This window comes from Glycine soja, chromosome 19 (assembly GCF_004193775.1).
Source record: "Glycine soja cultivar W05 chromosome 19, ASM419377v2, whole genome shotgun sequence".
Taxonomy (NCBI): Eukaryota; Viridiplantae; Streptophyta; class Magnoliopsida; order Fabales; family Fabaceae; genus Glycine; species Glycine soja.
Window position 1 is genome coordinate 3567836 of NC_041020.1, and position 60948 is coordinate 3628783.

At 32.0% G+C, this 60948-nt stretch overlaps 6 protein-coding genes across 7 annotated transcripts in view; 3 read left to right on the forward strand and 3 right to left on the reverse strand.

Annotated features, from left to right (window-relative positions):
- The window catches only part of LOC114400673 (alpha-1,4 glucan phosphorylase L isozyme, chloroplastic/amyloplastic-like), an 11138-nt gene extending 10518 nt beyond the window's left edge, over positions 1-620 (forward strand). For both annotated transcript variants that reach the window (XM_028363243.1, XM_028363244.1), the window contains one exon: positions 275-620. In XM_028363243.1, the coding sequence (XP_028219044.1) occupies positions 275-391 (117 nt within the window). In that variant the 3' untranslated portion in view covers positions 392-620. The remainder of the gene's footprint in view (positions 1-274) is intronic.
- A 1057-nt stretch (positions 621-1677) lies between these two features.
- Positions 1678-4674, reverse strand: LOC114400269 (UDP-glucose 6-dehydrogenase 1-like). The gene is made up of 2 exons (XM_028362631.1): positions 4560-4674; positions 1678-3442 (listed from the first exon to the last, which is right to left on the reverse strand). The coding sequence occupies exon 2, from the start codon at positions 3420-3422 to the stop codon at positions 1980-1982; it is 1443 nt and encodes a 480-aa protein (XP_028218432.1). The 5' UTR covers positions 3423-3442; positions 4560-4674; the 3' UTR covers positions 1678-1979.
- Positions 4675-13321: 8647 nt separating this feature from the next.
- LOC114399457 lies at positions 13322-16380 on the forward strand. The gene is made up of 8 exons (XM_028361654.1): positions 13322-14346; positions 14757-14799; positions 14903-14998; positions 15110-15229; positions 15407-15505; positions 15739-15798; positions 15893-15987; positions 16116-16380. The coding sequence occupies exons 1-8, from the start codon at positions 13481-13483 to the stop codon at positions 16198-16200; spliced, it is 1464 nt and encodes a 487-aa protein (XP_028217455.1). The 5' UTR covers positions 13322-13480; the 3' UTR covers positions 16201-16380.
- Positions 16381-18300: 1920 nt separating this feature from the next.
- Positions 18301-20535, reverse strand: LOC114398157 (40S ribosomal protein S19-1). Its single transcript, XM_028360316.1, has 4 exons — positions 20367-20535; positions 19123-19213; positions 18831-19014; positions 18301-18614 (listed from the first exon to the last, which is right to left on the reverse strand). The coding sequence occupies exons 1-4, from the start codon at positions 20448-20450 to the stop codon at positions 18542-18544; spliced, it is 432 nt and encodes a 143-aa protein (XP_028216117.1). The 5' UTR covers positions 20451-20535; the 3' UTR covers positions 18301-18541.
- A 3127-nt stretch (positions 20536-23662) lies between these two features.
- On the forward strand, positions 23663-27845 carry LOC114400768 (biotin carboxyl carrier protein of acetyl-CoA carboxylase 2, chloroplastic-like). Its single transcript, XM_028363397.1, has 7 exons — positions 23663-24381; positions 25715-25747; positions 25887-26050; positions 26188-26503; positions 26655-26726; positions 27282-27347; positions 27452-27845. Exons 1-7 carry the CDS (start codon positions 24214-24216, stop codon positions 27473-27475), a joined length of 843 nt encoding a protein of 280 aa, XP_028219198.1. The 5' UTR covers positions 23663-24213; the 3' UTR covers positions 27476-27845.
- An 11664-nt stretch (positions 27846-39509) lies between these two features.
- On the reverse strand, positions 39510-54403 carry LOC114398135 (sister chromatid cohesion protein SCC2-like). The gene is made up of 28 exons (XM_028360291.1): positions 53944-54403; positions 52541-52650; positions 52016-52155; positions 51833-51923; positions 51432-51688; positions 50616-50723; positions 50257-50368; positions 49859-49955; positions 49552-49738; positions 48996-49427; positions 48388-48896; positions 48100-48310; positions 47974-48024; positions 47709-47867; positions 47407-47574; positions 46769-47068; positions 46533-46685; positions 44004-44173; positions 43461-43569; positions 42722-42883; positions 42539-42643; positions 42218-42451; positions 41558-41691; positions 41189-41479; positions 40693-41113; positions 40387-40479; positions 40136-40261; positions 39510-40023 (listed from the first exon to the last, which is right to left on the reverse strand). The coding sequence occupies exons 1-28, from the start codon at positions 54189-54191 to the stop codon at positions 39781-39783; spliced, it is 5421 nt and encodes a 1806-aa protein (XP_028216092.1). The 5' UTR covers positions 54192-54403; the 3' UTR covers positions 39510-39780.
- Between the last annotated feature and the right edge of the window lie 6545 nt (positions 54404-60948).

Here is a 60948-nt window from a genome sequence, read left to right on the forward strand (position 1 = left end):
ATTCTGTGAGGATCGAATCCAATTCAACGTGTGTTGCTAATTGAGTTACACCCATTGGATTAGCATGTTTGAAGGACTGTATTAGTGTTACTAGCACTTCTTTTCATCTGATATTCACTCAACTTTTCTTTTGGTCAAAGTATTTTCCTCATTTATCTATTATGAACTGTATTCAGTTGGTATAGCTCTATTGTCCATGGTTGTTCTGTTCCTTCATGATAGTTGCTTTCATGTTTATCTTTGGCACTAACATTTGTAAATCATATGGATGCAGAAATGGACAAGAATGTCAATATTGAACACAGCAGGTTCATACAAGTTTAGCAGTGACCGCACGATTCATGAATATGCCCGAGAGATATGGAACATTGAACCAGTCCAATTGCCATAGAGGAGTATAGAGAATCGGTGCCACGTGGTTGTGATGATCACTGCATAGCTTAATTCCTCGTAGCAGAGAATAAAATATAACTTCGCGTAGAGACGCGCTTTAAGGGTGCGCTCATAGTCAAAATAAGCTTGCAGTTCTGTAATATATATGTTTTATGGGTACTTCGTCGGTGTAAATCAAACCTTTGTCTTATAATAATAAATATCAAATTGTTTTGGCTTCAAATTCAGTCCTATATTGTCTCAAGCTTCATTTCTTAAGCCTGTCTTAGATTCATAATTTTGAGTTTAATTTTTATATACCGACATAATTAAAAAATTATAGCATTAAACAATTAAAAATTATTTTAGAATAATTTTTAATATAGTTATTATAAAAGTTAATAAATTTATTATATATTATAATTTGTGATTAAATGAGAGTATAATATAAATGTATTTAATTAAATTTTAATTATTTATTATACTCATTAATATATATTGTTAGTGTAACGTTTCTACATAAGTTAACAAGAATTATATCTTGTTATAAATTTTTTCTATTTATTATCTCAAAAAGAATATTCTATTTATTAATATTATGTGGTGATAGTGAATTGATATAGAATGCCTGTGTAAAAAGTTATACATTAATACATATAAATTAGATTGATTTTAATTTTAATGCACTATTAGTATATAGAGTTTTATATTGTTAATTAATTAAAAATTATTTTAAATGGTCTTATAATTTTATAACTAAATGACAATAAAAAATTGCATTGTCACAATTATATTCTTTATACTAAATGTTTCAAAGCTTGTGAACTACTGATTTCAAGATACTTTTTAAACTGTTGGTCTGCTGTCTTAAATAAATGTTCACTTACAGTATATAGTTGGGCAGTCATGATCTTCGACTGTGGTTCACACTTCACAATAATTTCTACTTCAGTATCAAGCTTTTTGATATTTTCATAGTCGCGTCGCGCTTACTATTATATTTTTTCGGTGAGGACTTACTTTTATATTTGTATATGAACTTTTTTAATATCAAAGATTCTTCCGTAACTATGATTACAAGTCCAATTTAAATTTAAATATTGTTTTAATAGGATAATCTTATTAAAATGGAAGACAATACTTAACAAAAATATTTATTTTTTACTAGAAAATTAAGAAAAATTACTTTAGAAAGATTTGGAGTTATATGTGAAAATCAGATCCCAAATTGAAATTTACTTAGATGAACATACCCTTTCATATTTTAACATTAATAGAAACTTCTATGGTTGGAGTAGGTCAAAATTTTCCTCATGCTGGAATTTCCAATTCATTCATCAAACTGATAGTAACACCATACTAATCAAATAAAATAAAAAAATCCTTATAAACTCAAAACATCCAAATAGTAGTGATGACTTGCAGTACAAGGAAACCCAAAACATATGACCTCCTACTTTCCCAAAATTTATACTCATTTATGCCAACTATTATGGGAAAGTGAAAAATGGCAACCAAGAAAATTGTTCCAAAAAACAATTGCCAGTAGTAATAAAATTGAACCAAACTGAATAATGCCTCAAAATCCTTGAGATGAAATGTCTCTCTTATGCCACAGCTGGCATGTCCTTGAGCCATGGATCCAATGGCTTGCCAATTGAGTACACAATGAAACCAATCTCACGTAGCTTCTCCACATCCACAATGTTCCTTCCATCAAAAACAAATGCTGGTTTTCTCATGTTGTCATACACCTTCTGATAATCAAGACTCTTGAACTCATCCCACTCAGTTAGAATGCAAACACCATCTGCATCCTTTGTTGCCTCATAAGCATCCCAAACCACACTAACTTTCTTCTCAGTTGTAGGACTAGTTGGCTGCAAGTGAATAGGGTGGTCCCAATCAAACTTGTTCATCCATAAATCCCTCTGAATTTGGTCCTCAGTGACCTGTGGATCATATATGCTTAGGCGCGCCTTGTCGCCGAGTAGTCCCTTGCACACATCAATGGCTGGTGTCTCCCTTGTGTCACCAGTGTCCTTCTTGAATGCAAACCCAAGAATTGCTATCTTTTTGGTTGCAACAGTGTTAAACATTGACGAAACCACGCGGTTCACGAACCGGCTCTTCTGATAATCATTGACCTTGATCACTTGTTTCCAGTACTCAGCCACCTCTGGAAGGCCATTACATTCACAGATGTAGACAAGGTTCAAGATGTCCTTCTGGAAGCAGGATCCACCAAAACCAACACTAGCATTGAGGAATTTCGGTCCAATCCTTGTGTCTGTGCCAACAGCATAGGAAACTTGTGTGACATTTGCCCCAGTGGCCTCACAAAGTGCTGACATAGCATTCACAGATGAAATTCTCTGTGCCAAAAAGGCATTAGCAGCAAGCTTGGATAGCTCAGCAGACCAGAGGTTTGTGGTTAGAATTTTCTTCTCAGGAACCCAATGAGCATACACATTTTTCAATGTTTGAATTGCTTTTTGGCCTTCTGGGGTCTCCCTGCCTCCAATTAGGACTCGATCCGGGTTGAAAAGATCTTGGATTGCAGTTCCCTCAGCAAGGAATTCAGGGTTTGAAAGGATTTGGAACTTGATTCCCTTTCCATTGTGAGTCAAAATCTTCTCTATGGCCTCAGCAGTTTTCACAGGGACAGTGGATTTCTCCACCACAATCTTGTCACTCTTGGAGACATCAGCAATCATGCGTGCTGCACTCTCCCAGTAAGTCAAATCTGCAGCCTTTCCGGCTCCAAGACCACGAGTTTTTGTCGGGGTGTTGACGGAGACGAACACTATGTCGGCCTCATAGACATGTTTCTCAACATCAGTGCTGAAGAAAAGGTTCTTGCCACGACATTGCTTCACCACATCATCAAGGCCTGGCTCATAGATAGGGAGCTGGTCACTGTTCCATGCTGCAATCCTGGATTTAGAGATGTCAACAACAGCCACTTCAATTGAGGGGCATTTCAGTGCAATGACTGCCATTGTTGGACCCCCCACATATCCAGCCCCAATGCAGCAAATCTTCAGCATTTTTTCTTTTCTAAAACAACCTGTCCAATGAGGGGTTCAAATGCATCAGTACTTAACTACAAGTATAAATTTAAAATCAGATATTTCATTTTCTTTATGAGTAAATAGTTCATGCATTGACAATGTAAAAGTTTTCCGCATTGTCATCTAATCACAAATTGTTATGTATGCATGTATAGTAAGTTTGTCGACTTTTACAATAAAAAACTTAAAAGTCATGTTAATCATAATTTTTTATTGGTTGACAGTATAAAACCTTGTATACTAACAATACTTTTTTTATAATACTAACACTGCATAATAAGGGGGAAGAACAATTTGCAATCATTTCTATTTTAGAGGACTATGAGGCAAGGCACATAGCTTGTCTTCAGAAGTTCAGAAAAGAATTCATATTTGTTGGTGGAAAATGTGAACAGCACACATCAAATTTCTGTGATGAATCAACAGACCAACAAGGCACAGCCTCCCTGGTAATACTAGCCAACAGAGACTACATGTTACTTTGTTCCAACAGGATACAAAATGAAACTAATCTATTTCAAAATTAGAACCAACACCTTGTGGAATCTAAAAGTGGCATGGCATCAACGAAATAGTAATCAACTCATTTTCTTCTTATCATACAGCAAGTACTCAGAGAAGAGGTTAAGAGTATCCAGATCTAACAGATGCATCCAAGGGTTGATGATTTAATGATTAACTTATACATGACTACAGGTTGACCACTCAGACCAATCTTAAGAAAGGTAGATTTAGCACTCTGTAGATAAAAATAAATGCTTGATATTTCTATTAATACTTTAACAACCACTGATTATAGTAGATGAATAGATCCAATGCCAAAGAGGTTCAAAACAAAGCCCATGACAGCATTGGATCAAACATAAAATTGAACAACTTACCATACAAGAAAGAGAAAATGGCTAAAGATCTACACACTCATACACAAATCAGAATCAAACCCATCATCAACAAGAACTAACTACACCCCATCACAATTGTTAAGACCAAATTTACAGCCACAATGATTCAGCTCATAACATGATACCATAGTAAAACAAGATTTAAAATTTGACATAATCTTGAACACAAGATACCAAATCAGGAAATGGGGTGTCAAGTAGTAAACTTTACCTGCTGCAGAGATGAATCTCCTTGACTAGGGAAAGAAAATAAGGTAGAAGAACAAAGAGAAAGAGAGAAAAAAAGTTTATTATGTGGGAGAAGTGCCAGCAAAGCTTATTATAAATACTATAAGCAAATCTTGGTTTGGTGGATGCTATTACCAAAAGGGACAGGCTTTCTTTGTGAGAGAGATGTGTTTGGTGAAAAGAAGCTTTCTATTGTATATTGGTGGGGCATTGTTCTAGAGTGAAAGTGAGGGCAATATTGGAAACATAAGTGAATTCACACAAGTGTCCATGAACGAACATGTTCGCACGTTTCCACATTTTTTGTTGTTGTTTGTGTGTCTCAGTTTCTGTATCAACTTCAAGCACGTTGTCAATGTCACTAGTCCATCATCACCTCACCTTCTTCCTAAGACGCTCTCTGACTGAGTCATGCTAAATTATTCTGGAAATTGGATATAATAAAAAGAATCTAACACTGAAAAATAATGTCTAAGAATTCAGATTTTGTTTTTAAGCGTCTCATTGGGATGGAATATTTACCGATTTTGTCCATGACTAATCTCGAGTAGAGAAACTAACTTTTGTTGGTTAAGAATTTAGATTTTAATTGAGTTTAATAACATGGTCCTTTTTAATTGAGTTTAAGAACATGGTCTGATTTATTAGTGGTATAAGACTATGTTATTGTTGTTGTTTGAATATAATAAATGCATTTCGTGTGGGTTTTCTGCTTGCTGTTTTTCCTTTACCTCTTTTGGTTCAAACTTAGATTTGTACTAATTTTTTTCACTTTTATTTGTGGAATAGTTAGTTTTTCTTTTTTTACAGCAGGAATGGTTAGTTATAGCTGTTTTGAGTTGTAAATTCAAAAACATGATGTTAACTACTTTCTGTTGGCCACAGTCCATAACTAATAGTAATAGATTCAATTTATTGTAAGAGTGTAAAAAAAATTATATGGTCAATTACAAGTTTTTATATTTGGTAACATTTTAATTTTTATAATATTTTAAATATTGTATTAATGATAATTTTTTATTAGTTGATAATATAAAAAAATTACAGTAAAAGTATATGTGAAAAATGATTATTTTTTTTACTGTAGGTGCAACTAGAATAAATCTAGTTATGTCATCTTCTTCAAAAAGTAATTTGCTCCAATTAATCATTACTCCATCTTCTTTAAAAAGCAATTTACTCCAACAATCTCGAGGGTCAAATTCAAAATATAATTATTGGTAGGGATTTTATGAGCAGGATTATCATGTGCGCTTAGCTAGATCTAGGTTAAAATATTGTGATTTTACGAGCTTTCATTGAATCACATAGTGCAAACTTCAAAATCAAGGATACACTTTGCTTCAAAAGTTAGAAAATATTGAGTGCATGTGAAGCTAGAAAGAGGAAACAGCCAACAACTCAAATATATATAAGCTGAAAGAAACAAGAATTATGAGAAGATCGGGTCGTGATGCGCCTTAAGCAACTATGTAAGGTACGAAAATAAAAGCTAACAAAATAAATAAAAAAAATAAAAAGCTAAAAGCCAATTTTAACGGATGAATTTCGTTTATAGCGCACACGACACAGAAGAGTATCTAAGCGTGCAAACGCTCCTGGCGGATTGAGGATAACAAGAGTAATTAGGAGATAAATACCCGTAATACATTTCCTCTACTATACTCTTTTAACTATTTTAGCCATAGGGTGTTCGTGGGTTGATTTGGATCGATTTTAGCTAAATTCAGAACCCAACTAAAGTTTGGTTTGAAACAACGGGTTATTCATTTAAATTTGATCTTTTTTATTTTTTAGAACTACTATTTTATATCATGATTCATCCAAATATTCAATACAATTAACATAATATTATCAAATATCTGAAAGTAGTACAATTGATTCATTTAATATCATCAACATAATATTTTAAAATAAACTAATACAACTTAAAACAAAATATTCTTTAACGAGATTTACTATAATAGTCTAAATCACAATTATTTCCTATAAACTAATTTCTTGCAATAAGGTTTGTTGCACTCAAATTTGTTGCAACCTGCTAAACAATGAACAAAATATGATCCATTACTATTATAAACATAACAGGAAAATATATAAAAAAAAACAAAACAAATGATAATGTACTAGAAAGTAATATATTAAAAAGTTTCAACACGAGTCGTCCCAATACTTTGGAATCTCAATATTAGCAATATTTAAACTCAAGGCAAACAACTCTAAAAGATTTGATGGGTTTTGTCCGATTTTGATTCAAATACATAAATGGCTAAACCCAAACTATTTGGATCGATTTTGATCAAATCGGATTCGTGACTGACCCATACCCGTAAACACCCTTATTCACACAAAAAAAATATACTCTTTTAACTACACTATTTATTCCGTAAAAAAAACTAAACTATTTATAAACTAAAATTTATTGTGTAATTTTTGTTGGTTGTATTGAGTTTCTTTCACAATTTTATAATTTTTAATAAATTTTAATTAATAATAAAATGTATCAAAATAAATGTATTAAAGAATTCGCAAAATATAATACTTCTAAAATATTTGTGTCATTTTAAATTTTTTTTCTCACAAACTCACCAATGGTACACCTTTGTCTCAAACTCTCCAACTAGATAATGTATATGAGGTAGGATTGTCCTTGTTATAGTGTGTTTGGTCTAACTTATTTTTAGCTTAATTTTTATTTATAAGTAAAAGTATGGTCAAACACTTATTAATAAAAGTTCTTAAATAAATAAATAAGTAACTTATTTTTTAGAACAAGGTTGACCGATAATATAATGACTAAAAATATATTTTATTCTTTTAATTGTATGATTTTTTCATTATCAGTACTATCAAAAATTAAAAAGATAAAATGGCATGGTAAAATTAATATTAATTTATTCTCTTTTATCTCTTATAACTTTTTACATTCATTTAATGAAAAATTATGTCATGGAGGAAATACCATTTTTCTATGGGAGCAAAAATAAAATTTATGGAGTATATAAAAGTAAAAAAAAAATCTTATGGGAGTAGTTGCCCCATACACATTAATGTGGGTCCACCACTTGTTATGAGTTTAATTTAACTCTACAAGAACTCAACCCCTCTCCTAATTCCTTTCTTTCAAGAACTCAATCCCATTTCTTGAGCCCTTCTTCTTCATCCCCATTTTCAACTCTTACACATTCACTCTTTATCCTCCATTGTTTCAAAATTCATCAAGTTTATTGTATTTTGTGACACTCTCAAGCATGGGAAAGTGTTTAAAGTAAAAGGAAACAACATTCATCTCCTTAAAATTCTCTATTTGATCTCTTTAAGGTAAATTAATAACTTATTGAGTTAGATGAGTATCTTATAGCATATACTAGTTATGGATTATGTGAGAGGGATTAGAAAACTACGTATTAGGAATTATTGTGATTTCCTAAAAATCCTGTGTATGTTAAATTTGGGGATTTTGTCTAATTTCTTGTTCTTTTTATTTAAATACTTAGATCTCATGGAAAATATGGTGGTTGATCCTCCCAACGGCTTTGAAAGGCATTGATTTCGTTCTGTTTGGTTATGAGTAGCTAATCTACTTAGTGACACTTTTAAATTCTTTTAGGAGAAGCAAGTAAACTCCAAAACATACTCTTTTGTGATCTTTGATTTCTAAGAGTACCTGAGAATGAACAAAAATATTTATTTTCACTTGATTGGAAATTATTCTTTGATATTCTTAATAGTTTTGATAAGGTGTTTAAAAGTGGATATTGGATTTTTCATTGTAAGTTTATGATTGACTACCGTTCGCTACAACAAAGAGATAATGTAGTCTATGAGTCGAAAATACTCATAGTATATATATGTTTTTCGTTTGCTATAACGAAGATATAATGTAACCTATGAGTTGAACACTCATAATATATATGTATTTTTCTTTCATTACAACAAAGAGAGAATGTAGCCTATGAGTTGAATATTCATAGTTCCTAAAGATCCGTTCACTATAACGAAGAGATAATGCAGCCTACGAGCTAAATGTCGTAGTTCTATAATTATCGTTTGTCACAATGAAGAGATAATGTGATCTATATGCAAATAGTAATGAAAGTTTTTACAAAGCTGCTATCCTTGAATATAAGTTTATATGTATTTATAAAAGTTTCCAAGGGAGTATACAATAGTTTCTAAAAGTAAGTTGTATTTATTTAGCTTTTATTTAATGTCATTTAAATTCTTTTTGGATGTAAAAACTCGTGTTATGTTTGTGTTCTCTTTCTTGTCCACTTTGTGTTTTATGTTTTCACTAAGTCTTCATGACTTATTCCTTTCTTTCATTTTTCTCCCCCGGATACACAGGTGGTTGAGTAGTTGACACTTCTTGGGATTTGTTGACTTACCCAAGAATTTATTTATCTTCTTGGTAGACCTCTATTGCGTTTAATGGAGAGTATTTTGTTTTTTTGTGACTTTAGTATAATCCAACTATAGGGATAAGGGTAGTAATAGATATAAAAAAAAATCTTTTTATTTTGAGATGTAGATGATCATATCTTATAGATATGCTAATGGTGTAATTATGATGTTTCGAGACTTTGATGATTAGTATATATGATCAATATCACTATTAATTGATATTTTGGATATTATGTCAAGGGCCTATGTTGTGATATGTGATCTTGATATCTAATTGTTGGATGTGAATATATATATATATATATATATATATATATATATATGATATGTTTTCACAAGCAATTCAATATGGGATTTGTCTTGTTTTTAGGAAAAATTTTATCGGATTTTCGGTAATCCTTTTTGGTTGGTCTTTTAATTGTGTTTTTGAGTGAGGTACGCTTAGGTCAGATGACTAAGGAAATTATAGTTTGTGCCCCGATCACAGTTCAAGAGTGGGTCGTGACATATATATATACTTAATTGGTCATATTTTTAGTCAATGTGAGATTTCCTACACATCCCCCTCGCACCAAAGATTAGACATCTCAAGCGTAAAATTTGCATAACTGAAAAAACATAAGTCATATAATGACTAGAGATAAGACAACAATAGAACATTATGTGTGTATGTGTGCACGCACATAGGCGTGTGTGTGTTCTATAATTTCCAGCCTTTGCAAGCTTTGGTCATCAATATTGAGAGCCTATTTAAATTTTGAAATTTTTTAGCTTGAACAAAGTTTGTTTAAGATGCATGCTTAATGGGTGGGTTATGGGGGTGTGAGCTTAAACAAACTAACTTACCTGTGTACTCAGGTCTATTATGAGCTCGCTTTTTTAATTGAGTTAGGCTCAAACTCATATTCTAATATTTTCCTCCACAAAAAAATCCACCAAATTAATCCAATTAAGTTTAATTTAATACTTAAAAGAAATAAACTTGTATACAAAATGATTATTTTTTATTTGATCAAACAGTGAATCAATGATCACTATTATGCGATCAACTTAATTACACTGATGAACAATAAACTTGACCTATTAGTATTAGGTTTAAATATCTTTTTAATCCTTATTATTTAATATTTTTTATTTTTGTTCTTGCAAAATTATTTTTTTTGTCTTTATAAATTATATTTGTTTTATTTTTCGTCCTTAAAATACTTTAAATAACACTTTAAACAGTAAAAAAAGTGTTATCTAAAATGTTATAAGGACGAAAAATAAAAAAAAATATTTTATAATGACTAAAACTAAAAAAATAATTTTACAAGAATAAAAAAATACTAAATTACAAATATTAAAGAAATATTTAAGCCCTTAATATTATTAAAATATTATTAATACAACGGTCCAAACCCTAAATAAAAACAGTTTCAAATCATCATTTATCATTATACAAAAATATTTTTTTAATTAATAATAATAATTTATAATAATAAAAATGATTAGACTAATATTGTCAATTCATGATTGGAGACAAAACAAAGCCTTCTAGACCGTGGTTCAACATTTATAATTAATGATAATAATTTATAATAACAATCATATATAATAATTTATTATTATAATAATAAAAATGGGTTATATTATTTTAGATACAATTGTAGATTAATACAATTTTATAATCATTCGATATTAATACGGTTATATTATCTCACTTACGAGTACTTGATATGTTTCCAGATTTGTTAAAATTAATTTGAATGAAAAGTTATAATAAAATAAAGTTAATTTGAATATGTTGCAGTGTTTGTTGTACGTACATCCATCTTTTTAAAACAAATTTGTTTGAGTCAGTTAATTTAAATAAGTTTATAGTGTTTGCAGTAAGAGAATTTTAATAATTTTAAATAAGTTTATAGTGTTTGCAGTAAGAGAATTTTAATAATTTTAAATAAGTTTATAGTGTTTGCAGTAAGAGAATTTTAATAATTGTAAAAATACAACTAAATTTCCATGTAAAGATGAAGTGTAATCATATATCCAACAAATTCTATTTTTTTTTTCTTTCTAAGTTATATGTATCTTTTATAGAAGAGAAAACTTTCCTTTTAAATATTAAACGTTACATATTTTATTGACGTTTAATTAATAAGCATATTTTATTCGTACTTTTTGTTCATTTTCATTTCAAATTAATAAGTACTTAACAATCAATTTTAAATATTACAGTATCAATTTTAATATATTATTAAAACAACTTCAATTTTGTATTTTTTTTGCCGTAATCATTGTCAATTTATTGGCGTTTAATTAATAAGCATATTTTATTTTTATTTTTGTTAATTTTCATTTCAAATTAATAGATACGTAACAAACAATTTTAAATATTATGTTAGGAAATAGAAATAATCATAACTTTCAAATTAATAACCATATTCTGTTAGGATATGAAAATAATCATAATTTAGTCGATGATTTATTCCTAATTAATAGGTACTTAACAATTAATTTTAAATATTACAGTATCAATTTTAACATATTATTAAAACAACTTCAATTTTGTATTTATTTTTGCCGTAATCATTGTCAACTTATTAACATTTAATTAATAAGCATTCAAACTAATTGGAACGACTTCATTTGAAATACAATTAACAAGTCTACATCTTGGCGCATGTTTCAAATTCATATTTTATTTAATGTATTTTTTCTGTCAATACTTAAACATTATTATTATCCAAATAAACTAAATTTTCAATCATTCCATAATGAATTTTAACACTATTGATAAATATAACAATATTTTCATAATAAAAGTCTAGCACGGGGAGTGAAAAAGATTATCATTATATTCATAATAAATAATAAAAGTCTAGCACGGGAAGTGAAAAAAAAATTATCATTGTGATACAGTAATATGCACTGATAAGCAATAAATATGGATTATGCACAGTAAAAGTCTAGCGCTTAATATACTAAATACATTATTAACTATTCATTATAGTTGCTCACCTCCCCAACTATTGAACAATATTCGAGGAGTTTTAAGTTTTTATACTCGGGTGTACTATGTTGACATGCTTTCATTTTTGTTCATTATATTTGTTCATGAAACTTCTCCATCATTGTATCTATTCATGAATATGCTGAGATCTCCGTTATTTTTATTTTTATTTTTATTAATAGTAACTGTAAGTATTTTTAAACATTTTTCTTTGTGTGAAAATATTTATTATTTAACAAAATAAATATACATTACTAAGAACAATTTAATTGTGGTGGTACATATTATAAAGTAATATGTTATTAAGATTTATGATTTTTTCGCTTATGGTATATGTTATTACAAGATTTATTGACTTTCGTATTTTTTATGTTTATCTTTTTAATCTTTCAAATATTTTTTTACATAGCCTCTAATAAAAAAAAAATATTAACGATTATGGGAAGTGTAATAGCCTCGCAATAAATATACAATCATATTCATGATATTTCTTCTAGCACAAGAAGTGAAAAAGATTATCATTATACTAATCAGCAATAAATATGGATGACGCACCGAAACAGTAAAAGGTTAGCGCTTAATATATTAAGTACATTATTAGAGTATATATATGGATTAATAGACTAAATGTTTGCTGAGCTACAAAAGATTATCATGAGAAGTGAAAAAGATTATCAATTATATGACCAACAATAAATATGGATAACGCATGGGACAAACATTACTACTTTTCAGGTTGACGTCATGAGATCTCTCATGCATTTTTTTTATAATTGTTTGTTCGTGAATATATTATATGTCTGTCATAACACTTTGAATTGTAATTCCATTAACGAGTCTTATCAGACAAAGTTCCATTTTTGTAATTTGAACCATATTACTAGACTATATGATTATTTGTCATTTGCTAAAATATACAAGTTAATTTTTTTTATATATTCTTAAATATTAGTAATATTTAACATTTAAAAAATCTCAAATATTACTATAAACGGTTTCTTTATGTTGCAATATTACATAACCAAGACAAGTGTTAGATGTTTGTTATTATATCACCTCCGCTAAAGTATATTGATTTTAAATGTCTACTTTTTAAATGAATATTGATGTTTATATTTATTTATCTCTCTTTATTGTGCAACCTCTCTTTCATTACTAGAACAACATCATCCAACAATCTACAATAACATTGAATTTGTTTTTATTCTTACTTTATGTTACTTTTTCTAAACATAACTTAAACATTATAATCATACAAATAAACATTTTTATTGAACTTTCCTCATTTCAAATAGGAGTATGAGGGCATCCACACGGGCAAAAATCTAGTTTGTATAAAAACCCAACTCACACGAAAACTAGCCGTTACAACAGACTCTGACTCTCTCTCTCAAGATTCCTCTCCGCGCAAAGAATCTTCATTTCTGTTTCGCTTCCAACACTCCAAATTCCATTTCATTTTCATCTCTCTCTGTATCTGATGCTCAGAACAAATTTCGATTCCGAAAATGGCACTAGCAAGTACCAACACTGATCAATCCACAATCACCACTCCTTCAAAGAAACCCTCAAAAAACTCCGAGAATCTGAACCCTAACGTGCCTCATCATCGAAGCCCTTCTTCAAAGTCCCCTGCTTTGCGATCCTCCAAGCCAAACAACAGCAACCCAATTGCGCAATCGCCGCAGAACAGGATCCGGCAGAGGAAGTTCGTGGTGGCAAAGAAGAAAAATCAGAAGGGTACCCAAAACGACGCCGTTTCGTGCAAGTGCAAACACAATGGTGGCGCCAAGTGTGTTTGTGTAGCTTTCCAGACTCTGAGGGCTTCTCAGGAAGAGTTTTTCCTCAAAGAAAAGAAGGATTGTGATTATGATTTTGAAGAAGAAAGAGAAGAAGAAGCAAAAGCTGTGAATGCTATTGAAATCTATGGAACAAAAAGTGAAACAGTGCAAGGAGAAGAAGAAAAAGAAGAAGGAGGTTCCACAGTGAAACGAAGGAGGGAGAGAGATAGGTTGTTGGAAGAGGCAAGGAATAGTGTTCCTGAAAATGGGTTTGGGAGGGTTATGCATTTGGTGAAAGCCTTTGAGAAGCTTCTCACTATACCTAAGAGTTCAAAGGAGAAAGATCACAAGGAGGAGCATGATCATGAGCATGAAGAGCAAAAGAATAAGAGCCAGGTGATGAAATGGGCATTGCCAGGGTTGCAATTTCAACAACATCCTAAGCCTAAGACACTTGAAGCTACTACTGATGATGCTTCTGTTTCGGGTTCTTCTTCATTTTGTTGTACTTCTGATTTGGTTTTGACATCCAAGAACCTTGGTATTGGTCAAGGGATTTCAGTTTCTTCATCTTGGGATTGTAACCGTGCAAGGTTTGACTTTTGGTTCTATTTGATTAGGTTAAGGAATAAGGACAAAACTTAGAAGTAGTTCCTTAGGTGCTTGTGATTAGATTAAGGACAAAACTTAGATGTGGTTCCTTAGGATACTTTTGATGCACAGTATTATGATTAGATTTTTAAGGATAAAACTTCTCCAATCAAAATTATAGTTTCATTTTAGTAATCCTCATAATAAAAGTTTGCATTAAAGGTCAGCATATATAGATTCTTGAGGTAAAACTTCAATTCTGATCGTAGGGTAGCACTAAACACGCCTATGGAACTGTATCTAAGTTTTGTCTTGGATTAATGTCTGCACTCACTTTTCTTTATTTGTCTGTCATTTGTTATTATGTTGGTTTTTGTTGATTTGTGTGTTGTTGTGTTTGTTGGGGCTGCAGTGTATCTAGTAGGACTTCTGGGGGTAGAAGGAGCAGGAGAAATGTAAGGCTTTAGATGCTGTTTTTATTATATGATTTAAGTGCTAATGAAGAATGGTTAATGATTCACTAATGGGATTTTGAGTTTTGATGATTGGATTCTTCAGAGCTCGGAGTCATCTGGGACTTTTGGAGGGAGGAGGTGGAAGCAGAAGGAGAAGCTAAAAGTCACTAGGCAAAAACCATTTAAGTTAAGAACAGAGGTAGTTTATGAGAAATGATTGGTTTTTTAAGTAGTTTTTTGTTTTTAATTTTTCATTGACTTTGGAGTTTGGAGAGTAACATTTTTTTATGGAGTGACAATAATACTGTAGCAAAGGGGAAAGTTGAAAGAGGAAGAATTTGTGAAGAAAGTACAAGAGATGATGACTGAAGAAGAGAAGATGAGGATACCAATTGCTCAGGGGCTTCCATGGACAACAGATGAACCTGAGGTGAGGTCATTTTTTAAGTCCTTTGCTTGGGGTCCATATGACAGATTTGGCCTCATGTTTTCTTAGCTTAATATCACTCATTTGGTGTCACTTGTTACAGTGCTAGTCATGTTTACTTGCTAATTGTAATGAATTACTTGGCTCTTAATATCACTCTTTTGGTGCCACTTGTTACAGTGCTTGTTAAAACCTACAGTTAAAGAAAGCACAAGGCCTATTGACCTAAAGCTTCATAGTGATATTCGGGCAATTGATCGTGCTGAATTTGACCAACAGGTGCCTCTTTCATCCATTTCTTCCTTTCTCCTTCTTTTTATTAGCTAGTATTTTATTTAGCTTTATACATTATAAAGTGTAATCTTTTGTGGTTGTACATACCACTACTATGTCTTTCATAATTTTAACTGCCAAATTCAATTGAGCTTCTGATATCTTTCATTTGGGGAAAAATACACGATTGTTGAAAACGCAACCAAATACTTTCATTTGATGGATGTGTAATTGTGTAGGTGGCAGAAAAAATGAACTTCATAGAACAACTCAAGTTGGAAAAGGAAAGACAACAAAAGGTGCACTATCTTTACCTTTCTAAAACATATTTCCATGACAAATGACATGCTCTGAGTTAAACATTAATGTCTTGTACTTCTCTCCCTTGTGTAGTTAGAAGAAGAAGAAGAAATCAGGAGGTTGAGGAAGGAACTCATTCCAAAAGCTCAACCAATGCCTTATTTTGACAGACCATTTGTCCCAAGGAGGTAATGGTTGACAAATTTAATAATCTTTTAACTGTTTCTTTTTGCAAGGTGGTCTGTCTCATTTGTTCCATTGTTCTCTTTAGAACATGTCTCACTAACATGGTATTATTATTCTCTCTGTTTACAAGGTCAATGAAGCATCCCACTATACCTAGAGAACCCAAGTTCCACATGCCCCAACATAAGAAGATCAAGTGTTTGGTCATGGAATGACATGTCCTATCTCAACATAAGAAATCAATGAATGCTTCATTTCTCCATCATTCTCTCCACAATATAATTATAAAAATGCAAATTAATGGTAGTGTATTGAGATATTATAAAAAAATACAAACTAATGTGTTCCAAACAAGTTCAAATTAATGATGACTAATTATGTTTTTAGTTCTCAAATTTTTTCGAGTCTTTTACTTTTAGTCTGACAAAAAATTGACCGGTCTTGATTTCTAAACTTTTTGTCCATCCATGTTTCAGTTCTTGCAGTGTTAAATGAGTATGTGGCACTAATTTTATTATTTTTCTAGTTACATTTTATGGCAGTTAATTTTATGGGGGTTAAAAACATGTAAAATCAAATTGAGATATTGAAAACATATTTATCAATAATATATTTATTGATGCTTTCTTTTGTTATTATTAATTATTAATATTGTGTTGGATTAACACTATAAAATGATATATGTATAATTATAAAGATTAGCAAAAGATTACATACGATAACCTAACAATAAAACTCCTTCCCCTCAAATAAAAAACAACAACAGCAAAACTCCCGTAAAAACTTTTTACCTTGTCGGTTTATATAATCTTTTTTCTCAAAAAATATTGCATAACAAATTATTTATAATTAATTAGTCATCCACTGTCAATGTTATAAACTAATAATCTAATATAACTAAAAAATGGGAATTCATAATGACATACTATAATTGTTAACACTGAAATGTGATTTAGGCAAGAATACTTTTATACAAAAACAAGAAAAAGTAACATCAGTATAATACATAGTTTGACATAGAAACTGCAAAAAAAAAAAAAAAAAAAACATGCTTTTTGCTTTCAATTTTTGGTTTTTTAGATCAATTTGCCAATTTAAAATAGTTTTATTTGCTTTTGAACATCCCTAGTACCCACATGCTGTTCTTACTATGGCTTTTCTCCAATAGTTTTCTTAAAAGGACAGAGCAATAGAGAGAACGAAAAACCTTGCTGAAAAGGGCCAATCCGTAAATCATAGAATATGCCTCATCACTTCAATGACATGTTTGATCAACCAGCAACCACAATTCCTACCTGGCAAATTTTTTTTGAAGCACAAGTATGTCCTTAAGAGTTTATGCAATATATAGATGGATTCAATCTCAATCTAAATGAAGTGACTCTTCAAAGGATTCAACAGGGAAGTATTCGGTCTCTTCTTCTTACAGGATAATCAGATATGGTTAGTGGTTTGGAAAGCTACAATTTGGACCATTTGGAACTCGAGGAATGCTATCGTTTTTAAGGATGAAACAGCTAGTGTTGAAGAAATGGTAGATATGACCAAAATGAGAGCGTGGACGTGGATTAACGTGTTAAAACATTGTTAATATTACACAAAATCAATAGTTATCCTTAATCATCTACTTACCCACATTATGAATATTAATTCACTAGAATTTCTGCACAAAATCCACTCAACAGAAGTCATATTTTAACTACAAGTTTTCAAACATCATAAACATGAATTTTAGCCTCTTCAAATCAGGAAAGGTCATGCATCTTTATTTTTTTGGCAACGCTGGTGATTAATCATCCAATATCAAATGAATTAATCATCCAATATCAAGAAAAATTAACATAATATAAGATACAGTTTTAGTTAGATTAATTCAGTTTTCACAACCAATATCCATATTAAACGACCCAAAAAGACGATTTTTTGTGCTTGATCAGCTTTTGGATTTTTACGGTTTTGTATATAGTTTTAAAACAGTTAGATTTGCTTTTGAAAAACCCACCCACATTCTGTTCCTGTTGAGCATTATTTTTTTTATTGGATAACAATATTTAATCTCAGTACTTTCAGTAAAAAATTGGTACTAATTCTCATACTTTAACTTTTGATCAATTTAGTTCCCCTTTTATAAAGTTCGGAGACTAAATTGATCAAAGTTGAGATTCGGAAACTAAAATCAAGTTTCACTAAAAGTACAAAAACTGAACATATTTTATCCGTATTCCATTGCTTTTCTACACTGGTTTTCTTAAAAGGCCAGTGTAATAGAGGGATCGAAAAAAGCGTAACGAAAAAATCCTTGCTAAGAAAGGGCAAGCATCACTATAATTCATATCATTCAATATATAATGGTGATTGGAGAAGATATAATGCATTGAGAACTTAAATCAAAACCTTAATGACCAAAACTCCAAACTAGAATAAAGGTTAAACATTTAACAAAAATACAAATTGTAAAATTCTCAGCAAACAATACTTAATTTTTCCTTGATGCCATCTACTAATAAGCAAACATAAATCCTAGAATGCATCATCAGTTCTCAAAGAGATGTTCGATCAGGCAGCAACCACAATCCGCCCAGCAACTTGGTCAAGATCCCTTCGACCACTAGAAGTGATTTTCCTACCTCTGCAATTAAAATAAAAGTCACAGAAAGCTTTGAGTACTATAAGTATAGAATAAACTACAATGTGGTTAACAAATACTGAAAGAAACAATGAAATAAAAAAAATCAATTGAGTCTCAAAGGTCTTCTGAATCGATCTCAAAGTGAAGTTGAAACACCTAGCAATTGCTCCATTAGCATTTTTGGCATTTAAGAATTAAGAGCACAACACAACTTACCCTTTTGTATCAATCTCAACAATGCTCATGTTTTGCAACTGTTGCAGAATGTGTCTGGCAATTGCACCGCTGCTCTTGCAGAAATGTGGGGGACGGCTTCCATTTCTTTTGCTTCCACCATAGATCCTCTGGAAAGCACCAACACCAAGACCACCTCTCAAATAGATCTTTCTTGCCATTGAGGCTGTAACCAAGGTTGAACACCATTAATCTAACAGTAAATACAACAAAAACATTTACCAACATAATAGTGTAGAATATGGCAAACTTGCACTTAGTGAAGTGTACTCACCAGCCCTAATGTAGTACCAGTCAGGATCATATGGAGCCAACTCCTTAAATTTTGCTGTTTTTACAATATCGGTCCACTCAGGAAGCTCCATCTGTTGAATAACCACACACAAATCAACTGTTAGAAGGGAAACTATAAGCTTCAAGATTCAAATGCCTATAAACTTAGTCACTTCACTTAAGTTAACACATAAATTTGTTACACACAACAATGATAGACAATAAGGAGAAGGCAACAAAAATGAAGTTAGCTCACAATTAAGATCAAAGTAGTTTTTAAAAAAATATAATTTATAAGTGAAATTAAAAAAAAAAAACATGTTTGTAATCCAAACAGACCACCCTTGAACATGCATCCTGCATGCAAAAAAGTGTGTTTCACAGTCAAGATTTTTTTACAAATCAGAAGAAAGTGTTGAACATCTGAATGCATGAGCCTAAAGAGACCCACGACAATATCCAAGCTCAATTTTTTTATCGGCAACGTACAGCACTGAAATCGCTATTGAGTAGGCAATACAGAGACTCTAATTTGTTGCCTTTATATTCACAACAGAAGAAACAAGGCAACACAACTTATCTTCAAATTAAGAAGCCCAAAAAACAAATAACAGACACCATTCTGGACCATGGAATGAAAAATCAACGCCATCACATACCTTTTTCCATACACCACTATACACCAAACTGTTTTCACTCTTAAATGAACCCCAGATATAAAACATTAACTCCCCCAATTTCCTATCAACAAAACAACACACTGATTAATATTCAAGGTTTTAAAAAATGCTCTGTGACCACAACTGAACCCACACCATCATGGTTTTCGAGATCTCCACTATCTCAATTGCAGCCACATTTGAAAACAAACTTGCAACCACAGTTTTAAACATACTAATATTACATCCAAAACAATAGTTAACCTAAAGCATCTACTTACCCTAATTGAGAATATTAATTCACCAGAATATCTGCACAACAATGGATTCATACAACACAAAGCCGGGTAGTAACCAGTAACTATGATTTTTCACTCATCATAAACATAAGCCAAGCAAAAACAAATTACTATCATTACTAATAGTTATAGGAACGAGTAACCCAAACACTCAACAAAAACAAAACGCAAAGCAACACAAACAACGACAACGACCCAGATGAACATGAACACTGAAAAAAGAAGAAAAAGTGGAAATTTGAGAGACCCAGAAAGAGAAAACGATGAAAGAGGTGGAAAAATTGAACCTTGCCGGAACGCTTGAGGTGGGAAGCATAAGCCTTCACGAAATCGTGAGGCGAAACATCCTTCACGGTCCTCGCAGTTGCCATTGATGAATCAAAGAGAAAACTGGTTATCTCGGAAACTCAATTTCTCTCTCCGCAGTGCGTAGGCGAAAGGGCATCGACAACTTTGCTCAGGGTTCTTATATAAATCGATCTCAGAATTAGGGTTTTCGCTTATTTTTGGGTCATGCCCGACCCGGTTCTAAGTCCATTGGGCTTCACTTTAAACTTATGTGCCCATTCTTCTGCTCAATTTTCCTTATTTCATTTCTTGTTTTTGTTTTATGATTGGCGAAATTCCTTCTTTTCTGAGTATTCTTTTTGTGAATATACACAAAATAAAATATTTATTTTACGCTATATTTAGCACACCAATTTAGCTAGCTTCTAGGTATAATTTTCTCTACAAACTTGTTACTTTCTCTTTAAAGAAAAATCTTATAATAATAATGTAAAACATGACAAATCACATTACAACACAAACTACGTACATATTCTTACTTACCCAAACAACTAAATAAGTAGAAATGAAAATGACTCATTTGTTGTATTTTGCACAATCCTAATTTGAAAATCATATATGTATTTGTGTTTCTAATATTTCATTCAGAATTTAACGTCTTTAAATCAAGAAAGGTCATACACTTTTATGTTTTCAGCATCATTGGTTGATCTGTTTTTGTTTTTGTTTAGATATTATTCCTTCTATTTTATTTATTTATTTACTTTTTAAAAATGTTTTTATTTATGTATTTAATAATTTAAGGTGATATTACTGAAAGAAAAAGATAATGAAACCACATTGTGGTGGTCCTTGTTGGGTACTTAGAAGTTCATGGCTAAGATGAAGTTCTTCACAATCTTTCAGTGAGCTAGCCAGCTAGGACTCTTTTGAAGTGCTTAATGCACAACAAGAACAAGAGAAAGTTACAGGACTTATATGTAATTTGTGAAAATTTTATATGCTTTATTTTTATTTTGGAAAGCATCTTGTATGAAATTAATCAAATGTCATTTTTTAATAATAATAAAACGTTATATTGTTTCTAATATGTTTTTTATTATTGATTAAAAATTATGCAAATTATAAGTCTCATTTTTTTATATATAACGTATAAGTCTCATTTCTTATACTAGTATAATAATCTGAGTCATGCACGTGCCTTAAATTTATAATTTATAAATTCTTATATATTTATTATAATTTTAACATATTTATAATGTTTTTATTTTAAATATATATGTTTGTCTGTCTAACCATGTGTGTATGTGTGTGTACATGAGTGTGTGCATGCTTACAATCAGGGCAGGTTCAAAATTATCTTATTATGGGGGAAAAAAAATACTAGTAACAGTATTTTCAAAGAAAATATATTACCTTTCATAAAGAAAAATATATTAATTTTAAGTTTTTACAAAATACACAATTTCATGGTAAAAAAATTCAAATTATTTAAGCTTCTAGAAATTACAATTGGGAACCAACAATGATTGATACAAGTGATATTGTAATAGCAATTTGTGTTTCTTAATCCAGTGATCCATAGTTTGAGTCCTTCTTAATCTTAGGGTATAAAATAAATCATATTATTACAATATGTATGTTTGAATAGTTGGTTCTTGAACATAATTACATAATTTTTATTTTTCATGAATTTTACCCCAATATATCAATTTAGAATATTTTATTTCTTATATTTTTAAGAATTTTGTGAATTTTATCTTCCACCATCTGTCCATTAATAAGAGAAAAAGGCTAGAGGGAAAAATTTTGCTAAAAAAACAGAAAGTTAGAAGTAAAGTTCGCCCAAAAGTAAACAAAAAAAATTAGGTGCAAAATATTTCAAAAAAGAAAAATTTGGGATAAAAAGTAAAATTATGTTATGATTAAAATGATGAAAGATAAAATTCATAAGTTTTTTAAAATATAAGGAATAAAACACCAAATTAATTTGTTGGGTATCAAAAATTAACAAATGAAAAATAAAACTAAAATTTATAAACTATAAAATCACAATCCAGTTCAAAAGTTTGAATAGTTGGTTGTTGAACATAATTACATAATTCTGTCAACAATCTTATTACTATATCATATGTATGTACTATATTCTGTTTAACGAAAATCTTATAATAATAATAATATAGAAAGTGACTAACCACATTACTACTCAAATTGTATACATGTACCCATACTTGATGAAACAACTAAACACAAATACGAAACTAATTATGTCTCCTTTGTTATTGTCTCCGTAATTGTAATTTGAAAATCATATTCATACTTGTGTTTTTAATGTTTCATTCAGAATTTAGTCTCTTCAAACCAGGAAAGATCATGCATCTTTATGCATTCAGAATTTAGTCTTCTCAAATTAGAACATCAGGCAAACTCATGCACTTTTATGCATTCTGGATTTAGTCTCTTCTTCAAATTAGGAAAGATCATACACCTTTATATTTTTCGACATCACTAGTTGATATGTTTTTGTTACTGTTTAGATATTATATTTCTTCTATTTCGTCATTGAGTCTCACTTGTAATTTTATAATTTTATATAAATTTTAACCAACAAATAATATAAAAAAAGTTATTACTATTATTATTTTCTAAACTATATTTATGCTTATTACATCATTATACATCATGCACAAAATTAGGTTCATGTAAGACACTAGGTGATTGAGGGAATGGCCTCAGCCCTTCAACTTTTTTAGGGCCTCAGTAATTTTATACATTTTTTAATAAAGTATTTTTTTTATTAATTTGAATTATTAAATATAAATTCTGTTATAGTGTAATATATTATATACTTATATTTTTATCAATAAAACCACTTGTAAGTATTATTATAAATAATTTAAGTGTAATTTTATTATTTAGTTAGGAATTACATTATATCGAAAGATTATTTTTTCTTAAAGATACATTATTTCTAAAATATTATTAATAGCACTTGTAACTATAACTATTGTTGAAAAAAAATTAAAACTAAAATTATTTAAATCTTATATAACGTTACCTTTGTCAAAAAAAAAAAAAAAACAGGTTGATTGAATTTGTCGTTTTAAATATTTTGATGAATATAGAAAAAATAAATTAAAATTTAATTGTAAATTTTGCTTAAGCGTAATCATTTGGTCCTGAACAAAATATTTCCTGGTGCAGGTTATAATTAAGTCAAAAGTGTACTCTTCTTTTGTATATACCAATGATGATACTATTATCATATTGGTAAAGTCAAGACCTACTAAATCGGCCACAATAATAGCAAAAGCAGTGGCCATAGATCGATCGGTGCACTTGGATGCTCTTTTGATCGTTGATCTCGGTAGCCGAAGACACCAACGTTGTGCACACTTGGCTCTCGAGGCTTCAAAATAAAAATAAAAATCAAACATGTCTCCAGACAAATGCAAAATCAGTGACCACAAGCCATAAAAACATGCATTTTTTGTTGTTGTTTGTTGCAAGTTAGTTAAAACTGTGTCACATTGATGGTTAATGCACCACTTGCATCGTAATCATCGAAGCCACACTTGTAAAAATCTAAACTAAAAGTCTAAAACCAAACCACTGTGTTCCAATTCTTCTTTGTATTCTCCATTCACCCTCATTGCGTTTTTTTACCCTTTTTCGGTGTCTTCTCAGATTCCTCACACGCACACTCTCTTCGATCTCAACGCCTCTTTGGCTTATATTCTCACCGACCCACATTGCCATTCTCACCATTCTTTGCAGATCAAGCACCCCTTTGGGAAGAGAAGAAGGAAAGTCTAGTTTTTTTGGTTCGTGGGGTTGGTTTTGCAAATGGCCTCCTTCTCGGTCCCATGCCCCAAGTGTCCTACAACTTCTTCTTCGTCTTCTCTCCCTTTGGGGTTGAATTCTCAAAAGGTCTCATTTCAAAGTGGGTTGATCTTGAAGCCTTCTCTTTCATTCGGATCTTTGTCTGCTGAATCTGCTGCATCAAGGATTCAGGTATGAGTTTTGATAAGAGAAAGAGAGAGAGAGAGTTCTTTTGCCTATGAGTCCCTGTTTGTTTGTTTGTTTTTTTTTTTTTATCTGCAAATGTTAATTGTTAGTATTGTTAGTTTTTACTAATAGGAGGGATCAAAGGCAATACCTTTCCCTCTTTTCCTTCTTTCTTAACCACTCAATCAGCCTTATATCGCTGAGTTCCCGTTTGTTGTGATTCAAATTTTGAGCATCTAAAGTTTTAAGTGTGTTTGGGTGAATATTTGCAAAAATTGCTTTTGAAGTGACATGATTTATGTATGTTTGGACGTTTTTATGTTTATTTTAAAAGCAAGTTAGTAGTAAAACTTAACTTAATATAGTTTTTTTTTATCCAAAACAAAAACTATTTAAAGTTTCAATCCCGAATAGGGAACATTTACTGAAAACCACGTTAGTTGATATTTAAATGTAATTCTAGATCATCTCACGTGAATCCAAATGTTAGGAACAAAAGACTAAGCTACTCTATGTTAAGCTACACTAAACTGATACTTGATAATTCTTCTCTGTCCATTCTATTTCCTTTAGTACTTATTTATACATGACTGGTGGTTGTCTGTTAGTGGAAATCATATAACAATAATATTCTTCTAACAGAATTGCACTACTAACTGCATAACAGAATTGCTATAACAGATTCTGTTATGACCTATGGTGCTGTAATCAGTGTTGCTTCTTCCTATCATCTGTTACTAAGGATACACATTAGTAATCCACAGAAAGCATAGTATTTCTTCTCTGATTACTTCAGTAATGTTACAGTTTTTGTTCAATTAATTTATTTTAGTAATAAAGAGTGATAGTGATACCTTTATCAAGATTCCCTTCAGAATTTCTAAATGTTCTGAAAGAATGAGCATGTTGAATATTTACAGTAATATACAAGCATGTATATCTTGAAGCCTGGTAAATATCATAGTTTAGGATGCTTATTAGTTTTGTATGATGCTCATAATAATCCTTCCACATTTTATTTTCCGACATGGGGACGGGGACTACAACTGAAGTTTTTCAGCATGAGCTCACTTACAGAAGTTCAATATATTCACAGCTATTTGATGGATTTGAAGCACAACTGCAACTAAAAGTTCAAATTGTTGAGCTTGTAATCTTAAACATTAGGTTTCGATGAGTTTAAAGTTGAAGAAATTATAACATGTCAATTGCAACTATTTCAGTTCATAGATGGCTCATCATTCACTGGATAAATAATAAATGTGTCAAATGCTTTGCGGATATAAATTATTTTTCTTGATTAATTAATTATTCCATTGCTATTTGTTGTCTCTTGCAGTGCCTTAACAGGAAGCAATTTTCTGTTCTGAAGGTCAGTATGCATCGAGTTATTTTGTTTTCCTGTTTTTTTGGTTAGCAGAGTTCACATTGAGTTTTATTCTGCTGTTCAAATGTGTTCTTCATTAGATTAACAAAAATTGTCACAAGTTACCCTGCTTTGTACACTGTAGGCTACTAAAGTTGAAAATTCCAACTCTGCCCCTGTAACGGTCAATGGACCTACTGTTGCTTCATCAAAAGAAAACCAAGTGCATAATGGAAAACTCTCTGATACTACTATCCCAGATGAAGCTTCAATTATTGCATTCATGTCTCAAGTTTCAGACCTTGTAAAGTAAGATTAACCAGCTTTCACTTTACATGCAATCACTTGTTTTTTTTTTTTTTTTTTTTAATTATTATGTCTATGTTAGCCTGTTGGGGCATGCATTGTTTACATAGTTTTTCTTTTAATATCATTTCCTTGGTCAGACTTGTGGATTCGAGAGATATTGTGGAACTTCAACTTAAGCAATCAGACTGTGAGCTCATGATAAGAAAAAAAGAAGCATTGCAGCCTCCACCAATTATAGCCCCAGCACCACCACCAATGCACTATGCCACTTTTCCTTCTCCGTCTTCGCCGCTACCAGCAGAAGCTGCTCCTGCTAGCTCTGCACCTCCAAAAGCAGCTCCTGCCTTGCCTTCCCCCGGAAAAGCAAGCACATCTTCTCACCCACCACTGAAATGTCCAATGGCAGGAACCTTCTATAGGAGTCCAGCACCTGGTGAACCTGCATTTGTCAAGGTATGTAAACATAGTAACATACATGGTTTAAATAGCACTCTTCTTTTTCTGCTGAGGTGTCAATTTGCAAAGGATAATTTGTGAAACTAAATTATTGCCATGTTCACCAAGCTAATCAATGAAGAGACTAATTGTTTTGCCTTTGCTTCAGGTGGGAGATAAAGTGAAGAAAGGCCAGGTTATTTGCATTATCGAGGCTATGAAACTGATGAATGAAATTGAGGTATGTGTATTTTTTTTCCTGTCTGTTTGTTCTTGTGTATTATTACATTTATTTTTCTCCTTTTACTTATCTTGTTTGCGTTCCCATATACTTGGGATATTTGTCCCATTGTATAGATTATCCTCCCATATGGTACTATACAGAAATCTTTAATACAAGGATCTGGCAGTTAAAAATCTAAAAGCACAGAACTGGTAAAGCTGTTAAAAGACTGTTTCTGTTTCTGTATTGCTATATGTTTCGGCTGCATTTGCACGCTAAGTACAAAGTTTACGCGGGGAGTGGTATGAAGGGATTAGGAAGTAAGTAAATTATGTGGTAGTGGAGAACATGGGAATACTTTTGTGTTAGGAGATGAATAAAATGAAGGAGAGACATTCAGAGTGAGTTATGTGGTATATTTTATCAATATCTGGGAGGAAACAGGACCCTCTAACAGCCTGTTGGACTCAAATTTTTCTACTGTAGTATAAAGGTTCTCCTTCTGAACCAATTTCTATTAGGCTAAAACCAAATCGACTAATTGCTTGGTTACCTTTCATTGCTTGGTGGCAGGCTGATCAGTCAGGAACAATAGCTGAGGTATTAGCTGAGGATGGGAAACCAGTCAGTGTAGACATGGTATTCTCTCTCTCCCTCTCTTTCTTTGTGTACGTGCATGTTTGTCTACAAAGTGCAAACTACATTCTTGGTTTCTCTAATTGATATACTTGTGCTTCATGCAGCCTCTTTTTGTAATAGTTCCATGAGTACCGGAAGGGACCTTACTTCAAAGTTGATATGAAATCTCCCTAGCTTGTTGGATAGCAGCATGGTATTTGATGTCAGATTTTCTGTTCAGAAATTTCTTGAGTGATAATGTTTGTCTCATTTTAAGAAATCCTTGTCTTCTTTAGCCCCCACCCCTCCTCTTAATTTATCGAGATATTTTGGACATAAAAGTCCCCAGCATATCAGAATGAATATTGGACATTTCAGTTCTAAGCAGATTTGACATTTGTAGTAGTATTTATGTTTTCTGTTTATGTTTTCTGATTGCCCCCTCTTTCTTGTATGAACATGCTTGCTGGATGTTACATTATCACAGTAATATATTATATACATCTTTGTGGCCAAAAAGATTATTTATCTTCAAAATAATTTTCTCACTTTAATGAACATTAGGCCCATTTTTTGGGTTGTGGCATCCCAACTCACCATTGTGTTCGGAGCAGTTCATGAACTGAAATGGATTCATTTCAAAATAAATTGTTTAGAATTTGAGTTCTTGTTGAATTGAACCATAACTTCGAAATCACGGTGGTGATATTGACTACTGATTAATATTGCTTTATCTTGGATGGGATAAGATAAATTTGTTCAGATATAATTGAACTCATATTACATGTTGCTTGTGAGATCTGCTCGCATACACTGGGGCTAGTTGCAAAAGAAATTTACCAAAGAACAACAATGATGCAAAAGATCTTTAGAATTCTCATAATTAAGATCAACGAAATGGTTTTTGAACTTCAAATAAACAATATACAGATCTAGTTTCATGTGTAATTAAAATTCTAGCAAAGACAACATCTGAATGTGACTAAGTGCTGGAGAAGAGCACTATTAGTCTTGAAAATGAAAGCATAGTTGAGAAAATTCAAAAACCTCCCATAATTAGTAATGCTCCTTCCCCGGTATGGATATTTTTTTAAAAAATAAATTAAAGATGCCACTGGAAAATTGTATCTCTATAAAACATCAACTCATTGCATCATCAGAAGATATGAGGAAATATAAGGAAGATATAAAATTGGCGTGATGGTTAAAGGAAAGAGGGGTTGTGGGTTCAAATTTTTCATTAACAAAAAAACTGATAAACTAATATCTAACATTTGCTGATAAAAAAAGAAAATCGTCGCCACCAGACAAACTTGGGATTTTGCATTTGGTTAGCTATCTTTATCTTTTTTCTAACATGGCTGGGACTGAGAATAGATTAGTCTTTGCAGAGATTTTTGGATGAACATGGAATAAATCTTCTTCTGAGAAAAGTGTTTCCATCATCAATTCCACAACAAGAAACACTCAGTACAAAGTTCAAGCTAATTAAATTAACCGTTAATCAAATATGTTACATGTTAAAACTTGGCACATCATTTATTTCCCTTTCTCTTGGATTTCAAGCCCTTTATTTCAATTACTTCCTATAGTTTTTAGAATGGATCGATGTTACTGCAAGCTAGAGAATTCTAGTTCTAGCATATATATATATATATATATATATATATATTAACATAAGTTCTTGTTGTGTGTAACCAAACTAGAACGTGAAACAAGGCTCTACCTTTTTGGTTGAGATTTTTTAACCAATGTAATTAAATAAAATAAAAAAGTGTGATATTATCATTCATATCCCAGTCAGCCCACTCATTAAAAATATGGTTGGAATTATCCTCCTATTTTTTATAATATATAATTATAGAATTATTTAGGTATTTAATTGTTAATTAACTTCAGTTAAAATTGAATTGGTTTGAGATTTTTAAGAGATGACATTAGGCTAGGATAAAGTGGAGGTCCAGCCCATTAATATTCCAGAAATTTTTTAAGAGTATTAATATTAATTTATTATATAATTTTTTATCAAAAAATATAATTTTCTCTAATACTTGTAAATTTTTATGATTTTTCTACGTCCAGAGATTCCTGTTTAGACCTTTCTAGAGAATATTTTTTTAGAAAACTCCTAAATTTATATTTTATTATTTAAAATATTATTTTAAATTTAAAACATTTTTCACATCATATTGACTACTTTTACAAATTTTTATTTTAATGGGTTTCTATATAAGAGAGGTGTTATATCCTCCAAAATGAATACCGACAAGTTGGTAGTAATGGTACTGGAATCCGTGATAGTAACGAAAGAAAAAATATACTCCCAAATGAATATGCCGAATGATGCCCGACTAAATAAAAATTAGACTTTATTCTGAACCAGTTGCGTCCTTAGAGATAAATACAAGTCTGATGGTTTTGATTTGCCTTACGGATCAATTTGATCGGTAAGTCTTTTACGAATCAAGTTGATCCATGTTGTTCCGTAAAAGGCTTACGAATCAAGTTGATCCGTAAGCCTTTTATAGAACAATACAGATTAACTTGATTTGTAGAAGCCTTACAAATCAACTTGATTCGTAAAAGGCTTATGGATCAAGTTGATCCGTATGCTTAATATCAACATACGGATCAACTTGATCCGTATCAACCTTACGAATCAACTTGATTCGTACGATTTACGGACCACCCTCACGCACACCCTTCACAAATGCAAAAAAAAAAAAATACAAGGACAATTTTGGTATTTTCAAAAAATGATGGGTGCACCTAGCAACACCCATGACAAATCTAGCTCATAACTTTAGCATAGGTTTACACATGTTTTGCAAAACCCGCTTGTGAGGATGTCTTTATTGTTGTTGCGAGATGCTATGAGCCTTCCAATTGCTCCTAGTATTCTTGGACTTTAGCCCTTCTTAATACAAAAAATAATAATAAAAATTGACGTGTTAACAATTTTACAACAAGTTGTTTATTTAATTTACCATCTATATACTATCTAATAAAAGAGAAGTACCTGGAAAAGGCTGTTGTGCCCTTATCTAGAATTGTGACACATCATTTTTTTCGGTTTTTTGGTTATTTTGCCCCTTTATTTTTTTGGACCTTTTTTTTTCTGTTGCCCCCCTCACATGTCGTGTTGCATGTGCAGTTTCGAACATATGTCACTCTCTGATTGGTGGATTTCAACTCCCTATTTAATTTCACTTAATAATCGGAACTCTCCTCTCTCTCCCCGTTCCTCCGCCACGTTTCTCTTTCTCTTCCTGAATCTTCTCCACGTTACTCTCCCTTCCTCAATCTTCTCTTTCTCTTCCTCAATCTTCTCCACATTACTCTCTATTCCTCAATCTTCTCTTTCTCCGTCTTTCTCTTTCTCTTCCTTAATCTTCTCCTCTTTTTCTTTTATCTTTTATCTTTCTATTTTTGAATCTTTTCCTTCAAATCTCTTTGAAGTTTTCGTGGTTCTCTTAATCATGGAGATGAAACGTGTCTCCGAATTTCCTCACACTTATATGGATCGTCGCCCAAGAAAGAGAGTTCCCAAGGTAACTTTTTTATCCTAAAATCTCATATGTGATATTTCTTCTTCTTCTTTTTCTTGCGTTTTTGTTTTTTCAGGTTGTAGATCTGGTGAAATTTGTGTACATTGGTTATGTTTGTTTCAGGTAACATGTCTTTTTGCCTCGCAAGGTTGAAGTGATGATTTTTTATGTTTTGTTTGATGCATCTGTTAGGTTTTTCCCTTTTAATTTATAATTTCCCTAAATTTTCTTTACTGGATTTCTTGATGTTTTTCATATGAGAAATCAAATGGCTTTCCTTCATCTTCTGTTTTCTTTAATGTTTTGTTTTTCGACTAAGAAACCAAACCACGAGGTTTTGAATTCATGTTTTTGACTTCCGTTTCCAATTTCTAGAAAGTCTTCTTTGGAGGTTTCATTTTTTTTTTTTCCATTTTCACTGCAGCTTGGTAGCTAATTTTTTATTTTATTTTTTGCTGCGGCAGGTATTATGTTCCAAGACATTACTACTCTATTGCTTGATCCCAGAGCATTTAAGGACACAATAGATTTGTTCGTTGAGCAGTACAAGGGCAAAAACATCTATGTTGTTGCAGGTAAAAAAAAAATACAAAAAGGAAAAAAACTATTACTGTTGCTGGTTTTTTCTAGCATAACAATAAAAAGGATATGAACATTATTTATTGTTAAACCTTTTACTTCTTTTGTTTGGTGCTTTGTATCAGGTTATTTTCTTCTTCAGTCATATTCCCTTAGCTCTTCACTTTCTCTTTGCTTCCTTTTGCAACTCAATGTGTGACTCTTTACGCCTGTTATGCATGATTGTGTTTAGTTTCTTATTTATTGTTATGTAACTTTTTTTCAACTGCAATTCTTTTTTTTGTCTGTTATGTATGTTTAGTTCTTTATTTCATGTTTTGTGCCTCTTTGGTATATCTTTTTCCTACCTGTTTAGTCCTTTATTTGGTGCTTTTTGCTTCTTTGTTGACTTTCCTGCTTTGTTTTTCTGTCCATTTTTTTTTCCTTTTCATTTTAACTTTTGTGATTCTATGACAAAGTTTCTTGATGGTTTTTTTTTCTAATTTTCTTACTTTCTTTCTTTTCTTATCCCGCAACTTCTAAAGGACTACATGTTTGATAAGACTTCTTTAGCTTAACTCCTTTTTTTAAAAAATTATTCCATTTTAATTTTGTTGTACGGTGATTTTTGAGGTATGAAATTTATTTTCTTGTGATAACTTTTTGACTGTGTGGTTGCTAGATTGTCACTATGAACTATATCAATTTTAAATCAAAACATGTAATCTAGAAAAGCATTCTGTTTTGTGCTAGATCTTCTGAATTTATCTAAATTTATTATTTAAAATTGTGAAAAAGTTTAATTTTAAACTAATTGTGGGTTTTATATAATTACTTTCGTTTAAAATCATTTAGTTTCATTACTTTAGGTGTTTTTTATTTAGGTGGACAATTTTTAATGCATGGGATGGTCATTGCTAATATCTTTTTCCAGGGAATAAATATCAGTTGATTATATATGTAAGATTAACATGGTGGGTTTTTTCTTTAAATGTTTACACTCTTAGTTTTATTGTGGTATCTGTACTTGCATAATAGAATACCTATTGTTGAACTTCACAATTTATGTGTCAAACTATTCTTACTTTTATGTCTTACTGTGGTAATTTGTATATCTTATAAGTAGGTACTTAGTGACTGATTATTACCAGTTATGTTTAATCCTTTTGCTGATGCAATTTTTGTCTTTGAATCAGTTTAAAAAATAGACAAAAAAAAACCATATTGTTTATATTTGTAGTATGCTCGGGTTTTAAGGGAGAAAGGAATACAGGTTAAGGTCATTGTGTTTCCAAATGATGTTCATGGAATTGAAAGGTAAACAAATCTTAGATAAATATCTCTCTTCCGGCTAATCAGAATTGTAATAAATAATAAAGTTTGGTTATAGCTTTTGTTGAGGCCACAATCCGACTTTGAAAGCTACCTTAACATTGTCATGTGGTTCAACAAGTATTGCAAATGACCAGCATTCCTTGACTACTGATTGAATCATTTGACTCCCTTAATATTAATGTTATTGGGACAGAGTGCATTTTGTATTTGAAAAAAAAAGGGAACAGACTATATTTGTCATTGTTATCTTCATTTTTTAATAAAAAAGTTGGTTCATTGAAAGACGTATTTTAGCTTTGGGTTATGAAAAAGACAAGACATTTTGATAACTTAAATATAATAAAATTCTCATTATTTATAGTTAATTTTCTTTGGCATTGTGTGAACCGAGAATTGATTATTTTTTATGTTGATCTTCCAACTTCATTAACATTGGATGTCGAGAGCAAGAGGCTCAACATTGGTTTAATACTATTATGGTTTAATTACCAAATTTATGTTGCCGGCCAACATATAATAACATTTTGTCTAAAGACCAAACTTTTATATTTTATAGTAACTAATTACTGTCAGGTATTTACTTTAATATTATTTTTTTTTCTTCACATTTTCTCTTTCATAAAATCCATTGAAACAACTTTACACACGAATGTATGTGATCGATTAAAAAATTAAGTTAGATTTATACAGAAAGAGAGACTGATGCATAGCTACCATTTTGAATTATTATCATTATATCTAAGATATTTAAAAGGAAGGAATAGTGTATATCAGTGGTTAAAGAATGGTAGAAGAAAAATGAAAGCAAACAAGGAAAAGAAATCATGATTCAACACTCCTAATTGATATTTTTATAAGTTCAGTTTAAAAAAATTAATTTAAACTACAAATGTAAATTACACTATGCATTTTCAGTAAAAATAAAAGAATTAGTTTTATATCTTTTAAAATGAATAAAAACTTACACATACATGAAGTTGCACGCAAATGCCGGATATGCAATTAATTAAATTTTCATAATTTTTCATCGTATAATTAAATTGGAACCACAATGCGATTATTATAATTTGATTTATCAATAAGTGAAAATCTAAAATATATTACACAGACAATCCTCATACATTATATTAACTCGCTTAATTATTTAAAAAATATTACATATGTATTCTTATAAGAAAGGTCATTCTAATGTTTAAAAACCAACAAATATCATTATTATCAACCAATTAGAAACCATTATTAGTAACATTACCAATTATCATATTCACAGGTATAAACACATCTATGCAGCCAATCTTTCAAACCCTTTTAGATTAAGCTAAAGAAAGAAGCTTACAACCTCAAAAATCAACGCATAAATCAAAATTAAATTTTAAAAAAGTGACTAAATCACATACCTGTTGGCAAGACCATTGACAACCACTTAATTCACTACGAAAGAGAGAACCCAGAAAATATTATTATTATTATTATTATTATTTAGGCTCTGTTCTTCTATAATTTCTTCGTTTGTTTTCTAATCACAAAATAAATAAAGAAGATTGCGGAAGAAAACTTGGGAATTATTGATAACTCCCTAAAAGGTTTACTTTTTATTTTTTTTGGTAACTTGAAATCGTTTGCAGTTTGAAGCCGAGAAAATATGTTCTGTGTTCTCTCTTTTGTAGTGAATGAAGTTGCTGAGCTTGGTACCAGTTTCTCGCGGACAACGATGTTAGCCATGGAGATTAAACTTTACTACATGATTTATGATAAAATTTGGGAGATTGTCATTAGAAAACAAAAAAAAAAAAAACTAGAAAGATAGTGATACCAACTGAATTTTATTTGTATTTTCTTAATTTTACAAACAATGTTTTGTAGTTTGAACACCTATTTTACTATAAGTATTAAGCCTTTTTTTGCTTCAACCCTGCATTTTCTTTTAAACCAATGTTTTGTGGGTTTTAAAACAATGTCTTGTTAATTTAGAATTTTTTTTTTCTTTCTGATTTTCCCGCTCGCAAGGTGATCCACGAAAAAACATCCAGCCGATAAGTTTCTTTCTTTGTGCTTTGCTTTATGCATGTTTATTATTATTATGATTATTATTATTTTGATGGAAGGTTTAAGCTATTTGAGAGGTACTTCAACTTCAAATTTCATGCTATTCTGTTATGGATTTATCTCTTCTTTTTTCATTCTTATTAATTCGTGTTTCATTTTCTTCTTTACAATTACAGTCATGTTATTCTCATTTTTTCGTCATTCGCTTTTGTGATCTCTTCTCTCCACCATCAATAGGTCAGGGCAACCACGAGATTTGAAGATGTTAGTGTTCCTCTCATTTTTAACTTGAATTTTTTTTAAAAAAAATTTCCATGCTCTGTTACACTCCCTGCGTATTGATCTGCAATTGCCTAATTTCTGTTTGTTGTAAACATTTATATTATAAATGTTAAAATTATTTTTATTATTTGTTCAATTCTTTGATTTTGAAATAGGTAGCGACAATTCCTAGAAAGAGAAAGAGCCAAGAAGATAACAAGCTCTGCTAAAAACAACATTTATATTATTATTATTATTATTATTATTATTATTATTATTATTATTATTATGGAGGCTATGTTCTTCTATAGTTTCTTAGTTTATTTGGTATACAGTTGAGGTTAATTTCATTGCCATTGTCTTGAATTTTGGTCATTTTATTGCTCGGTACACAGGCAAAAAAATGACAACATTCTTCAAATATGCCGTGAGGTAATGTTACCACAAGATCCTTCAAACAATAAAAAAATATAGGTACAAACAATCAAACTATACCAAGGCTAATTGTAGTCTTTTTTTTTTGTGTATCTATGGCTGGTGAATATAAATTATAAGAAATTGAAAGAAAAATTAGATCATGACTCCACTTGGTGTCTCAGTCAGTTTCCAGGTATGCTTGAAGTATTGACCTTTCCTTTCATCTTCTCCTTGACCTCCTTAATCTACAAATTATTGCATTCGTGTCAAGGCAAATCCGGTATTTTACCTTTGGTTGAGGGTTATCAGAAACTTTGCAATGCATCAACGTTAGAAACTTCAAGAAAATTTTAAAAATGTAGATTTAGGTCTAATTTAGTAAAATATCAGTTTGTAAATTAAGATTTATCTTTTACTTATATATTTTATTTTAATAATGTTTGGTTTTATTCTTAGGAGGAGGAAAATAGACCAAGTGACCTGCAGTCTCACCCACCAAAATTCGCCTCTCTCTCCCTCCTCTGATTATACATTAATTTGAATTTAGCAATTTTTCTATTGAGACGATAAAATATATTATCAATTTTTATGTTGAGATGATAAAATATAGAAAAATAATGTGTGGAGGGGCCGTAAATACCAAGTCCCATGCTCTCGCTGTCTGGATTAATGGAGGCGTGCCCCCAGTTTCCCTTTCCTCTATGTTCTCCAAGTATAATGTATCCTGCATTAAATTTGATGATGATGACTGATAAAGTTTGAATGAATATTAGGTGAAGGGGAAGAAGATTTTAAAATGCTTTGCAAAATGAATATTGAAATGGATGTAAGTCTAAATATTTTAATGTGGTTTCTGTCGTTGGTAAGATGGTTTATTGCCTCTAGCTAGATTTGGATGACGTAATGTTTATATATATTAAGAAACTGAAAGGAAACTATTTCTATTCGAGACTTTTCTGTTAAAAAGGAATACTCATAATAAATATGTGAATTATTATTATTATTATTATTATTATGAAAGATGTAGTTGTACTGTGATTGATTTGACTTTAGCATATTTTTCTTCTGCACTTGCCGAGGAGACTACACCAACTTTGGAAGGCAAGTTTAGCTTTTGAGGGAAGTTTCTCACAAATGAATACACTTCATCTCTTTCTTTGCACTATTTCTCGAAGACCAAACCTCTTTCTCCTACTCCACTTCTTTTTCATTGTTGTTTCATCTCTCTCTTTGCACTAAAACATGATTAGCAAGTTCTTTTTCTACTCGACTTTTTCTTTCAAAATGATTTTACATCAATTTTTTAAAAAAAGGCAATTTCAAGGCGTGTTTGATTGTGTTTTTGTTTTTTTAATCTATTTTATACAATAATTTTAAAAATAGAGATGTTTTTATTTTTTTTAGTTTTTTAGTCACCATAACATTGCATTAGTATAAAATATTAATCAATTTTATTAATAACTAATTTTTTATAAAGACATATATTTATTACTACTAAATAAGTTATTTATACTAATACAACTTAGTTTTATTTATTAATATTATCTTATTTATATATACTAATAATATTAACTATTAAATACTAAAAAACAATAAATATATAATAACACTAAAATAAATATAATATTATAAAAAAATAACTTATAATTCTAATACTATATCTTTTCCTAAAATAAATACTATAAATAATAACTTTGTTTTACATCCATTTTTTGCACCATTTTTTTCCTGTTGTCCCAGCCACATGTGACTCCCTGATTGACGGATTTCTAACTCCCCATTTAATTTCACTTAATTCCCTTGTTGCCTCTCCCACATGTCTCGCTGTCCAGGCTTCTCCAGTCATGTCGATGTGGACGTGTAACACACTTTCTCCCATGTCCGAAAACCCTTTTTTTTTTATTATCGTTTACCTATTCCTTCTTCAAAAGCGTGTTCTTCCTTCTCCAAAACCAGAATGAAACTTCTCTCTCTAAAAAGCGCAGTTTCAACTTTCTCTCTCATCGCTTTGTCGGAATCTCGCCACCTCCGTCGCCGGAAAGGTGAGGCTCGGAGCTCGCGAGTCGTGACGCCGTCCTCAGGAGAACCTAATGCAGCCTTTTAAACAAATAATCACACAACCATCAGAATCACAAAAACAAAAATGTTCATGCACAACATGTACATCATATAAAATGAAAATTAATAATAATAATAATTATTATTATTATCATTATAATAATAATTATTATAATAAAAAATAATAATAATGATAATAATAATAATAACAACAACAACAACAATAAAATTAAATAGAATTCTAATCCAGCTTTTTGCAACAAACTTTCTAACAAAAGAGATGTACCTGTGCCCATACCTGAAATGATTTATTATTATTATTATTATTATTATTATTATTATTATTATTATTATTATTATTATGTATGCTCTAGCTGAAGGCTCTTTTTTATGTTGTAATGTCGGAAGTGAACATTGTGATATTTTTCTAAGGTTTCTGGTGTGTGTCATTCTCCAATTGGTGGATTTTAACTTCCCATTTAATTTCCCTTAATAATCTGGCTCAAATCCTGAATCTTCTCTTCTTCCATTTATCTCTTTTTCTTCCTTATTACTCTCTCTTTTTGTTAATATTTTCTTTCTCCGACTTTCATCCATCTTCTATTTTCGTTATTTTGATATTTTAATTCTGTTTTCGTAAATAAATAGGCACGGTTGTTGTTCCCAACAAGTGTGTTGCATCTTTGGCGGGCGCAATGGAGCAAGAGAATCACAATATCAAATGAGTGAGTTTGCTTTGAAAATCGGAATGTGTTGTGTGTGTTGGATTTTCTGTTTTTGATAGAGTTCTCTTATGATCTTCATTCTATTTTTTGCGATTTTAATTATGGTTCTTTTACTTTTTTTGATCTACTTTTTTGTGATTTGATTTTTGGGACAGTATGCAGTAACAACGACGGTGCTGAAGGTGATGGTGCTCTGCCCATACAAGGGTTGCAACAATAGGATTAACAGGACAATGTTGAAGAATAAAGTCCCAAAGTGCATTTTTTAAGGAACCCAAAGCCTACATGATGATGATGATAATAATAATAATAATAATAATATATGAATGTTAGTCTTTTTGCTTTTTTTACAATACCTTTCTTTTAATTCTTTCATCGAAAATCATTTAGCGTAATGACCCGTGCGTATGCACGGGTTACTGACTAATTTTAACATAAAAGAGAAACATTCTAGTATTCTATAACCATGCCTCGAATTAATAATGCCTTTTCATTCTCATTCAAGCTAACAAATATTATTTCTCCAGTAAAAAAATATTATTTCTATATTTTTTTATCTGTGAAAAACGAAGTTATTATCAAAAGATTTATAATAACATTCATATTTTGTTCAATCAATTAAACTAGATTTTCTTGACTTTTAAATAAACCTAAATTATCTCTTCGTGACCATGTCTTCAAACTACAAATAAATTGGTTGAGTATTTGACTATTTTGTAAGGTACCATACGACGATATAGTTTCAATCATTATTTTGTATAACTTACTTTTTCCTTCTCTTACACTACTCATCTATTATAGTGCATCTTATAAAATTTGTACATGTTGTATATGAGTATCATTATTTTTCCACGAAGGTCGAGTATTTTGTTGAAATTGTTTCCATTTAAACATTTAAAGAGGCTGTTCGTTTTAAAAGAATACTTTAATATATTGTCACCTTATTTTGAATTTTTTAAAAATTTATACAAGAAATAATGTAAATAACTCTTGATTTCTATTTTCACTTTTCCTGAACAAAATTGAAAACAATATTTTCTGAGATCAAACTACGCTAAAATATCAATTTAACACCTTATCGTCGAGCCTACAGAATACTGTATCTAGTTGATAATTGATTACAAGTAATCCTAAAATATTTGTACCTTGGACGAATGATTAAGATAATTTTTCAGTTCATTATTTTCCGTCGTAGGCAACTTAATTTGTAGCAAACCATGCTATAGACAACTTAATAAGCAGAAGAAAACAATCAAATTTGACATTTAGATAGCTAAGATAAATTTTCATCAACAAAAGAATGCAGCCACTATATTATAATGCAAATTACAGAAGGAAACAGACAAAAATCATAGTCATCTAAGAAGGCAAGGAGTATTCCATCCAGGCCCATGCTTCCCTACATCCTGTTTCCTTTACCCCTATTCAGTTGGTTCTCATCCTATTCTGTATTTTTTTTCTTTTCCTTCCTATTTAATGTACAAGTTAGCCTATCTATCATGTACTTTACATCAATCCATATTGCCTTGAGTTCTTAAGGCTACTCCTGCGGCCACTAAAACTTATCTTGCGTGTCGCACTTCCGCCAGTATAATCCTCATCATCATCCCCGTTGTCGTACCCACCTGCCACGTATACAGGTTTCCGAACTTGAACTCTTCTTGGCGTAGTTGTAGGTCGCTTTCGTTTTATATTTGCAGTGTAATGTGAATAGTCCACAGTGTCTTCCCTCAAGGCATGTTTAAATTCCTGGTGCAACAAATGAGATAATGGCTAAAGAAACCCTCAATCGAATCAGGTGCATCAAATCAAAGCTCACAAAACATATGAAAGAGAAAAACATTCACTCAAGCCACAGTACCTGATATCTTTGTATCAATTCTTGCGGACTTGTAGGCAAACTGAACTGTGAATCACCAATATTAAAAGCAATATTCTGTCTGGAGATAACCTCTCCAGGTTTCGGTTGTTCGGTAGGAGAATAAGCCTGAACAGGTGGGAGCGCATTCCAAAGAGAGAACTGTTAGTTTTCTATTCCATAATGTCCTAGCCAAGGATACACAACATTTAACTGTAGGTTAAGTGATGATAAGATGTGTTATATAACTTTACCTGACAACGGGCATCATCAAGACTATACATGATTTTTAGGTGTCTCTTTAGCTTCAAAAGAAGCTGCAATGCAATTGCTGATAAACAGTCGGCCTGTACAAGCATAGGTAACAAAATAACTACATGCGAATGAATACAATAGCAACTAATCCAAAAGTGCATCTTCTAATATTCAGGCAGTATTAGGAAAATATTTGATATTTGGCATTCTCACTTTGAGCAGGAAATTCCATTTGCAAAACTTTAAACGTTCTTGCTCACAAACAACATTACTGAAAATATTAACGAGTGCAGGTTCCAAAATACCTGAACTTTCTCCAGATCATCTTTTGCGAAGGAAAAAGGATCTGTGTAACCCACAGAATGCAGATTTGCTTCTGAGCTACCATTATACGATAAAGGATAATCTGTCAGTTGATGATTTGATCCATTTAAATCCAGGGTTCTCATGTCATTCATATTTGGCTGAAGATCTACATTTTGCTGAAATGTTCCATTCAAATCCAATGGCATTACTTGGCTTGCAACAGTAGGCTCATCGGTCCCCTGTTGATACATTCCATTCCCATGAGGTGTGCAATGACGTGAAATGCTTGAAGTCCAGGCTTTAAAGTTCGCTTCTAGTGGTCCAGCCCTTACTTGAACTACTCGATTGATAGCATAGATTAAATAAAGGGGCTCGTCAGGTGAAATGAATGGCAGCAATGCTAGGACTTCCGTGCAGTATCTGCGGAAAAAAACAATTAAAAGGTCATTTATGAACCCTTATAAGAAACAAAGAATAGCAACAGATAGTACTTACATTAAGAAAGCTATTAGTAATTTATTCCATCTTGGATTATCAAATTTCCGCACGATCGAGGACAAAAATTTGTTCCTTGACACCCGGTTCCCTCGGATGAGCTTGTAAATTCGAGAAACCCCAAGTTTAGCTTGAGCAAGGGAGCCAGCCTCGGGCTTCCCTTTTCCAGAAGTAGAGGTCTTAGATTGAATCTTATGATCAACATTTTCAGAACTGCCACAAATAGATTGCATAAACATAAATGACATTTGAAGTCCATCACCCAAGCGGCTTTCAAAAAATGCAGGGTACCTGAAAAGATGCTTTAATTAGCTAATACAACCAAGCTCACATGTACCAGATCAACAAAACTAAATACAGGAAATATACTTTTCATTCATATTCATCAGAAGATGATGAGCCAACTTTGAATTTGACTCCAAAGGATCCGTTTCAAGGGCTATAAGGTATGGAACACAGGTGATTGGATGAACAAGACCTTGGCGCAGCACAACTTCAACAATCTGCAGTATTAAAAAATCTCTTATTCTAAATATTCAAGGGCAAAAGAAAACTAGACCATTTTCACTGGAATGCTTAGGTCCCAATTCCCTTAGTGTTGCAACATATTCAAACGGAACTTGGTCCACAACAATAATTTTTTTCTTTCAGAAAAAGCACATTAGAAGTCACACTTCTCCGTTTGCAAAAGCTAAACAATGCTAATACAATCAGGCACTTAACCTCCCAAAGAAAATAAAAACGATAGATAATTTAAACCACATTCCAAGAGACTAACTTGCAACAGCAAGATTCACCTTTAAACTCCTCTGAAAAGCATCTACCTAATTTCTCATCCCCTTTATACCTCACTCCACCAATCCAAAAGATTTGGAGGAATAGAAACTATCATAAATACAATACACAACACAACACGTGCACTCTTCTGTTTATTAACTCTTATTGGTTCAAAGGCAAGATTCTAATTGTTCTGTAGCATTTGGCTCAAGAGTGTTGAATCTGATAAAAAAATAGAAGCTAGATTCTGACCTTCAGGGCTGATTGACGAACATGTTCACTGAAATCCAAACATCTGCCCAAAATATTATCCCAATACAACTGAACTATACCCCCACATATGTTAGTATCCCCAGCACCAGCAGCAACAGGTACACTCTTCCCGGCTCCAACTGAGTAACCAGCAACATTTTCATTATCTTTATCCGTTCCCATTTGACTTTCAGCATCTAGAAGATACTCGAACATGTTTTGCAATCCTTGAATCTGATTACTAGAAAAATTTAGTATACACAGAATAAATATATATATATATATATATATATATATATATATAAAAACAAAACACATTACCTTAAGGCGAGTATCAGATGCAGAGGATAATGTTTCCTCCAGTACTTTTCCAACATCATTTTCCAGCATATATTCAGGCCTAGCAATTAGTACAAACCCTAGTGCCTACAAGAGTTACAATAAAACATTAACAGATTTCAAGATGAAACCGGGATAAGAACCAAGTTAACAAATAAATCTTACCTGCAATGATCTAACCTTGACAACAAAATCCTCCACACAGAGATACTTCATAAACAATTTGACACTGCTTCCAACATCAATGAGTTTATTACTGGAGCTTGCTAACAATCTATTGCCATAACGGATTAGCAACCCAAGACAGAAGAGAGATCGTCCAACTTTCTGTAAATAGCAGGGAAGCCAATTTTTATTTTACATCCCATATAAAAATAAAACAACCTTCATCATCAAGCTAAATAAAAGATAAGTATAAACACTCCACAACACAAAATTACATTATAATGTTCATGTCCAAGCTAAATATTCAAAACCATAGTTCTCTACACAAGCTATAATCTACAAGAAATAGCCACTTTCCTTGACACTGATTTAGTTACCACTTATCAGATGTATAGTCCACATAACAAGAGTTCATAATACATAAACTACCTCATGCATCATTTAGCAAAATCCTACAAACTTTTAATAAACAATAATTGAGTACTGAAATCAACTCCACTTGATGTAAATACAAAAAAAGTACCAATCTAGCACCCTTCTCTGTAAAAAGAAACATTAGAAATGAAGTAGGTCTAACTCCACCCCAAACGTTAGAAGGCGAGAGGATTGTCCAAGACATAAGAGTATGGCCATATTTTCAATAAGTTGAAAAACATTGCTATGAATTGCAGGTGAATAAAGTCCAATAACAGATGTACTATATCAGAACATAAATTTAAACACGAATCTTGCAATAAACCTGCTTGTTATCAACTGCCTGAGTATCCAAACATTTGAAGAAAAACTGAATAAGTTGTTCAACTACAGCAGCCCCTTTTCCAGACATCTTACTCACAGAGCAGAGGCATCTGATAAAGAAAAAATAGTAAGATCCATAAGTATGTGAAAGGTCAAACAAACTCCCTTCTATTAAAGGGGAGAAAAACAAATTTTCTACTAATCCTAATCCACAAAAGTAACACGTAATATAATGGCATACTAGAATCTTAGATGCAATTTCAAGGTTTTCAGAAACATTTCATAAAGTACAATAAAAAAATTATGTTCAAAGAAACATGCTTTTGCACTGGTATTTATTTACTGCATAAGAAAAATATTTAGATATTCTCACATTATGCATAAAAAATTTATGCAGCAACTATAAACTGTTGACCATCAGGAAAAATTCAAGAACTCCACGTCACATGAATCTATCAGCTGGTCAATTCCAGGATAAAGCGGAACAGAAGAAGTAAAAGAACAGAGCTAACTGAAGAAAATAATGGTAAGAAATCATAAGTACTTGATACAGGCATGGACAACTGTCAAGAAAGAATGCCGGACAATCATCTGTTTCAAATCTTGCTCAAGTTCCCCAACAATACTCGGAGGCAACTTCCCAAGCATGGGAAGCACAGCATCAATTATGAATAGTATACTCTCAAGTAGCTGTGCAACCGTGCGGTTGTCAACCTGAAAACAAGATACGGTGCATTTTTGTCATTTTCAGATTATACTTTCTTGTAGGCCAAAAAGGAAACTGTGAGAGAAATATAATGAAATATCAGATACCAGGACCAATAATAAATACATCTAGAGTCAAGACCAAAGCAGAAACAATATGCCTAATAGAATTATGCTCAAGTATGCATGTCATAAATATACAAATTAGTATATGTACACACCTATTGGGAGTCTTAAATGTGACAGTAAGAGGGAGGGGACAAGGGGGATGAATACGTCTTGTCCCAGCCCAGCACCCTGCCACAACAATTTCTTTTTACCAATAAGGCTATAATAAAATACTCCTAAAAAAATTTAAAGCAATAAAATAAAATGAAAGTGACTTGGGAGGGTTTGGATCTATGGGTTGGGATAGGTATGAAATATCTAAAACCCAAACTTGGGTTGAGTTGTGGGTTTGACATCCCCAATCTAACCCAACACACATAATTACATTTTTGTCGTTAATGAAATGACACCATTTGCAGCCAGATACCATCTTGAGCCAGGGTTTATGGGGAGAAAATGATCTTCTATCTATAAAAGGGATATTAGACTGATGGGATAAAATCTGATTTAGGCAGCCACAATTCTGCATTGGAGTTATTAGGCAGTTTTTTTATATTAATTTCAGATTAGGCATTTACAGATAATGATGTGACTCATGTGACAAGTTTTTTTTTTGAACGGCCAAAGATAATATTATATATATGATAAAAATAGTACCAGAAGTACTACAAGGAAACAAAGGAGATAATATCTCCTAAAACACAAGAACATAACCATCAAAATAACAAACCAACAAAGAACAACAAGGCCCAACCCTACAGAGCACACACTAGGTAAAAGCCTAAGACATAGATGAGGACCATTGGTGGAAAGGAACATTAAAATCCTTTTCCCACCCCCTCAGCCATGACCAAGTGAGAAAGATTGCATTATCCACCAATTTGGAGATGACAAAAGACTGATTATTAAAAATCATGTCATTTCTGAGATTCCATATAGATCTTGTAGCTGCTATCCACCAAATCTTCCTCCTACTGTTGGAATCCCTCGAGCCAGCCAAGGAACAGTGCTGAAGAAAGTTATCCATAGGCTTACAGTGCAAAACTGTATCAGTGATATAGAAAATGTTATAAACTTGTTCGAAAAAGAATTAAGGTGTCAAATTGTTGTTCCTTGTGTTTTGAAGGATGAGATTCCTTGTTAGGGGCAACCCTGTGTGAATGTGGGGGGGAGGTTGCAGAGGATCCTAACCTCTGGTCTATTCAGAAGACAAGTGGGCCCATTAACTAACTAATGACTAGTCAGTTTGACTTTGGACGGGGTCAAAATAATAAATAGGAAGGAAAAGGGGAACCAGGTGGTGGGGGCATTATATATATATATATATATATATATATATATATATATATATATATATATATATATATATATATATATTGGAGATCGTAAAGACATTTGTGGTAGAGTCCTGGATCTATTGAACATCCAAGGGAGGTTTATTAACGTATCACTGAACTTCTGTTAATTCTCCTGTCTAACCCTGATTCTATTACCTCATTGATATCAGATTTGGGTATGGAAATTCCATCAATAAAAGAAGCAGTGTTATTAAAACTGGATCAGTGATCGACCCGATCAACGTTCTGGGTAGGTGGGTCACTAATTGAACCACATGAACCGGTGTATAATTAAATATGAAATTTTACATTACAAATATAGTATAAAAATAATTTTTATCAACTACTTATTATTAAGTCAGTTAGTGCAGTGGTAAATTTAATTTTGAGCTACCCATGCAACATGGGTTCGATTCCCATTCCCAAGCAAAATTCTCACACCCTTTTAAGTAAGTTCACGTGCCTCACCATCAAAAAGATGGTTTACATTCCACAATCTGGCAGCAGGCAGAAGATTGGAGGGTGTGCAGCAGCAGATGGTTTGATTCCAAACCAGCCCTAGAAAAGTGTCCCTTTCCCAAACCTGACATATCGCCAGTTCTGTCCTGGTTCAGAGCCTGGTTGATGACGTCATTTCAGGTGAAATGCATTTCTGATCTGATAAGACCAAACCATGGGCCGGTTTCTAGTTCAACTGGTCAGACCAGCCGGTCCAATCCGATTAAATAACACTGAATAAAACATCAATTCTTTTCTCTCTTTTCATCTACTGGTCCAATTTTATCAGATGGAGTATACATCTCAGCCTCATAGCTCATCCAAAGTTCAAAACAATAAAAGAGGAACTAATTTAAAGCAATAAAAGAGGAACATTACATGATTCATAATTACTCTAGAGTTAGTCAATATATAAAAGTTATAACCTGACTCTTCAGATATGGCTGCAATGTAACAACAAATTGGGAAGGGTTTGAAGCAGGTGCACAGAGAGTTGGGTCCACAAGACAAAATGCATGCAAGACTAACACATATGGAAGTGCACCCACTTCCACTCCATCATTGTTCATTTCGTCAACCTGATCATTTAACAAAATCTGTCATTTACATATCAATGTAGCCAAGCATAGAAGATCATGGCATAAACAAAATACTATCATACCTGCAACATCTTCTCCAGCAAGCATTTGCACATCAACTCACAACGCTTACGCACTATTGCAAGGGACACTGGGTTTACCCCAACGGCTTTTGCAGATTGCGGCAAAAAATCAAGTGACAAATTGCGCTTTATTACAGTTACAAGAAGTTGATTATTGGGCATTCCTCTCAACATTTCAACAATTTGCTCTGTTTTCTTAACTATGTCAAGTGGAACAGTACTACCATCCCCAAAGACCTGAGTTTGTGATGCAGGAGGCTCCTCAAACCAAAACTCACTAAATGTTTTGCAAACAAGGTCCTGCAAAAAGCATAACAAAGAGAACACTCTTAGCAACTGAAGAGAGTGAGAGTGAAGATAAATGAATTAACAAAAATATCATAGGCTTAACATCAAATACGTAGTTTACATCCAATGACAAATAATTTACATGGCATGATGAACTAACCATTTAAAGAGTGCAAATGAAAGTCATAAATATTATCATCACCAATGCTATAAAACAAGACCATGTTTGGAAGTAAGTTAATCTTCAAACATAATTATAATTTACACTTACAATTCTTGACAGCTAAGTATGAAGTATTTAAAATACATAGTAACATATCTTAGAGGTTCAAGCAATAATTTTAAAATACCTGGATGCTTGCTTCATCATCACTAACACGTGAAATTATCTCTGTGCAAGCTCTTGTAAATCCAGAGAAGTTGGCATTTGAAGTGCACATATCTCGAATGATTTTTATAGCTCGTTTCCGAACACTTACTCCAGTATCTTTGATTCTCTCAGCAATCTTCTCAAAATACTACAATACACAATTGAGAAAACTGTTTTAACAACTCATCAACCCTAAGCAAGAAGCGTCTCCATACCAATGAAGTTTATAAGAAAGGACCAGTCTTGTTATTGACCATTAAGGAAAGATCCAGTGACACATACCTTAAAACCCACACCTGGATGTGAAGCTATATGCCTACCAACAAGTTCCAATGCTGCTTCTCGAACAGATATTGCAGAATCACAAAACCTTCCTTCAACAGCTGATTGTACTCGCTTATCACCCAATACCTCTGGATCTGCCTCTACAATGATACTAACCTGCTCATTATAAAGATGGAAAAAATTAATTTGGTGCAAAGAAACAATTATGAGCATCCCATTTCACTCGAAAGCAAGAAACTTCAAAAAAATATTTTAAACTTACTGCTTTTAAAGCCTTAGCCCTAATAACAGGAGAGTTCTCCCTCAAGCTTGCCTGTAGACATCATAAGAAAAAGTTAGTAAAGTAGAATTTTTTGACAAATTGAGGAGAGGAAGAGTAACAACAGACCAGAAGCGTGTGAAGAATCTTATCAAACCCTCGGCAAAATGAACTGTTTTGGCCCAAAGCTGAAGTAATCTTCTTGACTGAATCCCTAGTCAATATAGAAGACACAGTACTAGAATCCCGTACAATGATTTTTGATTTCATTCTAGCAAGGTAGTAACTGGACTTCTGCTGACAATTTGAATCATCTTTGTACCACAAGCAGAGATAAAACCTGTACATCATACACATGCATTACTTTTGCATATATATAACTAAAATGTCAATTAGAAATCTGTCGTGAGAACAAACCAGCAGATGAAAAGATGCAGATCATCAGCTGAAGTAACGTCTTGAAGGTAATTCAGAAGTAACTGTTGAACAATCTCTTGCTTAGAAACTTCAGAATCTGTATCATGATTCTTTTTCACATCATTCTTTTGCTGGGAATTGCAACATGATTGTAATACAAGTAGTTGCTTATGACAGATGCATGTCTGGCAAGACCATTTTCGACTGGAAACTTCATGTTCTTTAATGCCCAGGCAATCAGCATGAAAAAGCCTCTGGCAACCATGACATATGAACAAATTTTCTACCCTTCCTCCCAAACAGACACAACATGTATCTTTTGGATGATGCTGAGCAGCAGCATCCTGACTAAGTAAATCCTGAAGTATCCAGAAATTTTCCTGGCTACAAACCAAAGCATCACGCTTCAACCTTGCAGCAATTGTACCAAGAATATCAATCGCCAGGGAACGTGCAGAGACATCCTTAGATTTTGGCCCGGCATTCTGAAGTAGTAGGACACATAGAACCTGAAACAACTCTCAGAAGTAAACTAATCTGATGCAATTACTAAAATAATATGTACAGATATGCAGATCCCTGCAAGAACACAACCACACATGATGTACCTCTAGAATAGGAGCTGAAGCAGGATATTCAGGTAAATTTAGAGTTGTCAGTAAATCTGTAACAAGATTCTCTATAATGGATTTCAGCTCAGAAGCATCATGAGTCTTCACACTTGCAAACCGCTGAAGTACCCGGCTCCAAAACAGACAGCAGGATTCTGTCGCTGCCTCATGGCATTTAATTGGATAACTAACATCAACAGAGGCTTCTAATACAGCATTACCATTTGAAGCCATTCTTAAAGCATCAGGGAGGTTAGCACTACAATGAATCAACTGAATCAGCAAAGCAGTAACCATTTGGATCTGCCTTTGCTCTTCCTCGCGTACGTGATAAGATCTTAAAGCTCGTTTTGAATATGGTAATTTCCACAGAAGTTGAACCACTTCATCTATCACATAATTGCGATGTTGTGTGTATAAATAGAATATCTGTACCAACATAGTGGAAAAACAACAATTAGAGCATATGCTCACCAATATAGAGGAGTATTAGCATTATCATATGAGCATGAAAGATAACAATCACAGATCTATAAAAGAGAAGTATCAGTACCGCACTGAGTAAACTGATTGCCTTCAATTGCAAAAGCTGGATATTATCAACCAAAAATGTTGTAATGCTTGTTTTTACAAGTTGTAGTATGCAACTATCTGATAACCTCTCTATTAACAACAAATCTTTGAGTAGCCCAAGAACAGTGCACAACTTCTGAAGAATAGTATTTACAGCAGTAGAGAGCCTAATAAAGCATAGACCAACAAGAAAATAATAAGAAATGTATATATTAACAAATCTAACTATATAGATGCACAAGAAAACCAACTTAAAGAACGCATAATGTGGACAAAAATACTCAGACCTGCTTGATGCTGATTTCTTCAACTTCGAAGTCTTGCTAGTTCGCCGTTTCTTGCTGGCTGAACCAAATTCAGCATCATTATCTTCATAATCATCAACTGGAAAAAATATAAAGATTAGGATTTTGAAACCACGTAGAGGAAATAATCCCTTTCCAATCTCTCCCTCCATTTCCATGGTCCCCAATGGGTCCTATTAAATATTATCTGTGAACTCTGCCATTCCCATGGTGACCTCAGAGAAATTGTAATACATCATTAACTACAAATAAATTATAGTCAGACATACAATTTAAAAGGAAAGTGTTCACTTCCAGTAGCATTTTCATCCTCCAAAATGTGAAATTAAGAACAGTATAAAAAATGGGTTCTATTCAGCACAAAAACTAAAAAGGCTAACCTTCAAATGCAGTGTTCTCACTAGGTCTATGTAACGCACGGTATGATGGATCACATGCACACATAACATCCATTATTTGACGCCTGGAAAACTCCAGAATTCGCTCAATGATCTGACATGGATAAATTACTTTCAGACATTACAGATTAATATTTAAAACAAAAAAGGTAACAGCCTACACAAGTTATGAAAGCCAAATCAATAAAATCATTGATTTCACGCATGTACAACAATACTTTTCTCCTGCTGAAGGAGCTTTTCTTTTTATATACTTGCTTCGCATAAGAAAGATACTAATAAAATTTATGTTATTCATATTAATAATATTTGCTTGAAATTATCATAAACATAGAACGTACCTCTTCGTTATAGAGTTGCTTTGGCATATCAGTGTGAGCCATCACTGCTAGTGCAGCATGAATGGACTCCAATGCAATTAAAACAGATGAAACTAATTCTGAATCTGACTGGAACAAAGAACAATAACAAAAAATCACAATAAATTTACTGTGTAAATTATGATTAAAAAAACTGCATATAACTACCATGCCTTAATTCAACTAGTGGGATCAACTACATGAACCAAGCATTACTATTGGGCTCTACCAAAAGCCAAATTTTAAATAAATCCATCTATAGCAAGGTCATCACTAATGGTTTCTCCAAGTGCTTTCTTCTGTCTTCCCTGACTTCCTTAAGTCTAACATGATCTTGAAAGGAAAAAAAATAGCCTAACATATAATGATATAAAGATTCTGGGTTTAAATATTAAGAAAAGTTTGCTTGTGAATGGAAATGGGAATAGTATATGACAAGGCAATGTAGACACATTTAAAAGATAAATCATACTACCATATAGTCAGATTGACCATGACTGTTGAGAATTGAGCACGTGAAGCTTCAGCTACAGAGCTACCAGACTCAAATCGACATAGATATTGGTGGAACTTCACAAGTACTGACATATATACTCTACATACAATTTTTCACCATACAACCTTGCCAAACTTGATCTATGCACTAAAGCTCTTTGGATATTAAGTTTTTGTTTGCTACCCAATAGCAAATGGAAACAGATTTTATTAGAAAAATTGAAGTCATTCAATGTCAACTAAATCAAAAAAGCCTAAAAATACAGTATAGACTAATACAAAAGAATTGAAAATTGAACTTACATTATCGCATTCCTCAATTGACAGGCCTTCTGCTCTATGTATCTGATGATCTAGAACCTTTAATAGTCTAACAAGGACTTCTACAGGAACCAAATGCAGAAGTTTCTTTTCACGAATAGATGTTATCTCATTGACAAGTAATCTAAGATCTGTAAGAGGCAATGGCAACCATTCTGCTTCATCTCGATCATCACTATGAAATTCAGCATTGTTGCACAAGTCCTCCAAAAACTCACGAAACCTTTCAATGTAGGTACCTAAAAAGATTACCATGCCAGTTGAATATACATGTAAAAACAGCATGTGTGCAATGTGTGCCTGCAGGCATGTACTTACAAGCATAGAAATAGAGAACAAACAAAAACAAAAGGTAGGATTTTAGGAACCAAGCATACACTGACCTTGAAGCTCAGCAGAATCAGGTGCTAAGGATATTCCATCACCACCTTTCTTTTTTACTTTTAATTTTTTAGAAGACAACGAAGAGATATCCTGCCAAATCCATTTTCAAAATTAACAAATGAAAAGAATCAAAAACCAACTGTAAATATTATATATATTATATAATATTTGTATATTTATACATTTGTGGAAAAATTATCAAGCTGGCGACTATGTATTGCATTATAGTCTTTTTGAGTCTGACTTTGGATAGGAAAACTTGATTCTGATTGCCTTTTTTCAGGTACTGCGGCACTACCAGAGATCTGCTCCTTGACATGACCTGAGAAACTTGACCAATACAATAAACAATAAGCAGATCACCATTAAATTATTTAATGGAAAGCCATAAGACCAAAGTAAAACATAAACTTCAGGAGCAAAATGTGAACAGCTATAAGTTTGACATCACAAAACCAAGTTCTAGTTTTATCAAACAAGCAAATCACAGTAAGCATCTTGAAAGTTATAATTATAATTGACAGTAATTTGTCAGCATAAAATCAAACTTCATTACATTATAGCAGTTTCACTTCATATTAAATCTCATTCAGACTAAACTTTCCCAAGTGCAAAGGTATCACACCCTCAATCTCTGTCAGATCATTATATATAGAACAAATTCCACAATGGTGATATTCAGGGCAGAAACCAAGTACTCTGTTTACCTGCAGTGCTGTATTCAAATGCTTCAGGATTGCACCTGAGAACTTCATCATGGAGTTCTAAAGGCTCAACATATATATAGGGAACACCTTTGGCTTCATCTCTTAAATTCCTGTAGAAGACAAAATAAACAAAGTTGCATTAAATTCAATAATAAATCCATTGGTAACGACACAAACAACATTGACGATGATGACGACAACAATATGTATCCCTTTGCTGAAATAACAAGATAAATTTGAACACGTGGAAACAACTTGAATGAATGTTGTTTCATTTATAGCAAATGGCATGGCAAATAAAACTCCATGCTGGTTGGCATGAACTGTGCTCACAAAGTATAGTTACTTATTCTCAACTAAAACCTCTCATAAAGTTTTAAAAGATATTAAATTCAATAATAAATCCATTGGTAACGACACAAACAACATTGACGATGATGACAACAACAATATGTATCCCTTTGCTGACACACCAAATTTTAACAAAACAAAATAAATTTGGACACATGGAAACAGCTTGAATAAATGTCGTTTTGTTTATAGCAAATGCCATGGCGAATAAAACTCCATTCTGGTTGGTGCAAACTGTGCTCATAATGTATAGTTGCTTATTCTCAACTAAAACCTCTCCCATAGAGTTTTAAAAGATTAAAAAAAAAAGTTAAGTTCTCACAAACTATAGATTAAACCTTAAGCACAAGGTTTTAATGAATGGTCTGCGACCATGATTTCCGCCACAATTCAAGGTTTTTGGAGTGTCGGGAACTGCAATTGAGGGGGCCACATTTGTCCATCATTTCCCGGAATCAAGGAACACGACGTGACAATTAAAAACCTTGCCTGTGCACTTATTGTAATAGCATCCAACACTAATCTGCCTGTGACCTAATATACTATTTCTTTATTCGTGAAATCATTTGTTTACCTAAAAAAACCAATTACGAATGCCTCATAACCGATTATTTAACTTAAAAATTGATTTAAAAATATTTATTTACTTCTCTCTTTCCTATTTCTTTCCTATGCTAAAAACAAAACAGCACTATTTGCACTCTATTGATCGCCTATTTCCATTCATTCTATTTCTCTATTTTCATCCGCTCTGTTGCTCACCTATTTCTTGCCTTCCAACCAAACACATTGTAAGCAAGTAAGCAATCAACTACCTAAGTCACAAATTTCATAAGAGGACCAAAAGCCATGCCTCATCACATATGCTACAGTAAATCACACGAAAATTCAAATGCAAGTAACTTCATCTCACAACGGCGAACTTCAATTGCACGAAAAAATTAACAACAATTCAAGCAAAATTTCGAGCCTAATTCAGCATATGCTTACGAGATTCATTGATTCAACAAATGTAGAACGCGGACGGAAGGAGAAGAGAAGAAGAAGCTCACAAGTATGACACATCGGTGTGGCGGAGCAGCTCGGCGATCTTGGCGGACTGCGCGAGTACGTCGACGCGGTTGAGGCGCGCCGGCGAGTCGACGAGGCGGAGGTCCTGATCGGAGGCGCCGCAGAAGACCGGGAGGGACGGCAGCGGGAGGCACGAGGCGAGCTCGGAGTGGACGGTGTTGGAGAGACCGATACCGCGGTGGCCGGAAGACGCCAGCGCGGCGGCGCCGGAGGTGGCAGGGAAACTCATGGATTTGGTCACGGGAAGGGCATGAAAGCGCGAAGAAACGGTGAAATCTGAGGGCGAATTAGGGTTTTGGCGGAAGAAATTTGGGAGAAAGAGGAACGGAGTGGGAGCCCTAGAGGGACAGATTTGGAAGAGAAATTGCCAAGTGAATGGCGGGGAAAAGAGAAATTGTGTTGGGAATGATTATCTAGAGAAGGGGACTTCAAAGTGGATTTGGTTTTTATGATGTAAGAAAGAATCGAGTCCAGTGGTGAAATTACTTAGATACCCCTACCGTTTTGGGAAGATTGTCACGGAAGCTAAAATACGCACACACAAGACACAACGTGAGAGGAGAAGGAATTGGGGGTGGTGAGGCATAATAAACAGAGTGAATGTTTTGTTTTGTTGTTATTGTGTGAATATATAAGAAATATCCATAAATATTATTAGAAACATTTAAGAGATTAAATTGCTAAAATTATATAAGGTTTATTATTTATATTAAGAAAATTTACTTATAAATATAATTTATCTAAGTAAAATAAAATCTTAAGTAATTTCGTATATAACTGAGAAGATAATAAATAAAAAAATTGATTTTATATGTTGACTTCACAAAATTTATAAATATAGAGTGTTATATATTTTTATTTTAATTTATAATATCATAACAATAAAAATTATTAAAAAATGATAGTTGGCATAAATTGTTGGCAAATTTGTCTCACCAAGAGATGCAACCCAAAAAGATTTAAAGTCAACAAGTAAAACTTGACTATTGAAATGGAATACTATTGAAAAGTTTTTCATTAAGAGTGTGTTTGGATGGAAAAATTTGAAATTTTGATAAATTTTAAATTCTAAGAATTTTAAATACTTCAATTGAAATTTTTTTATTTTCAAAATTTTGTGTTTGGATAAAAAAAATTAAAATTATGAGGATGAAAAAAATGAATGAAAAAAAAAGAGAATATATGGTGGGTGTGCTAGTTATACATGTTCCTCTATGCTATCGATATTTTAGGAGCTTCTTGAAGAAGATTATGAGAAGAGAATTTCAATTTCTCTCTAGATTTTTAGTTGATTAAAATTTCAAAATTTTAAATTCTTCATAAAAAACATCCAAACAATGAATTCTAAATTACAGAAATTCAAATATATGATAAATTATTTTTCTGAGTTAAAATTCTCTATCCAAACGCACTCTAAGATCCTAGTTATTATTAACACGATAATAGAAACTCGAGTCACTTAGGATCATATCCAAACTACTAATAATGATTTTAAGTTACTATAACATTCAAATTTATGAATCGGCCATAAAAGTTGCAAGATTATAAATCCATAATTTGGGAGATAAAAGCCAAACAATTATAATTAACATTTGCTTTTAGAAGTATGATTGGCTGTAAAAGCAAAACATCAAAATAGATTGTTGTATCAATAGAAAATTAGGCAATATGACCCCAATTAAAAACATGACATCACATCACACACAAAGATCCTAGAGCTTCCTTACAAGATTATTAGAGCCCATAACAAAAAAATAGTTCTAACTTTCCCACTATTAATGCGCAACATTCATCCCATGTCCTATAAAATATATACAAATAACTATACTTTAGTGATGATCCTTCAACACCACTACTATCAGAGCTAAATTGTCTCCTTAATGCCAAAATTATGCACGGAAAATTCTTGGGTTGAGCAAGAACACGACTCTTAGTCGCGTACACTATTCACACAACTGCCAAACTTATTGGCACCATGCTGCAAAATAAGAAATGTAAACTTATAGTCACCAAAAAAAAGTTTAAGGAAATTACTTGCTTTCCCATTTCTTTCATTTAATTTCACCAAACAATGTTGATGAAAGAATAAGGAATATGCTAACCATAAACAAAAACTTGAGTAACCACGTAGAAAGAACCAACAATACATTATATTATGATAGAACAGACCGACTGCACAACTAAAATTAAAACAGAATACTCAAATATGACACACACATAACAAAATATAAGCTTAAGAAAATGACAGTCTAATATTGAAAATTTAAACAAAGCATAAAAGGGAAGTTATTATATACAATAAAACATGGAGAATATGTTAGAAAATTAAAATAAAATAAACGAGAAGAAAATACAAAGCCTTAAACTAAATAATAGAACAATAGTAGTAGAATAAAATAACTTTATTTGACAGAACATAATCAACAATGTAATATATCATACAATAAGCACAAGGAAAAATAATTTAAGGGAGAAATTTTTAATTAGTCAAACGCATAAACACTATTCTTAGAGAGTAAACGTCTCTCTCCTAATATATGACAACCCATTGGTTCCGATTGTATACAGCGAAATTATCCCTGAACCTTTTGAACAAGAATGTTATTGCTCTCAAAAATAATTTTTTATAAGAAAGGAAAATTTAGAAAGAAAGAAAACAAATTATTTATTGTACTTGTGTGTATCTTTCAAAGAGAACAACAAAAAAGATATATATATATATATATAGACCTCTTTATGCAACAACAAAAAATCTCAAAGTAAAAACCGTTAGAAATCAACTTATAGATTAAAATAAAGATCAAAATAAACGTAACATACTGGATTCACCTACTGAAAGCAAATTTTTTATAAAAAAAAATTAATTTTACTTAACAGATTCTAAAATAAATAATTTATTTTATAAAAACAGAATTAATATATATTTATATAAATTTTAAATTGTAAAATAAATATTTACTAACAGAAATATATAATAACTACAACAACAATCAAAACTTGCATATGAATATGTTCAGCTAGTTCTCACCATCGAACTATTTGCAGCAGAGATGCCAATAGAATGGCTAACTCTGAATTCCCACTATTAAAAAAGGACAAAATTCATCAATATTTATTTTCAACACCCTAAAACTGATGGTCAGTCATATTGTTACTCAGAGTTCCCAAGAAATTGACACCATAATTGTAAGCAAGTGTTTGAATTTGGAAGTAGGTAAAACCTAGAGGAAAAAGGAGAACTTTAGTATGTATCTATGGAGAATATTAACTAACTCTGCATGCCACTTTTTCAACCCTTTTTAACATTTTCTTTTGTTAGATTCAATACCTACAAATTAAATGCGCCTTCAGCATTACCGGTCTTCCGTTAAAAAAAAAATAACATGTATAAATCTAACAATATATATTCAAAGAAGAAATGATAAAAAAAAACATGGAGAATATATAGAAAATTTGAACAAAAAGGAAACTAATTATAAATATAATAACTACAACAACACTCGAAACCTGCACACGAGGGATAGGTCCTAGCTACTAGTTCTCACCCCAGTAATTTACTAAGAAGCAAATCAACAGAATTTGCAAATCAATTTGTTACACTATGTCACTATCTCCTATAAGCATATATAGATCTAGTCTGCCATAATTCAATATATTGTCTTTATAAACAATTTCTAATGAACCAATGAAAAAGCAAAAATCTTCATGAAAACTGAGTCGTGAATAATTTCATATATGTACAACAAATAATTGCATATGTTATGGTTACTGTGATTTTTTTTCATTAGCATTCTCCATCATATTCAAAACATGCTCCTACTCTTGAACATCATCTTCATAAAGTACCTTTTCTTATTCTTTCAAGGATTATTTTTTCAAATGTGCAGACCTACCAGGGTTAGAAGTTTTCTTCACACCATAAGAGTTCACAACTCAAGTGAATGCACCTAAACAAAAAATTCCCCCATATATGGGAACAAAAGCAACCATCATTCCATATGGCACATTTGCATTTTTCCATTTTCTTGAGTCGTTGTTAGCATCTAGCAATTCTAAGTTGCTTTATCAAGTCTTTTTGTGGCTACAATAAAAAGTTAAATAAAGAGGAATGAGCATCTGGTGCAAATGGTATATTTTGCATCCCCAGGGTTGGATGAACTTGTAGCAAAATTGAATAAATCAGTCCTACCAAAATATATTTTTGTCATGATTTCTTATATGTTGAAAGTTGTTCTTTTGGTGCAAATTGCCTCAATTTCTGCCTCTTGGCGGCAGGTGGTGGCTAGAATGAACAAAAGCAAAATAAAATTGTTGGAAGTGTAACCCAATCACTATTTGCATACACATCAACTTTTGGAAAACTATAAATGTAGCATACTACTCAATCAACCAAGCCATAGATTATTTGCATCCCACTTAATATAGATTAAAAAATAGATCCCAACTTCCTTGAACCCTACTTAATATCTTAGTAAATTGTAATTTTTGTCAAACTTATAAATTTAGAATTTGAAAAAAAATAATTAAACTCATCTCAAAGGAAGAGTAATGAATATATTTTATTAACCATTTATTGACCTATATTATTTTCACATCCATTGCCATATACTCTAGAATACCTCTAACCTACAATCTTCCTTACCAGTGTCTTGTGAAATTTTTGCTTACAAAATTAATTAGATCCCTTACTTAAGACAACACGATAAAATGGTCACCACAATCCCATAAACTATTTCTAAAAATTAAAGGTTGTTATTACTTATAACTACAAAAGATGTAAACAAATGAAAGTGCACAATGAGCAAATGAAATTCCTGAAAGTCAACTCTATCACAACAAACATACCAAATACTTGCATGTTGCTTCCTTAGGATGCAACACCAATATGTATACTAAAATGAAACATTTGCAAAAAAAATTATAAAGAAATAAATAACCATGCATAATAAAATGGTAACATGTTTACCATTATTTTAGCCAAGCTGTGGAGTCATGTCTTCATTTAAATTGCACATCACCTAAGATGAAATAATAATAAAAATGTAACAATCAACAAAATAAATGGGTAGGGCAGGAAAGAAGGATAAGGAAAATAATGGGCAAGAAAGAAAGGGACAAGGAAGAGGAAGAATAAAGAAAAATATCACAAAAGGATTACCAAGTTAAATTTAAAACACATTCTCACTTCTACAATACCTTCTTCAAATGTCGTTACCCGATAAGAAAGATAAATCTGCCCTTTGGTGTTTGGTAGATAAACTCAGTTGGAAGCAACTATTGAGCCATCATGTTCAGAATTGTAGGAACCCCAACACCGTAAATTTTGAACTGTGATTCTCTTAGTTATACTCCTCACTTAGTTACACCGCGTCGAAATACTTTTGGTTAAAATTGATTTTCAAAAATAGTTAATTAAGTTTAGATATTTTTATTTCAAGAGTAAATTAATAGTGAAATTTAGTTTAAAAATTTGGTATTGGAGTTGGAGTTGGAGTTGGAGTTGGAGAGTGTCTTTATTGCAATGAGAATATGAGCCCTTATTACAAATGGATACTATTATGAATCGAGAACGATAAAAAATGAAGTAGATAAGTAGAGGTGCAAGGCCCATAAATTTGAGATATACTATTATCACAACATACGAGGTTACAATGGCTAATCATAAAGCATTTCTCAATGCATTCTTTAAAAAAAAATATGGGTAAAAGGGGTACACTTGAAAGTGCGATTTTTGTTTGAACAACAACTTTGGATAGGATACCTACCCTTTAAAATCTTGTCGGTTAAACCATAGTTGCTGATAGTAAAGGGTTTTGTAAGGGATGTGGAAAACAAATAAAAAGTACTAAACACTTATTCTTTGATTTCAAATTGTCTAAAGTATTTGAAAGGAGGTTTTGTGTTGGTAGGGTATTAGTGCAGTTATGTACAATGACATACAATTTGATCTTTTCCAATTCAGAGGCTGAGTAGAATGTGATGAGGGAAAAGCTTTAAGATTACTTTTTATATGGTTTGCAACAATTTGGAATATTTGGCTCGCACAAAATGCATTGATCATTGTTGAAAAAAAATTGAATATTGATGAGTTAGTTGAATCCATTTAAAATTATATGAAAATTGATTGCAACAAGCTTTGTTTAAGTCATATCTTTTTATATAATGCTTTACTAAGAGTGTTATTTAGTAGAAGTCTTCACTGCCGCTAAGGCCCCTGTAACCAAATGGGAATAAATCATCTTTGCATGTGCACTTCCACCCTCCATAATTAATGTATAAATAGAATGAAACAACAATTTGTATAATCAGGTAAGCAAATGTACAAAAATTAATGTATAAACATAAAAGAAAACTGGGGAAGAATAATGGGTAGTTCAAAAATGTACTATGAATTACCTTTTTCGTAGTTAATGTATAAATGTATAATTAAGATTCTAGATTACATGTTCCTTAATATACAAATATGTTACAGGAAATGTAATATAAAATACATTGTTGAATTATTCAATATATTATGGAAAGTCCACTCTCTAAGTATGTTGGGTAATCTGAAAATATATTATGGATTACTCAACATACTTACAAAGCACATTTTTTAGAAAAAGAAAAAACTTATGGATTTATTAGACAAGAACAAGCAAAATGCCAACAAAAACTATGGCAAAAGAACTTACCTAAAATGACTTTTTCAACGATGGAGAAGAATGTGGTGGTGGTTACCTTGAACACAGTGGTGCTATGCTACCTTCAGGCAGCAAGCCAAACACTAACAAATGAAAGGAAGGCAAATAGAGAAGAAGTAGGAGATACAAGAATAAAAGGAGAATGGGGGGAGGTGCAACCACGATGCATAAAATTGAAAAGAGAAAGGAGGTGTTATGGTTATGGCCACACAAGCTTAAAAAAAATGAGGTGCATTTATGTCAATTTGTGATGATTTAACCTTCTTTTGGGGTGCAGGAAGCAAAAATGAGAGCATAAGCCTT

What these genes read in the sequence shown, in the direction of transcription:
- LOC114400269 (XM_028362631.1), bottom strand. Translation starts at nt 3,422, where the DNA reads ATGCTGAAGATTTGCTGCATTGGGGCTGGATATGTGGGGGGTCCAACA.
- LOC114399457 (XM_028361654.1), top strand. Translation starts at nt 13,481, where the DNA reads ATGGCACTAGCAAGTACCAACACTGATCAATCCACAATCACCACTCCT. An exon ending in GTAGAAGGAGCAGGAGAAAT is followed by an intron (nt 14,800 to 14,902) that starts GTAAGGCTTTAG and finishes TGGATTCTTCAG; the next exon opens with AGCTCGGAGTCATCTGGGAC. An exon ending in GGACAACAGATGAACCTGAG is followed by an intron (nt 15,230 to 15,406) that starts GTGAGGTCATTT and finishes CACTTGTTACAG; the next exon opens with TGCTTGTTAAAACCTACAGT.
- LOC114398157 (XM_028360316.1), bottom strand. Translation starts at nt 20,450, where the DNA reads ATGGCAACTGCGAGGACCGTGAAGGATGTTTCGCCTCACGATTTCGTG. An exon ending in CTGGTACTACATTAGGGCTG is followed by an intron (nt 19,015 to 19,122) that starts GTGAGTACACTT and finishes CCTTGGTTACAG; the next exon opens with CCTCAATGGCAAGAAAGATC. An exon ending in GTTGAGATTGATACAAAAGG is followed by an intron (nt 18,615 to 18,830) that starts GTAAGTTGTGTT and finishes TTTTAATTGCAG; the next exon opens with AGGTAGGAAAATCACTTCTA.
- LOC114400768 (XM_028363397.1), top strand. Translation starts at nt 24,214, where the DNA reads ATGGCCTCCTTCTCGGTCCCATGCCCCAAGTGTCCTACAACTTCTTCT. An exon ending in GTGAACCTGCATTTGTCAAG is followed by an intron (nt 26,504 to 26,654) that starts GTATGTAAACAT and finishes CCTTTGCTTCAG; the next exon opens with GTGGGAGATAAAGTGAAGAA. An exon ending in AACCAGTCAGTGTAGACATG is followed by an intron (nt 27,348 to 27,451) that starts GTATTCTCTCTC and finishes TGCTTCATGCAG; the next exon opens with CCTCTTTTTGTAATAGTTCC.
- LOC114398135 (XM_028360291.1), bottom strand. Translation starts at nt 54,191, where the DNA reads ATGAGTTTCCCTGCCACCTCCGGCGCCGCCGCGCTGGCGTCTTCCGGC. An exon ending in CTTCAGCTCCTATTCTAGAG is followed by an intron (nt 48,897 to 48,995) that starts GTACATCATGTG and finishes GAGTTGTTTCAG; the next exon opens with GTTCTATGTGTCCTACTACT. An exon ending in ATCCAGGTGTGGGTTTTAAG is followed by an intron (nt 47,575 to 47,708) that starts GTATGTGTCACT and finishes TGTGTATTGTAG; the next exon opens with TATTTTGAGAAGATTGCTGA.